At 40.7% G+C, this 72,089-nt stretch overlaps 1 protein-coding gene across 1 annotated transcript; it reads left to right on the top strand.

The window, feature by feature from the left end:
• Positions 1–24,322: 24,322 nt before the first annotated feature.
• LOC122641025 lies at positions 24,323–55,055 on the top strand. The gene is made up of 6 exons (XM_043834340.1): positions 24,323–24,701; positions 25,347–25,458; positions 27,107–27,199; positions 53,812–54,006; positions 54,203–54,538; positions 54,758–55,055. Exons 1-5 carry the CDS (start codon positions 24,367–24,369, stop codon positions 54,434–54,436), a joined length of 969 nt encoding a protein of 322 aa, XP_043690275.1. The 5' UTR covers positions 24,323–24,366; the 3' UTR covers positions 54,437–54,538; positions 54,758–55,055.
• Positions 55,056–72,089: the final 17,034 nt, after the last annotated feature.

The raw sequence follows: 72,089 nt of genomic DNA, 5'->3' as shown, positions 1-72,089 counted from the left end.
AACATCTGGAATAAAGGGGTTTTGATTTCTATCCATACACTGACGGGATAACAATGCTTAGGAGCAGGAGTGCTCTATGCTCGAAGGGATAATCGAAGGATCCATCCACGACCAAGAAAATTTTACTCACTCACACTCTCATAAGAGAAAGGGGGAGAAAGGAAGGTGAAAAATGAGGAAAAGAAGGTGGAAATCACTTGGGGAGGGTCTCTCCACCCGGAATTCCTTATTTTTTTGGGTAGGGGGACCCTCCTATTTATAGGAGAGGGGACCCCTCACCCTTAGGCAGGATAAATCCTCCACGACGCCGTGGACATCGGGGACTTTTCCATAGCGCCGTGGGGGACTTTTCCACGACGCTGTGGGTGATGTCAGCAAGCTAATGCCACACCCCCTTATGGCACCGTGGAAATCCGGTACACGTCTCCACGGTGCTGTGGGAAGGAGCCCCATGGCGTCGTGCCTTTTTTCCCTTGTTTTTGGGCCTAAAATGGGCCATTTTGTGTTCAGAATGGTTCTTGGGCTTATGGGTCAGGTATCTTGGGTCCAAAAAGAGGAAAAATGCGTCGTCCATCGTCCATGTCCTGTTGTCATCATCGCCAATCAGGGGGTGACAAAAATCAGCGTCTACAGTTTGCCCCTCTTTGGCTGAGGCCTGTGCCAACAGCCGAAGGGTAAAGACAAAGATCGACTAATTTTATCACCAAGAGCATGTACTGCTGACGATTTGCTCAAAGGCGACAGAGTTGCTAAAAATAGATGGTCAATTTCGATGAAATCTTTCGATAATCCTCAAAAGAAAAACTCAAAAAAACCAAATCTTTATTATGGGAGCATCGCTCAATCAAATTTTGAGGGTGATAAGGCACCGCTCGATCAAAAATCAATTTTGAGGGTGATAAGGCACCACTCGACCGTAAATCAAGCTTGAGGGTGACAAGGCACCACTCGGCCCAAAGATCAAATTTAAGGATGATAAGGCACCACTAGGCCAAAGATCAAGATAAGGCACCACTCGGCCCAAAGATCAAGTTTGAGGGTGATGAGGCACCGCTTGACCGAGGGTGATGAGGCACCGCTTGACCAAAGAACAAATATGAGGGTGATAAGGCGCCACTAGGCCAAAGATCAAGATAAGGCACCACTCGGCCTAAAGATCAAGTTTGAGGGTGATGAGGCACCACTAGGCCAAAGATCAAGATAAGGCACCACTCGGCCCAAAGATCATGTTTGTGGGTGATGAGGCGCCACTAGGCCAAAGATCAAGATAAGGCACCACTCAGCCTAAAGATCAAGTTTGAGGGTGATGAGGCACCGATCGACCAAAGATATGAGGGTGATAAGGCACCGCTCGACCAAAGATATGAGGGTGATAAGGCACCACTCGGCCAAAGATCTAGATAAGGCACTACTCGGCCCAAAGATCAAATTTGAGGATTCCACTGCGGATAAAATTTGGAGGGTGATAAGGCACCGCTCGACCAAAGATATGAGGGTGATAAGGCACCACTCGACCAAAGATATGAGGGTGATAAGGCACCACTTGGCCAAAGATCTAGATAAGGCACTACTAGGCCCAAAGATCAAATTTGAGGATTCCACTGGGGATAAAATTTGGAGAGTGATAAGGCACCACTCAACCGAAGATCAGGTTTTGACCTCTCCATTGGGGATCGCATCGAACGCACATCCTTGGGAACATGAGTAAAAATGGTGCCATGCATTACCCTGGGTATATGGGATTGTACATTACTCAGGACTCATGACTCGGGTTGCATGTGGCCCATGGAACTGAATGATCAGAGACTAAACCCGCTTTGCCACGATTGAATTCGAATGGCATATGATCCGAGCAATTCTTAAAAAAGTATACCAACAAAGACCAAATGGTCTATTCGTGCTAGCACAGATTTTATTATTATTATTATTATTGTTATTATTACGCATATTTTTTTTTTAATTATTTTTATTTTTATTTTTATTATTTATTATTTTTTTTTGGTCCATGGCGTCGTGTGGGAGTCGCACGGCACCGTGTTGGCACCGCATCGTGTTGGCACGGCTTCGTGCGCACGGCACCGTGCCAGGTTCCACGGTCCCATGGAGGAGCTCCCATGGCGTCATGGGCCACTGGCCTACGGAGCCGTGGAGATCTCCATGGCGCCATGGACGTGATGGGTTTCTCTATAAATAGAGGACCCTCCCTCTCATTTCTCCATTGCCATTTTTGCTGCGAAGCTCTGCCTTTTTTATTTCTTGATCTTTTCTCTTTGTTTTTTGACCTAGACCATGTCTTTCCATTGATTTGCACACCATTCCCAGAGGGAGCCGCTACTTGGTACTACTGGCCGGGATGCTCGGGCTGCTTGGTACCCTTCAGGGGTCACCTTGGTCGACACCGCTCGCTACGGTTGCTGCTCCATATGGGGCCAGGTCAATAGTCTTACTCTTTCCCTTTCAATTTATGCATTTTATTTATTATATTATTAGCTTCAGCCCTTATAGATTTGAGGTAATGTCCCTAGATACTGCCCCAGTGATACCTGAAATGAGGCGAGGCCATTAGACACTACCCTAAGTGTCTTTTGGCATGCAAATCGAGGTAATGCCTCCAGATACCATCTTAGGCACCTAGTGACATGCAAATCAAAGCGAGACCATCAGACACTACCCTAAGTGTCTTTTGGCATGCAAATCGAGGTAATGCATCTAGATACCACCTTAGGCACCCAGTGACATGCAAATGAAAGCGAGACCATCAGACACTACCCTAAGTGTCTTTTGGCATTCAAATCGAGGTAATGCCTCTAGATACCATCTTAGGCACCTAGTGACATGCAAATTAAAGCGAGACCATCAGATACTACCGTAAGCGTCTTTTGGCACGCAAATCAAGGTAATGCCTCTAGATACCATCTTAGGCACCCAGTGACACGCAAATGAGTTTTCATCTCGTAGTCTCTACTTCTTCTTTCTTCTCTCATTTTTTTGCTCATTTGGTTATTACGCTGACTAACAATTTCTCTTTCTTCTTCTTTTTTTTTGCAGGGCAAGTCCCTTCCTTTGCCCAAGAAGTATTACGGGCTGGAGGCCTTTTTCGAGTGGTATCGAGCTCTCTGCCCAGCGGTGCAGTCGAGAGTTATCCGGGTTGGGCTAGGACATATCACAGCGTCCTTAGCCCGAGAGTTGGATAGCCCGACAATCAGGGCTTTGGTGGAGAGGTGGTGGCCGAGCACCCACACGTTTCACCTTCCTTTTGGTGAGGCGACGGTCACCCCTCTCAATTTCTACATGATCACTTGGTTACCCTTTGGAGGGGCACCCGTGAGTTTGACTCTAGAGGAGAGGATTATAGCCTCGATGGAGCCGACAAAGAGCCTGGAGTACTACATGCAGCAGTTGGGGATCGCAGTTATGGAGAGGGAGATCCCCGTGTCAGTCCTGAGGGGTGCTTGGGATGAGAGGATCGTGACAGACCAGTCGCTGTCCAAACTTCAGGACCAGCAGGAGAGATGTTTCCTCCTCTACCGGCTGACGGAGGTGGTTTTTAGCGACATGACGGGGACGGTGACAGCCGATGCCGCATATGTTCACTTTTTCTTGGACTTCGATTTAGCTGCGGGCTATGATTGGGGTGGTTCGACGTACGCCCACTTCCTTAACATGATGGACTACTTGGTTGTGGGGTCGCCGAACCTCATCGGATGCTGTTATGTCCTTTGGGTAAGCTTCCTCAACTTTGCTTTTCATTTCTCTCTCTTTTTTTTCGTTTTATTATTCCATAATTTGAGTTTGCTTTGCTAACTCACAACTATTTATTAGAGACATGGAGCTACGAGGTCCTACGGTTCCAGGTCGCCACTTTCAAAGTTGAGGATGACCCCGGGACCACTTTTCCTAGGTCTACGCGGTGGCATAAGTCCCACCTGCTCAGGAGTGGCCGTCATAAGGACCTTGAGTCCATTCGCGGCCTCCTGAACGAGCTGCGGCCTGCTGAGGTAAGCCTAAACTGATTATTTATCTCGCTTCTTTTTTTTCTTTTTCTTATATCATCCTGACTTTTATTTGACAGGCTTCTCTCTGCCCTTACTTGGGGGAGATTATTTTAGAGCCAGACCTCTTTGCCAGGACCTCAGCTCTCTCCTCCCACAGGATCCTCTTTGAGGGTCCATGGGGGTTTGCCTTTTATTTGGGGGAGCGAGTGTCCCTTCAGTGGCTCGAGGCTCGGTTGGTGCCTTGTCCTCCTCCTGTTCGAGTCCATGAGCCAACTTTGATGGATCGAGAGGAGATCGAGCATTGGAGGGCTGGTGAGCCTGGGGTTGGGCTGGTGTTAGTTGATACAGACTACACCACCTTCCTTCATCGGGAGACAGTCTGCGTCCCTCTCACCCGAGAGGGGCCTCAGGTAAGATTTTCCCCATCTTTCCTTTTTTCCTTTGTTTGCTTATTATATTGGTAGGCTGACTCCTGCCTTGAACCGCTTCTTCTTTTGACAATTTCCAGACCGCCCTGTAGTTTCAGGGGTCTATGGTGGTGGGAGTTCATCTCGCGCCTCTCGAGCAATGGAGGCGGAGTCAGGCATTGGGCCTTCTGGAGAGGTCCCAGCCTTGCGGATTGCTAGTCCAGATGATCACATCCCAGGGTATCGCTCATGGTTCATTCGTCACCACGAGCCTGGGATGGTCGAGGTCATCTTGCCGCCCCCTCGCGCTGCAGACGTCGAACTGGGCCTCCCTCTCCCTTATGATGGGGTAAGCATATTGAACTTTCATAACACTTATCCATTATTTTTCAAATTCTTGACATCTTGGATGAATATCGTGCCCAGGTGGACGTGAGCCGATATGCCGACATGAGGCGTATGATGGCGAATATGGATGAGATGATCATCTCTCGCGTGGATGAAACCCATCAGACGGTAATGCTTCGCCTCTTTTTTTCCTTTCTTTTTCTCATTCTTCTTCTTTTTTTTTTTATTTCTATTTCAATGCTTGTCTTTTTAATTTTCTTTTTCAGAGGGTTGAGCTTAACCACTATCGGAGAGAGACTGAGAGGATGCAACTCACGATCAGGAGGCTACAGGGTGATGTGGCCCGAACTGAGGTTGAGAGAGATGCTCTGAGGATGTCTCAGAGTGGTGAGGGGGGAGGCTTCGATGTTGACAATTACTCCCCTGAGTCGTGACCCCTTTTTTTATTTCTTTCTCTTTTTTTTTTGGAAATATTGTCACAACTATGTACACTTACTTTCTTTTCTTTTTTGTTGTTTATTCTTTGTATAGATACTACTGTGATTTTTATGTACACTTTTTCCTCCTTTTTTTTTTTTGTATACATAAATAAATCGTTTATGAATTCATTGGACACTTCCTTCTTTGGAGTGCACACATGACTCAACCCCTTTCTTTAGAAGCACAAATTCTATTGACAAATGGTTCCATTACATGAGAAAGGACAGAAAAACAAAATAAAGATAGGAACATTGAATTGATATCACTCATTTACAACATCTTTCGGATCATAGAGTCACCACTTCTTGTGTCAACATCTCTGGAGCTCTGAAATTCTTCAACTTAGGTTGTTCCTGCCTTGGAGATACTAAGGAAGAGATATAAAAACTGGTGTGAGTCAGACCCAAGAATCTCACATAATTGCACCTGGGTGCTTCTGGTTTTTCTACCTCGGTGTTCATCCAGGGGCAGTTCCATTGGATTTCTTGAACATCTCTTTCTTCCAAATACTTCTTCTAGTCTTGGATCTTGTGGAATTCTGACTTTTCCCTTTTTATTTGATAATGCATGGGTCGGAGGTGAGGACCCGGAATTGGTGCCACCAACTTTAGTTTTTCCATCAACCACATTTGGAACAGTGTCGGGGATCCATGAAAGAAGTCTGTTCCATATTTCTGAGATTGACTCATGGTATCAAAACCCTTTGAATGGTTCTGCTAAAATGATGGGAACGATGTCGCATCCTTCGTCAATCTTCTTAACTACTTCCGTAATTATTGGAGACATGCCTCTTCCTGGAGATGCTAACAGGTACCTCCCAATCATACAGAATAAGTATGCCCACTTTTCGCATTTGATCTGTCCTTCCTCTTCAAACCTATTGTTGTTGAAGATCTTCACAACTTTCAACGCATCCACCCTGTCATAATTGAGAACTTGCTTTACCTCCTTCTTATTCATGGCAAAGAAATCTTCCAAATCTTTGAAAAACTGTTCTTTCTTCATGCTTGGGAGGAGCAATTTTCCTCGAGGAGGTGCCATCATGCAAGCTTGGAATTCTTCAATGGTCGGAGCCAGCCAGACTTTTTCGAAGCAGAATGCATGTAAGTGGGGATTCCAGCATTTCGACAATTCCCTTAGTAAATTTTGATGGAGCTTGAAGCAACCGATCCTTCCCAATACTGTCAGATGGTGATCTTCTAGAAGTGTAGGCTCATCTACATTCATCCGGAGAGTCCACTGGCATAACTGTTCGTCGAGCCCTTCTTTCTTTGGTCCCCTCATACTACCTGCATCAAGGATCGGGTTAGCATTTTACGACATAGAATGAATAATTTCTTTGTTAATAACCAGCTCTAGATGACTCTACACCTAAGCTAGGTCAAGGAATAGAGGGCCAAATGGCGAGATTTACCCATATGTGCAAGGGACGCCGGATGGTAGAACTTTATGGGAGGGAACCAATACAATGCCCTCTCTCTTTCTTTTTTTTTTTGGTTTTTTTTTTTTGAGACAGTACCCGAATACATCGAGTTACCTACGTATCCCTTGGGAGGAATCAGGTCGAACATAGTTCAAATTGCTTCACATATTTCAGACGAAGTACCTCTTCAACTGGTCCATGTTGACCAATCCCCGAAGATCTTCTCCGTTAAGATCAGAGAGTTGGACTGCCTAGCTTGGCAATATGGTCTTGACTTTGTAAGGTCCACTCCAATTGGGTTGGAATTTTCCTCTCGGGTCATGAATCGGAGCTCGCTGCTCTCTAAGGACCAAATCTCCTTCTTCAATGCTTCGAGTGCGGACACCCTTATTGAATGCCCTAGCCATTCTTTGCTGATATTTCTTGAGATTGTCTATGGCCTTCATCCTTTTCTCATCCAGGAGATTGAGCTCTTCGTATCTAGCCCTTACCCATTCTCCTTCTGGCAATTGACTATCGAGTAAGACTCGAAGAGAGGGGACTTGAATTTCTACTGGCAACACAGCTTCTGTCCCATATACCAAAGAATACGGGGTAGCTCCGGTAGAGGTTCGGATAGATGTCTGATATGCCTATAAGGCCAGTGGAAGTTTCTCTGCCCAATCATTATGTGCATCAGCCATCTTCTGCAGTATGACTTTCACATTTTTGTTGGCTGCTTCTACTACCCCATTAGTCTGTGGACGGTAAGTAGTAGACTTATGCCTCTTAATGCCAAATCGATTACAGAGCTCTTCCGCTTTTCCTCGGAAATGCAAGCCTTGATTGGAAATCAATTGCTGAGGGACACCATATCTGCAGATGATGTTCTCTTTTATGAATTTTGCCACATTGGTGGAAGTCACGACTGCATAAGATTGAGCCTCCACCCATTTTGTGAAGTAGTCGATGGCGACTAATATGAATTGATGGCTGTTTGAAGCTTTCGGAGTTATCTTACCAACTACATCAATCCCCCCAGTAGAAAATGGCCAAGGGGCATTTAATGAGTGTAACTCCGTTGGAGGAATATGAATGATATTGGAAAATATCTGGCATTTATGGCATCGCCTTATGAAGGCAGCACATTCAGCTTCCATAGTGGCCCAATAATATCCCATCCTGAGAATTTTCTTGGCTAACATCCTTGCATTCATGTATGGTCTGCATATTCCTTGATGGATTTCTTCCATGATGGTTTGAGCCTGATCCTCATCTACACATAATAGTTGGATACCATTATAAGACCTCTTATACAACAAATTTCCTTGGAGGATGAATTGAGTAGCATATTTTTGCAAGTGCCTCTTCTCTCTTTCTGAAAACTCTTCAGGGTATCTCCTTTCCTTGATGTAATCAATCACGGACGCATACCAAGGCCTTCCATCCTCGGTGAGTGCATTGACTGGTTCTCCATATGCTGAGTGGGTCGTCCTTTCTATTAGGAACGGTTGAATCTTGTCCTGAGTATCACATTCTACCATGGATGCCAAAGTGGCTAAAGCGTCAGCGAACCGATTGCTATCCCTGGGTAGATACTCAAAGGAGACTTCCTTGAAGCATTGGATTAATTGCTCCAAATAAACTTGGTAGGGCTTTAACTTCTCATCCTTAGTCTTCCACTTTCCTTGTGTTTGATAGATCACAACGGAGGAATCTCCGTAAACTTTAATTTTGTCCACCCCTACAGATAAAGCCATTTCTAACCTAATAGCAGAATCTTCATACTCTGCTATGTTATTGGTGCAACTGAATTCTAACCGGAAGGCCCTCGGTAAGTAAAAATCACCTGGGGTTATCAGTAATACCCCTGCGCCAAATCCTTTTTTATTGGCGGCTCCATCAAAGTACAATTGCCATACTTCATTTGGTTCCGCTTCTATAGAGTGCAAATCTTCATCTGGGAAAAGGTTCTCTGTTGCTCGGGAATCAACTTCTGAGGGAAATGCTGCCAGATGGTCAGAAATTGCTCGCCCTTTCACAGATTTTTGATTGACATAAGTTATGTCAAATTCTGATAATAGTAACAACCACCTAGCCATCCTCCCTGTCAATGCTGGTTTCTCAAAAATGTACTTAATTGGATCTATTCGCGAGATCAACTTGACGGGATGTGATACCATATAATGCCTTAGATGCTTAGTTACCCAAACTAGGGACGTGCAGGTTTTCTCCATAGGAGCATATCGAGTTTTATACTCCAACAATTTCCTGCTCACATAGTAAATCGCGTGTTCTTCTCCATCCGCCTTGCCAACTTGGGCCATCATTGATCCGACCGCTGTTTCTCCTACTGACAAATATAGGAGCAACGGTTCACCGAGCACTGGAGGGACAAGTATAGGAGGAGAAAGTAGATACTCTCTGATTTTCATAAAGGCATCTTGGCACTTCTCATTCCACTCTTTCGGCTCTTTCTTCCTTAGGAGTTTGAAGATAGGTTCACAAGTGGATGTCAACCGAGATATGAACCTGCTGATGTACTGGATATGGCCTAAGAACCCTCGTACCTCTTTTTCTATCCGGGGTGGTGGAATTTCTGTGATGGCCTTTATCTTGTTAGGGTCTACTTCTATTCCTCTTTCGCTGACAAGAAACCCCAGTTGTTTTCCTACTTTGGCCCCAAACACACATTTATGAGGATTCAGCCTTAGCTTGTATTCTTTGATTCTTTCAAAGAATTTTTTGAGGGCTGCAAAATGGCCCTGTAGGTCAACGGATTTGACTATCGTATCATTGACATACACCTCTACTTCTTTGTGTATCATGTCGTGTAGGATAGCCGTGGCTGCTCTTTGATATGTTGCCCCAGCATTTTTCAACCCAAAAGGCATCACTTTGTATCAAAATGTTCCCCATGGTGTGGTGAAGGCAGTCTTCTCCCTGTCCTTCAGGCACATACTGATTTGGTTATTTCCTGAGAAACCATCCATAAAGGATAGCAGAGCATGGCCTGCAGTATTGTCCAACAAAATGTCAATATGGGGTAACGAAAAATCATCCTTAGGGCTGACCCTGTTTAGGTCACGGAAATCCACACACATCCTGACCTTCCCATCTTTCTTAGGGACTGGGACAATATTAGATAACCATTGAGGGTACTGGGTTACTTAGAGAAATCCTGAATTCCACTGCTTGATGACTTCTTCACTGATCTTCTCACTCCATTCTGGCCGCATCCTCCTTAACTTCTGCTTGACTGGGCGAGCGTCCGGATATGTTGGTAATTCGTGTTGCACAATCTTTGGATCGATACCGGGCATATCCTTATAGGACCAGGCAAAGACTTCCTCAAATTCCTTGAGGAGAGAGATCATTTGGGATGCTTCATCATCGTTGAGAGAAGAGCCAATTTTGATCATTCGAGGGCATTGATCAGTCCCTATATTTATAGGATGGGTGTCCTCTCGGACGGGTTGAGCTCTTCTTTGCTCGAATTGTTCTAACAAATTACGATGTTCTAAGACATTATCATCATTAGAAAAATAGGAAGAAGAAGTAGGAGCATACTCAGAATCAGCAATTTCATTCATGATAAGGGGAAGAGTACAGACAGACTCAATAGACTGGACATTTCCACGGGACTCAGATACAGACTCAGGGACAGACTTAGACAGAACTATGCTAGAGCTGGTTATAACTTCAGACTCATTAATACAGAAATCTTCCATCATTTTTGCCCAATTTTCTATGGATCCTTGGAGGGGTTGTATAAGAAGATGTGGTGCTGGTCCTTCTTCCTCTTCTTCAATGATCACCACCACTTCGAATAGCTCGCTGATCCCACGATCTCCTTGAGCTTCTTTCTTGCTGGATTGATCCAATTTCATGGCCACCCAATCCACTTCATTCTCAAACAATATTTCAAGCCCTGGTAGATGTTTGCCTTGCTCTTGATTGAACCAGGGTTCTTGATTTCCACAGTAAGGGAAGTTTTCTCCCTCCTTCATGAAGTACCGATTCAGGGTCTTAAAGTACGGAGTACCATTTGCCGCACTGTATTTCCGTCCTGAGGCTTTCTTCTTTGGATCCTTCGAATTAAACCCTAGACCTTGACGATTGGTATTGGCTTGTATCTCTGGGAATGTTGGTATCTCTTGTTGGTTCTTTCCTAACCCCAGTCCCGAAAAATACTTCACCTTTTTCATGATCTTTATGGAGGCCTTGCTCCATATCATCAGGAATTTCTCTAGACTCCAATCTTCTCCATTTGCAAAGGTAGTGCGAATGTGACCAATCTCGAACCCACCCAGCTGTACTTCCTGTGAGGGTGAACCACCTACTTCAATGTTGGCCAAAGTGTGCACCATTTTTGGGTCTCCGAAGATGGTAATCACTTTCTGGTCATGTATGAACTTCAACTTCTGATGAAGACTTTATGCTAAGGCTCCTGTTGAATGCAGGCATGGCCTTCCAAGCAACATATTGAAGGATGCCTGAATGTCGATGACTTGGAAGTCTATGATAAAGTGGGCTGGCCCGATCTTGACATTGGTGGTAAGAATCCCAATTATCTCCCTCCTGGAATTATCGTATGCCCTGATGGTTTGATTGGATGACTTCATCTTGTCTAGAGATAAACCCATGCATCTTGCTGCTTTGAGAGGCATTACATTGAGGGCGGACCCATTGTCTATCAGAACCTGGGGAACCTGATTCTTGTTACATTCCACAGTAATGTAGAGTGTCCGGTTGTGATTCTTTCCTCCCAGGGGTAAGTCCTCTTCTGAGAAAAAGAGTGACTGAATGGCATAAGTGGCCCCCACTATGTGAGATAATTCTTCAGGTCCCATTTCTATGGGCACTTGAACCTCGGTGAGAGCTTTCAAAATAGCTTCTCGGTGGGTTGGTGATGCCATTAGTAATCCCCAGATTGAGATGTTGGCTTGGGCCTTCTTTAATTGGTCTAGTACTCAATTTTGCTGGCTCAACAACCACCGTTGATTGACTAGACCGATATTTTTTCACTGTTAAATCCTTATTCTTGAAGTTTCGGCCACTCCTGGTTTCTGCAACTTCTGACTCTCTTCCTTTGATGACCAACTTGACTGGACAAAAGTCACCATCCTCTTCGTCACTATCAGTGATGATAAGGGGACTGTTTGAGTTAAAATAATACCGCAAGCGTACGGGTCAATCGTAGCTACGGGTCGAACACGAGGAGATATACACCACTCTATTTAACTAACTTAAAACTAATGCAAAGTAAACCAAATTAAAGCATTAAATTAAACTAATTAAATTAATAAAAATTAATGCATCCTAACTCATAAGCATCTAACAAAATTAAGGGATTAAATTGACGTCCTAACACATGAGCATCTAACATATCAGACTAACGCAAATTGAAAGGAATAAAAATGCAGCCACACATAATAACCACATAAAAAGGAATAAGGGAATAAAAGTGCATCCACAAACCACAACCATATAAAAAATAAAAAAAAAAAAGAAATAGAGGGAGAAGAAGAAGAAGATAGAGAGAGATAGAGGAGAGGGAGAATGAGATTAAGGGTTTATAGAATGAGATACCTTGATGTGCTTGAATACTTAAATAAACTCTCCATGGCTTCCTCTTCTAAATCTCCATGTCTTGTCATCAACATAGGAACTTAGACTAGAAAGCTTTAAACTAAAACTATTACAACCATTAAACTAGACTTATGAAATCAAAACTAAGAACTTAAGCCAAAAATAGGAAAAGAAGAGCAAATTTCACTAAGTGAATGAAGTAAAAATTACACAAAAAAACTGAATTAAAATTGAACTAAAAACTAACTAAAAACTGAACTAAAAAAACTAACTTCTTACAACCCAGAGGGCAAGGGGTATTTATAAGGGGAAGAGAGGAGAAGAGAGAAGAGGGAAGTGTAGGAGAAATATTCCCTAAGAAAAGAGAATATTCTCTTCTCCTTCCTCTTTTACAATGCCTTGAATCCTAAGAAAAAAGAAAAAAATAGAAAGAAGAAGAAGAGAAGATTGTTTACATAGACCTTCTATTTCTAGAAAAGTAAACTTCCAATTCTAACAAGTGCTTCATTTTCTTTGTAGATATCTTCTCCAAGCAATAAAATCAAAGATGTTTTAACTTTTCAACTTTCCATAGGTGAGAGAATATCTTTCAAAATAAATCTATCCCAAGTAGAATTCCAGAAGTGCCCTTGAGAAGTTGGAGGAGAGAGAGAGTAAGGGTGATGACTAGGATTCCTTCAAGAATAAATAAAATACCCATTTTGTCATTCAGGAAACGTGGAGCATGGGGTGTTTATATAGGCCTCACCATTGTGTTTCTTGCGAAAAATCACCCAAAATAGACCCAAATTTCGTCCAATTTGGAGTTCGAGAGCCCAAGATATCTCAAGTTGAAGTTGGACTGCCCAGAGCCCTCCAAATGGAATCTTTCGGGTACAGGAAATATAACTTCTGGTTATTGTGTTAAGACCCCTAGAATCCGAACTTTCGCTTCACTTTGTCTCCGTCCGATTGTCAATAATTGCAAATAAACCCCTATAGAACATTTTCGCGCTTCGTTACGAAAACGACCGTAACTTCTTCGTTTCAACTCGGAACCATGTGCCGTTTAAACCGTTGCGAAGCTGACTCGATGGGCTATGCATCCAAGCCATTAACACCTCTAAACTGCTTAAAAACATTTCCTTAGCATCATCTCCTCCATTTTCTCAAGAAATCACCTAAAACCTGAAAAGCACAAGAAAGCAGCGAGTAACTCTGTCCAATGTGGTAAAATGTATGCTTTATGCCCTAAGATTTCACACATAAATGTGCTCATCAGGGACCCTTGGGACAAGTTCGGATTTCAGCTCCCTCATCGGGCAAGGCCACAATAGACTTTCGGGCCTAATCTAGGATTCCCGATAGGGTTTCTTGCTTCTCAGCAACTTGTTGGATTGTGTGAGAATCTTCCGGTATCAACTGGCTAATGGCGTGAAAAGCTTCCAAAGCTGCTTGGTACATCTTTCTTACTTCCGCCAATGACTTGTAAAAGTTGCAGTCCTTCCTTTCCCCTTGAGAACCTGAACTTTCAGAATTCTCTTCAAGGCTTGAAATAACTGGGTGGATGTTCCCTGTTGGGTCATTAACCGTTCCTTCCTCAGTGACATGACACATATGGAAATTATCATGCGCTCTTGCCCACGCACGGTATTCTCTGTTGCCCTGATTTGGGGACAAAGGAGGAGTCCCACATAGGTCTTGTGCCAGAGCTAAAGTTAGCTTTACAGAGTTCTCCAAGTGATGGATTGCTTGAGGGAGTGACCACTGCTCTTTGACGGGTTCCAGCTATTGAAGCTCTTCTTGGTACTTATCATCCAAGACCACTGTCCTCATAAGCATTTCCTGGATCTTGTCTACATCCCGATGGATCTTGTTCACCTAGAATGACAAAGCCCATGGTGCGGGTCCACAGATGTTCTCATACTTTTCTAGACGCGTCCTTGGTTGCCAAGGTTCCTCATCCTCTGTTTCTTCTTCCCCTTCGGACTCTTCATCATTGGATTCTTCTGATGCAGATTCTTGCTCACTTTCATCTTCTTCAGATGATTGTTCTTCTTCTAACTGCTCTTCCCTTTCATCATCGATGTCCATAGGAAAGATGCCTCTGGTGGGGTCATTCTGAAATTCCCCAAGACTGATATCATTGATCCATGCGTCCCATGTCTCACTTCTTCGAGGTGGGTCCGAATAGGAGAATGAATCCGAATATAGGGCCAGATCTTCAGGAGGGGTTCCAAACAGGTCCCGAGCCAAAGCATTGGCTAACCAAGTCACGTTTTGCAACTCGTGGAGGGTCCAAGTGAGTACATCACTCTCATTTGGCATCACCAATTTCTCTCATCGTGCTGCGAAATTGCTGTACACAAGGTCTGGGAATAGAGAAGTGGCCTTGTAAAGGACCTCTTGAGTATTGGTGGAAACATCCAATATATCTGCCACCTGGTAGAATACGTTCATGCTCCAAATCTTCTCTAGACATGGTCCAATCACTTCTGGGGACTTCTGGTGAGGATATCTCCTCGTCATCCCTGCTTTCGTCCTCATCTGATGATACGAGTTGGATAAGATTGGTTGGATCGCTGTTATCATTGCCCCCGATGTTATTCACCCAATCCATTGCAACCACTCCTTCATCATCCATCGTCGGACTCTGCTCGGCATACTCTATCCATTCCTCATGGATTTCTTGGTCGTCCACCTCATCTGAGCTATCGTCAGTATCTCCCCCTATATGGATAAGAGAGACTTCTTCTGACAGAGCTTGGCCAATAGCCAGTGTTGAGACTGCTTTGAAGAGTTGGGGTGTAACTCTGGTGATTTCATTTCCTTCTTCTTCAGGGACCAGGTGGCATGCTTCGGATGGTGAGAAGCCATATTTGCACAATGGGTCATTGACTCGAGACCTTCTAGTCCAAAATTCAAGAAATCTAATTTTCGGAGCCGATTGATGGATGCTATGCCTCTGCCGCGATCACATGGCTGTCCGTCTGTTCGGACATTCCCGTCACAGTTAGTTCTGGCGCAATATATGCAAACCTGCATCTTCTCTGCCCGTACTTGCCGTGACTGCTCATCTTTCCCTAAATACCATGGAATGGGCTGGATCAGGGTAGTAAGATCTTGGAACGGTGCTTCTTCCTGCAACATATTTACTGATCCTGTAGATGATTCCAGAGAATAGGTCCCTTTTACTAGTGGTTGTGCGACTTTCCCTGCAGGCATCGGGTAATCTACCCAGGTGGCACCTTCTGACTTTGGATGATAGAAAGGGGAATTGGGTCGATCCACTTCCTGAGACATCTCCCGTTGAGTCTGTGGTTCTTTTTCCCCTTTAAGTCTCTTGGTCAACATTGCTATATAGACATGTGCCTTCATTAGCTTCCTCTTCCCAACTAGGTGAATCAAAGCAGTACGATCTATATGCTTAACATCTTCTTGAAGCATATTTACCCCATGATTGGACAAAGGATTTGTGGTGACATTTGGCAACTGCTTCTTCTGAAGTTCTATTTTGCCCTCGTCAATCAAGTCCTGGATCGCATGCTTAAGAAATAGGCATCTATCAGTGTGATGGCCTTGTTGGTCATGATAATGACAGTACTGATTGGGCTTATACCAGGCAGGTGGGTTGCTCAAATCCACAGGCCTAAGGGGGACTAAATTGATCATTCCCTGCTTCTTGAGCTTGGTGAATAACAACGATGGTGTCATTCCTCCAAAGTTGAAAGTCCTCTTCGGTGCTTCGGGTTTAGTTTGGATCACAAGAGGGGTGGGTCCTGCGGCTACCACCTGGACTTCTGCCGCTTGGTTGCTTATTCCTGCTGCATTTCCTCCTTTGGCTCCTAGACTCTTCCTTGCCGAATAGCTTCCTGAGGCCTCACGGGTCATACCCTGATTTTGCCTTTCTTTGAAGATCTTGTCTTCAATCTTCTTCCCAATCGTCATAAGAGCATCAAATGTCTTGATATGTTGGTAGTATATCTTCTCACGGTACTCCCCGTACAGATTTTCTAACAATATCTCGACCTGCTCCTCCTCAGTAGGGCGGTTCCACATCTTCGTGGCCTTCTCTCTGAACCTCATGATGTAGTTTTAGAACTCTTCACTTGGTTCTTGTCTCAAGGTCTCCAATTCTCTCCGGGTAATATCCATCTCAGTATTGTATGAATATTGCTTAGTGAATGCTTTAACCACGGAGGCCCATAACTGGGTTTGAGTGTGATCGAGCTGTGTTAACCACCTCAAAGCAGATCCGGTCAAAGAATACAAGAACGCCTGTCCCATTTGGTTTTCAGAAAGTCCCCATGATCTGGCAATGGTGGCGAAAATCTTGAGGTGTGCCCTAGGATCTCCCGATCCATCGAACTTGTCCAATTTCCACTTGAAATCTTCAGGAATTTTTCCTTCGGGAAAGAACACTAGGTCTTCCTCATCTTTTTCTTTGACTTTGTCCTTGACAACCACTTCCAGTTCGGCTACTTTTTCTCTCATCTTCTTCTCCCTTTCAGTCTCAGGAGGGTCCGTAGGGTGACTGTCCTCCCCTTCTTCTACCAGTATGGTGATTGGAGTTTTAGGGGTCGCGGAGTTGGTTTTTCGAACTTCCTTCTCTATTGGCCCAGATATGGATCCGCCCTTAGATAGTTCGTTGACTGATTGCACTAGTTGTGCCATGAGTTGCCGCATTACGGCCATGTCTGCTTGCAGCTTATCCACTCGATTTTCGACGTGACTTTCAAACAAGTGGTCCTTCGTAGGATCCATGTTGCTCACAAGTGATATCTCAGTTGATGAACTAGAGGAATAAGAAGAGGTCGGGGATCTTGAGAAGAATGGTGGGCTGGCCCGAGTCAGCCTTCCACCGCGTCGGATCCAGATGGGCAAGGATGGAATTGTGTTTCTACGGAAAAGAGAAGAAGATCTAGTTCAGGTCCTAAGAGGGAATAAATCTTATTCAAAAAAAATTTATTTTATTTATTTTATTATTTATTTTTCTTTTTTTTGTTTTTTTTTTAACATTTTGTTTTAATTTTTTTTATAACATATTTTTTTTGTTTGGCTCAAGTAATCGGAGCTGTCATCAGAGTTTCAGTTGGACCTTTTTGAATGTGGGCTTCGAATGCTGTCATTGCCCAAGCATTTTTTAACACAACATAAAAACAAACAAAAGAAAGATCCTAGTCATCGGGTTGCTGACGATTGTGTCTGGGATCAACATGAGATGCCCTTATTTCGAGGGACAGGCAAGGTTCCATCATACAGAAGTGGGCTTCCATATTTCTTCGAGGGACCATCGCGGGACTATGGAATTCCTTACCTTTGGTGGCATCTCGTATTGAATCTAGGTTAATCATCAAGTGAGCCTAAACTCGATCTTTCTTATAGCTAACAAGGTTAGTTTGTGTTGTACCCTAATCGTATATGGTCCATTTTCCTATATGATGCATGTAATGGGTAGGCTTACATAGGATAGAACAAGGTCACCCTTAACAGAACCGATATACCTATCGCTCGTGGTCGCGAATTGTAGGCACGTGGTTCTTTTGATATACCTGGAGAATGGGTCACAAAAACTCAGAGTAATCGAGCTAGTGCCTTTTTTGAGTGGCGAACGCACTCCACAGCACACTAGTGAATACCCTCGTTGGTGATTCTATACTCGTACAGTAAATATCAAGGGCTATAGCTTCGCCGCGAATTACCCATGACTACTCATGAGGTCCAACGACTAACTACGGGGGTAAGAGGGGTTCCCATGCAGTGTGTGTGTGCAAGAGAGTGGTACAGGAAGCAGTTATCATCCGATCTCAGAGTACTTAGTATGACGCGCCTCACCTCCCCGGGGGTAAAGGCACGACAGGGAGTACCCTCGTCATTTGATTTCACTTCGAGCACTTTGTATGATGCGGTTAGTATACGCACAAGGGTTAGCCAGACAAACATTTTATTGTTATATACTTTTTTTCACACAAGAGTTTGGAGAGAACATTATGTCATTTATTGGTAGCATCTATTTAGAAAGTTTGACCTCGAGTGGATGTTTGTCCACTTCCTCCCCAGTGGAGTCGCCACTGTAAGTACCGTGGTCCTCCGGGCTCCGGCAAGGGTTTCCTCAGCCTCTCCTTGACGACCGTATCTTATTGATGCGGTCAATGATGTCAATGTATAATGTTGATAAATGGGGATTGGGATCATGCATTAAAATATGCTAACATAATGTGAAGTCGCCACCTAGGGTTAGGGCCTAGGACCCATTAAGTGTAGCCTTATCCATTATGAACGGAATCGGGCTACGTGACTCCATATGGTCTGACCAAAGGTTCGGGTAAGGGGTCAGGTTACGAGTGTGGGAAGGTGTTAGGCACCCACCTCGCCCGGCCGAAGTCGGTCTCTCTGTCTTAAATGCTACATAAGGACGAATGTTCTCTCTCTTTTATTGCGGGGATGGGAGATATTATGAACTACATTCAGATGTTATAAATTGAGCTAGAACATAATAAACTACATTACATATACGAAAAATATGGACCAAAACGATGAAATATGAAAGGACTACATTGAATCAACAATAATGCAGTAATTATACCTGTACGGTTGTATTCCCTTGGCTCAGGGGAGATAGACGAATGGACTGACGCCAATTTTTTCTGGGCAAAGTAACTGCTCTTTCAGATGGTTTGAAGAGGAGCAAATAGATAAAATAACATCTAGAATAAAGGGGTTTTGATTGCTATCCGTACACTGACGGGATAACAATGCTTAGGAGCAGGAGTGCTCTATGCTCGAAGGGATAATCGAAGGATCTATCCACGACCAAGAAAATTTCACTCACTCACACTCTCATAAGAGAAAAGGGGAGAAAGGAAGGTGAAAAATGAGAAAAAGAAGGTGGAAATCACTTGGGGAGGGTCTATCTACCCGGAATTCCTTATTTTTTTGGGGTAGGGGGACCCTCCTATTTATAGGGGAGGGGACCCCTCACCCTTGGGCCAGATAAATCCTCCACGACGCCGTGGGGGACTTTTCCATGGCGCCGTGGGTGACATCAACAAGCTGATGTCACACCCCCTTATGGCTTGGTGGAAATCCGGTACACGTCTCCACGGTGCCATGCGAAGGAGCCCCACGGCGCTGTGGGAGCGCAGTGCCTTTTTTCCCTTGTTTTTGGGTCTAAAATGGGCCATTTTGTGTTCAGAATGGTTCTTGGGCTTATGGGTCAGTTATCTTGGGTCTAGAAAGAGGAAAAGTGCGTCATCCATCGTTCATGTCCTGTTGTCATCATCGCCAATCAGGGGGTGACAAAAATCAGCGTCTACAATATCATATACGTAATAGGATTCCTTCTAAGAAAATACAATTAAGTCCATATGAGTTATGGAAAAGAAGGAAGCCTAACATTGGATATTTTAAAGTGTGGGAGTGCTTAGTTTTTTATAGAACACCAGATCCTAAAAGGACAAAATTAGGTCCTGGAACACTTAAAAGTGTGTTCGTGAGATATACTAAAAATTCAAAAGTATATAAACTTTTGGATCTAGATTCTAACATAATTGTTGAATCAAGAGATGTAGAATTTATAAAAAATAAATTCAGTAATGAATCAAAATCTGAAGAGGTACCTATTAAGAAACCATCTTCTATTTTGGATTCTAGTGGTCACACTAACATAGATTCTAACATAATTGTTGAATCAAGAGATATGGAATTATAGAGAATAAATTCAACAAAAAAGAGTACTATAATAATATTTATAGATACATGTATTATACATATGGGCAAGAGATCACTGTTTGGGCCTCTAACGCCTACACCAACATGCAGGGCAATGAGAATGCATGTAGAGCAGAGGCAAGAGATGACATTTCTAATTTCATGGGAAGGGGAGGCAGAGCGGTGTTTTCGCATGCTTCTGTGTCCTCGTGCAGCAACCATGTGACAGAAGTAGCTTTCTTTTTTTGCTAAAAGTCAGCAAACAATATATTAAAATGTAAAAAGATACAAATATTTAACATCTGAGATACCCAGATGAATACAAAAACACCAAAATAGGGAAACCACCCTACCGAACAAAACAGAAACCTAACAAGAGGAACAAACCACTAACCAAACCTATACCCAGGGTGGCCTAAGTCATCATCAAGCAAAGCCGAATTAACTGAAGAGGGAAAATCAGCAAACGAAGAGATAGAGACCCCAGATTTTGCAAGGAAATTTGCCATAGGATTTGCCTCCCTAAAACAGTGGGAAATCTTCCATCTAATAGACTGTAGATAAGATTGGAGCCCAATCCAAACTTGCCTGACAAACCAAGGAATGTCACCTAAAATATAAGCTCCAACCACCGCCACAGAGTCACATTCAATCCATAAATTCCTCACACCCATCTCCTTGCCCCTAAGCAGACCGTGCATGACCGCCCAAAATTCCGCCTCGAAATTTGTCTTAATACCAAGAAAAACACTGAAGGCCGAAAGAGGAACCACCATCTCATCTCGAAAGATTACACCTCCATCTGCCCGACTCAAATTCCCTAAGAAACAACTGTCAACATTAAGCTTCACCCAACTCCTAGGAGGTCTACACCACCAAACCTCCCTAATCACCTGAACAACCTTAGGAACCTAAGAAATATTAAGTCTTCTAGCACAAACCAAGTCCTTAGATGAAGACACTGAAACAGAAGAAAGACCTGCAAGCTCCTTAAGAGAAAGAAGGGCATCCCCCAAGACCACTCCCACTGTCCTAACCTTCCCCTCGAATTTCCTGGAATTACGCTTCTTCTAAATACAAAAAGAATCAGAACCACACCCAATGCCCCCACACTTGACAAAGGCACTACTTTGGATTTTCTCTTCCACCAAAACACCACATCTTCCAACGACTCCACAACCGGCCAAGTGAGCCCACAGAAATTCAGAAATCTCTGCCACAAGTGACAAGAGAATCCACATTTAAAAAATAGATGGGATGTAGTCTCCACATCACCATGGCAAAGATCACAGCGGGACACTAACTGCATCCCTCTACTCAACAGAGCATCTTTTGTCGGAATTTTGTTGTGCATAAGTCTCCAAGCAAAACAAGAATGCCTCGACAAAAGCAATTCATTCCAAATAATTCCACGCCAAGGGACCTTCGGATTTCTCTTCCTAAATGTTTCCCAAGCCGAACGAGTGGTAAACACCTCTGAAGGGGTAAGACCCCAAAGGCAAAGGCAAGAATCCGAGCAAGGCTAGGGCGACAGCAATATAATTTTAACAAAAGAATTATACTGAGTTAGTGAATGAATGAATGAATCTGTGTGGGTGTGTTGCTGTCCATATGGCTTTGTGGTGTGATGTGGTGTGGTGTATGCTATCCATATGGCAGAGATGGTGAGCTGTGTTGCTGTCCATATGGCAAGAATGATGTGGTGTGTTCCTGTCCCATTTCTGTTTTTAAATTTAAATTCTTTTCCTATAAATATGGTGTGGCAGTGTGGTGTTTTTCCTGTGGTGTATTGTTGTGGTTTGTTGCTGGTTCCCTTTCCCATGGCTTCTATTGAAGTTGTTTTGAAAAGTGAGAAGTGAGAACTAGAGAGAGGGTAAGGGGAAAGGGAAGTTGCAGTTGCTTAGCTACCCCACTTCCATCTTGCCTTATTTTCTTCCTGGCCCTCTCCTCAAACACTGAACCCTCTTTTCTGTTTTTGTTTTTTTTCCTTGGTGGACTTAAACACACAACTTATTGAATTATTTGGTGGACCTAAAAAAAAAATAAGTCTTCGACTTCTTTTTTGAATTAGACACCTAGTTGATCCATAGTTGGTTTACTGGTTTGTTTGAAGATTTGAGACTATTAAGTCAAGCTTTTTAGAATTTGGCTAAGTTTAGTCTTGCTGATCTTCATTTTTGCTATAATTTTCCTTTATTCATTTTGTAAAATCAGTAGAGAATTATTCTTTTTTTAAGGTCTTCTAGTACATTCTGTAAAATCAGTAAAATTTACATCTCAAACAAAAACTTCTCCATTTTTACTGTATTTCTCTTCATTAGCATTTTATTGCTTTCTCAGCAACACTTTAAATCCTTTCCTAGAGATACATAACACTTAACATTGACTGATATTAACACATAGATCTATAATAATTGATGGATTTACATAAGTAGATGCATCATGTCCCTATCCCTGCTCTTTCATTGCCTCTATTTACATTAGAGTAAACATCTAGTAGACCCCCTGAGGTCTGTTCACCTATCTTGTAGTCCCCTCATGCATTAAAACCTTACTTACAGACCCATTAACTTCACGGTGTTAGTTAGGTGTTAGTTTAACAAAGTAAAAGACCAAAATAGCCTTTGTATATCTTTAATAAAATACAAAGGCTATTTAAAAGACAATTCTGCCCTTCTCTCTGCCCAACTATTCCATCAGATTTTCAACTTCACAAGGTGCCCTCGCCGGAGGAACAATTGAAACCGAAAAAAAAAAGCAGGTCAAGAACAGGCCGAGGAAGAACAACAGAAAGAGGCAAAAGCAAAAGGGTCAAAGCCTCAACAACAACAACCCCAATGGAGGAGATCCATCTTCTGTAGCAGTAAAAGAAGAGACTACCCATCTTGATCTTCATCATCCTCAAACACAAACTTATTCAAATCCATCCCTTCCACTGCCGCTCAACCTCGAAGTAAATCGGCATCGTCCCTCTTGCTCCTTTATTCCATGATCTTCTTTTTTGTGCACTACCTCTCCCTCTGAGACAGTCTTTCTTTCCTTTTCCTTTGTTTAATCGGTTCTAAGTTCTGCAATACTCTCTCTAATGGATCGGTGTAGGGTTTGCAAGGAGAAGAAAAAGACAAAAGGGTTCTACCAAAAGGGGAACAAAAAAAAAGACAAAGGGGAAGATTGCGTGTGCTTTTTATTGAGAGAGGAATCCGGTGCAGGGTTTGTAAGGAGAAGAAAAGACAAAAGGGAAGAGATGGTGTGTACTCTTTTGTGAGAGAGGAATCCCTAAAGATTTTTATTTTGGAGTTAAACGCTCAGAACCTATTGAGCCACTTCATCTTCTCCACTCCCCACCGCACTTAGTCACACCTGCGACTCCACTGATCCTAACCGATTTCAATCGATCCCAGTCGAAATTTTTTGTGTGGATTTTACTCCATTTATGACCGATTTCAATCTAATATCCCAAGTTCAGAAGCCACCTTCTCTATCAGAGTTGGAAGCCTATCTTTTGCATTTGGTAGAAAGAATTACATCGAGATATTGAAGGTAGCCATTGCCGCCATCATAAGGAAAGTGATTTAAGGAAAACGGAATAGGATTTAAGGCAAAATAAGGAGCGATTTAGTTAGGGGAAAGGGTACCTTCAATTTCGAGTGAGATTTCCTGGTTCTTCCTCACGGTCGGCATCTCCAAATCTTAATTCTAAGGTTGGAGATGAAATAAGGATACAATTGTAATTTCTACTTTGGCTATTTTCTTTAAAGATGTATAAGGGTATTTTTGACATTTATATAACCTTTAATCTACTGACATCATCACTTAACCTATTGACTATAACGGAACGAGTATTCCGTCCATCATATGGGTCCGTAAGTAAGATTTTAATAAATAAAGGGGTTACAAGATAGGTAAACAAACCTCAAGGGATCTACTAAATGTTTATTCTTCACATTATTATAGCTGTTTCTGCATCAAATATACAACATTGAAGAATAAGAGATTGAAACTGAAAAAGCCCTTGCAGAGAATAAGAGGAGAAGAAGAAGATGGAATGAGAGAGGATAGGGTTTACCGTAGCAGAGAAAGGCTTCGAATGTCATACCAGAGCAGAATAGGAGACGAAGAAGATGGAAGATAGAGGAGAATAGGTCCGTTGTTGTTGAAGCTCAGTCCAACGGTAAAATGTGCCTCTCTTCTTTGAATTGTTTAAGTTTTATTGGTTTAAAGCTAAAAGGGTATATGTGACATTGCAACTTCTTGTTTGCCTTAAGATAACACCGTCACTGTAGGTGGGGACGAATGAGTTTTTTCAGATTGGAGGGGTTGATATGAGATTCGATTCTGTTTCAGGGGATATTTCGTAATTTACTCAAATAAAAATTGTAGATAGGATTCAACATTCAACACAGATATCTGAGAAGAGGAAGAAGGAGTGAAGAACAAGCGAGATAGATCAAATATGGAGGCAGTGTATCTATTGTGCTCCATTATCTACAATTCCGTGACTTCTTCGATTCTTTCTATCCATCTCCTCTACCGCTTTCTCCTACGAGCATTCAGCACCGTCTCCTCTTCTTCTTCTTCTCCTTCTCATCCTCTCAATGAGGAAGAAGAAGAAGAAGTGGCTCTGTATGAAGGTTCGGTTTGGCATGAACGCAGGCGTCCCGTCCATCACTCTTTTCGATACCCAGTTCGATACGCCCTCATCTACCTTGATCGTGCAAAACCTGACACGCTCCTCAACCACTTCTCCGCTGATCAAGCTCGCAAAATCACTGCAACCACCGGACCCGTGTAATTACCTCTCTCTCTCTCTATCTCTTTCTCTCTGAAATATCCACTATTGTCCTGTTTGGTGGGTCCAGCTTCACTTTCGTCTATAAATTGTGGGTATTTGATTATTTGTTATTTTCATGTTTAGTTCTTTGCAAGCGAATAAGCCAAATTTCAGTAGTTGTAAGTTGTCACTAATTTACGCCATTTTTGGTTGAGTTTGGCTACAATATCTATCTCACAGTAGGTAGTTCTCAGACTTCAATTCTAATGTATCTTCAATTGTCGGGCTTATGCCAAATTCGGTATCTACCCTGTTTTCTTCTCTAGTTTTTGAAGGATGGAATAATGGAGATTTGTTGGAATTTGGGTTTTTGAGTAGCCGTTAGAACTCTTGAGTTAAGGGCTAGTGTATTCTCCTTAAAGTGATTATTATGCCTTAAGACTAAGTTCCAACGTGGTACTTTTGAATATTGGTTTGTTGATTGATATCTTAATGTGCGAAATTTCAAGCTTGTAATCAGGCTCGGATTTTGGCCATCTCTTTTCTTATTCTTTCTCTCTCTCTTTCTTTCCCCCCCCCCCCCCTTCTAATTGTTAAGATTATTTCTAGCTTCCAGGGTCCAGATTAAACCTGATGTTTTTCTGCATTTGCAATTTGTACAGGTTCCTCCTGACAATTCCTAAAAGTGTGGGATATGAACAAAACCCATTGAGTGTGTATTACTGCTATGATCTTGAAGGTTCTATTCAATGCTTGAAGAAGTGCATTGCTGAGGTGGGTTACAAGACACACTTTTAAAAAAAAAATCATATACGTATTTGTGTGTTTTGTGATTAGGACAAAAGATTTTTGATCCCTTTTGTGTATCTGTAGACATGATGCAAATGTTTGTCAAACCGGATCATAAAGTGTTTGACCAAATTATGGAACATGACCGTACAGTGATTACTTAGAATCTATAGCAAATGATGCACATTGGAAGATTATTGAGTGGCTGATCAAAACTCATCCGGAACATTTGTCAGTATTGCTCCATAAATGAGCACGAGTGGTTTCTGTGATTAATTTGTGCATTTGAGCTTTAATCAACCCCTTGGATTGGGTACAGTCCAAAACTTTTTCCATTCAAACTGTGCTGAGGAAGCTCCCACATATCCAATTCATGGGAGCAATGCTGGAAATTATGGATATGCGGGGGGAGCACAAGGCATTTTGAATAATCCAGTATGGAATTTAAGCAGAAAATGAACACATTGTATACTAGAAACCCATTTTTCCTCTCCCCCCCCCCCCCCCAAAAAAAAAAAAAAAAAAAAAAACAAAAAAGATTGTGTGAAATGTCAGTCATATAGTTTTAGTTGACTGTTCTCATTCATTGTCATCCATTTTATCAGTCCAAAATTTAACCATCCTATAGAGTGGACACAAAAGAATTGTTGTTGTTTTTACTATTGTTACTATTATCATTATCATCATCAACATCATCATTTTATGGACGGGCATAAAAAAATTTGACATTACAACAATACTAGACCGGTTAGAATCTTCGTCTGAGAAGTTTCATCAACCATATTCATGGGGCAGTAGTGCAACTATCAGAAGTGAGGATCATCTGGATGAAGGTGGCTTTTAACATATGGATACTTCAACTTGATGTTGATAGAGTGTTTGTTTCGGATTCATTTAGCTATATATTTTCTGACTTGCTTGAAGGGAATAGTAGATTTTCACATTTTATAGTAGATATTACCTATAGACTTGTCAACTGGATGATTCCATTAGTGGATCACATTTTTCATATGATTTAACTAAAATGTCAGGAGAAGTGGTTGCTTCGAATGCATATCTATGGTTTCCCCCCCACCCCTCACCAAAAAAAAAAAAAAACTTGCCCTCATGTAATTCAAATTTAGCTCTTATTGTATGGCTGAATATCATTTTTTTGGATCTTTGTGCATTATGCTGCATTCAAGAGTGTGGCTTTCTGATTTGCCATAAATTGGGCCAACTGTAAGATGGAAACTCCCCATTTTAGCCTAGTTATCATCATGTCATTGATCCATATGATTATAACGTAAAACAAGAATGTGGAGAACACATGTTCCTCGTGGTTGTTTCTCATATAATATGGTTGTTAGTATTTTGGTTTGACATTTATGTGAATATTATGACCATCTTTGCGAAAGCAAGGGTAAGGCTGTGTACATTATGACCCTCCCCAGACCCTGCAATGGCGGGAGCCTCGTGCACTGGGTACGCCCTTTTTTATTTATGTGAACATCTTTGCATTGATGAAATTAACTGTTTACCATTGCTACCTATGGCATCCTGATTTGGTGCTAATTCCAATCCAAAGAGACTCTTTGTGCCTTAAAATCTGTTTGTCTACCTGCTAATCAATGTTGTTATTCGTAATTTTTAGGTAACCAACACACCATGGGGTGAAAGAGTGTCCTTCATTTTCAATCCTGACTCAGATTTAGTGGCAAAGCCATTGCATGTCAGTCCTTTTATGGTAAGATATTGTTGTTGCTTTGCCTTGGGTCACCTCGGTTTGTGGTTGATTTCTATGGTCATCAATTAATAATCTATCATTCACATTATATATTTATATTTTTATGTATCAGAATCAAATTAAAATAGCATTCTTTTGTTTCTTCTAGGATTCAGAATTGTTGTTGTGTTGTAAGGAGACAGGCTATATGACAATAAAGGCATCAGCTTGATTTGGAAACCTTTCACTTGCTAGCTAAGATGGTGGCCTGAAAGTGTTAGAGTTATGTGTGTAAGGGTAGTTCTGTCATTGTCATATTATAAGACATGACTTAGTTGTTATTTACTCTTTTCTTTTTATTTCTTCTTTCCTCCCTAGGGAGGCTTATGTAATTTCTAGAAGTTTATTAATGAAGTTATTATGTGTGTTGAGAATCACTCAACACACAATCAATTCTCTCCCAATCTCTCCTGAGTCTCCTTCTCCTTCCCTTTCTCTTAGCTAATAACCCTTTGATATCTCATTAGAATCAATCCATTGAAGATTTAACTTGGTATTAGAGCTAGCATCTCTGGTTTGAGAGTCGGCTGAGCTCAGTGGTTGTCTTCTCCTCTCTTTGGAACCCTAGAAATGTAAAGGGTTCCATTAGAGGCTGTACTATGTGAGATAACTATACTTCTTACAGTCTTTGGAATATTCTTCAAACCAAGTCCATATGGAGAGAGTTTAGGAGCTGCTGAAGTGGTTTGAAGCTTTAGCAGGTGCTTGCCTAGCTACCGCCAGCCTGTGGAGTGATTGTCTCGATTCTCCTTCATCTCTCCATCTCTTTGAATGAGACCTAGTGCATTTGAATCGCCTAGAGGTGTTCTCTCAGACCCCTGACCTCTCGGGTGTTGTGAAGAGTGTTGCTTGGCTGGAAGCTACTGTGAAGCCTTTGAAGATAACCCAGAATTTCCGCCAGCCTTGGGATGTTTGAGTTTCGATAGACTGTTTTGCCTTGAAACTAGGCTTATTTGAGTCGTATAGGAGTGCTGTTTTGAAGCCCTAAGAGCCTGATTTTTGAAGGGGGAAGGTTTGGAGACTATTGCTCCCTTTTTGCTGCTGTATAGGTATCGCCAGCTCTATTTCTGCTTCTTGTTTGACCTTTTTTTGAAGATTGCTGCATTGGATGGTTGTTTGTTGCTGAGAATGGAATGTTTGCACCTTGTTACGCTTGCTGGGTGTTATGAACTGAAGTTCCTTGGGTGTTGGAAGGATTTGGTTTGAATTATGCAAGTTTTTTGCTCTCTGTATGCCTGCTGTTTTTTAGGCTTTGCCCCAGCCTAATGATTTGGTTGATTTAGAACCATTTGTGTACTAGTTTACCTCCTTTATTTGGGTTGCGTGTACTGCCTAGTTGAGCAACACACTTGTTTAACTGTGGAAGTGTCTGTATATGATGTCTACTATGTCTGGGCAAGATTCTTAGGTTAGTGGACCAACTACAGCTAGCAGCCTGAGTAGTGGTTCCCAAATGATGGCTTCCTTTGATAACCCCAACACCCAAATCTCTGTTGTGAAATTGAACAATACCAACTACTTGGATTGGTCGTGTTCTGTGAAGATGTCCCTGCGAAGTAGGGGAAGTTGGGGTATATTACTGGCTCTATTAAAGAGTGCCATTACTGATCCAGGCTATCTCAAGTGGAAGACTGAGAACTCACTGTTATGATTTAGCTGATATTCTCTATGAAACCTAAGATAGGTAGGAGGTTTATGAGTAAGGAGACTGCGAAAGATATCTAGGATAGTGTCTCCAAAGTTTTTGCTAGAGTTGGTGATGCAGCCAAAGTGTATCAAATCCTCCAAAAAATCATCCATATGAAACAGGGTGATAGGAGTATATCTGACTACTACAACACTGTTATTAGCTTGTGGGTGGAATATGATCACTATAATAACCTCCAGCTGTCCAATTCTGATGATGAGGCAAAGGTCTACAGGAACCACGAAAAGGAAAGGATCCTTATTTTGCTTGGTGGTCTTAACCCAAATATGAGCCTCTTCGCTTGCAAATGTTAGGGAGATCTCCCTTTCCATCTCTGGATGAAGTGTGTAGCTACTTGCAAACTGAAGAAACCAGGAGAACAACTATGGATATGGCACCATCAATAGAGAGATCTACTCTTGTTTCTAGTTCCCACAGAGACTGGAAAAGTGTAGGGAAAGGCCAAGGGCCAACTCGTGGAGATCATCGTGAGAGATTTAAATGTGATCACTTTGGAAAGTTGAGACACACCAAGGACAGGTGTTGGGATCTTTATGGGCGGCCCCCTGGTATGCGTGGTGGTTCATCTAGTGCCTGTGGAGGCAAGCAAGGGGGAGCTAGAGCTCACTCTGTGACATCTGAGTCTGAGACATCTGGACCCCAGCAATGCTCTTGACTCCATTTCATTGGATGATATTGCAGCCCTCGGCCGGCTGATGTCTCACCTTGGAGGGTCAGCTACTGGTTCTACCTTTGGAAGGTTAGCTACTTCTACCACAGCTCTGCAGGTCTCGTTTGCTCCTTCTTCTGCACCCACTTGGATTATTGACTCTGGACCCTCTGATCACATGACTGGTATGTCACATTATTATGATTCCTACTCCATTTGCTCTGGTCGGGACAAGGTAAGGGTTGCTGATGGTTCCCTTTCTTCTGTCTCTGGAAAGGGTAATGTAAGAGTTACTCCTTCTATTTCCCTTGAGTCTGTCCTTCATGTTCCTGATTTTGCTACTAACCTATTATCAGTGAGTCACCTAACCAAATCCTTAAATTGTTGTGTCACTTTCTTCCCTTCCTATTGTCTTTTTCAAGTCGGCGCATCTGATCCCAAAACTTTGAGGAGGTGACAAGGTCTTGAACCTATCTCCCAATTTCAGACTTTGCATAACTGCTAGTCATCCAATCAGCAGAGGTTAACATCTTAAGCAATCCATCCTTTCGGGAAATGAGGCTATCAATTGTAATGTAATTTGTTGCAAATCTTGTGATTTTGTAGGCCTCACTAAATCCCCTTTTGTGCGACTCCTCATCATTGCCAAAACCCAACTATGGTTATAAATAAAGTTGGTGATCTTCCTTACATTACCAACCAACTGTTGGACCTTTGGCAATTCTCCTATGTCCTTGAACATCAAATCTATACAATGAACCGCACATGGTGTCCAAAATAGATGTTGTCTCTTCAACATAAGCAACTAACTAGCCTTTTTGAAATTTGCTGCATTGTCAGTTACTATCTGGTTAACATTCTTCTCCTACCTCCTCTACAACTTCATCCATTAACTTATACAAGTAATGGGCATCTTTAATTTCATTAGATACATTGACCGACTTATGGAAGATCGTCTTTCCGTTGCAATAGATAAGGAAATTGATGATGGATAATCTTGTTGGTCCACTCCATCCATCACACATGATGGTTAGTCCATATAATGGCTACTTCTCCTTGAACCTCTCAACATACTCATGCACCTCTTTGACAATATCATCCAAGTAAGGCCCAATAATCTCATAAGGTGTGGGTGGCTTAACATTTTTCCCATACTACTGAATCTCCTTTACCATGGCTTTAAAGTGGGGATCTTTGCCCTTATATAGTGGAATCATGGAACTATGGAACCATCTGGAGATTGCTCTACCTATCATTTTACTCAAAGTTTTGGGTTGAAAGCTTTCTTCAATCCTCTGTTGGCCATCATCTCTTGGTTTGTAGACATTAGGATCCATGTCTCTGATATCTGGGCTCTTCTTTCTCTTACCCTTACCACTCTTAGCAAATCGGTCAAACATTCCCTTGACATTGGTTGCTCTACTGAGGCCAGTAGACTCCTTACTCCTACCTGTAAATGGACGACAAAAGGAGCCAACACCAATATCTACAGGGCCCTGGCGTTGGGGTCGAGCTGATTGACTTCTTACCAATTGTTCAGCTCTCCATTGTTTCTCTTTTGCTTCATGTCTTGATTGTCTCATCACCGATGCCAACTCTGGGTCCTCCTCCGCTTCCATATCTAATCCTTCATAAGCTTCAAAATCTTCCATGCAATTTCCCCCCAAAACATCCTCATCCTCATGTGCTTGGGTGGATTTTTTTTTGAATCTCTAAGCTGTTTTTGCATTGCCCTGTAAACTCTACAGGGCATTTTGTACACTTGGCAACATTTCCATATCCTCCTGCCGTGTGTTTTTTTTACCGAGTTACCCCACCTCCAAGATGTTAAGTATCACAGAAGTTGCAATGTGTATGCAATCTGTTGTTGTTTATCTTGGTACAGACGATCCAATGTCTTGTTGTCGCGGCATCAGCCTAAACACCAAAGATAAGTAGATAACTATATAAGTATTAAATTATATTAAAATCCACACATCAATAATTTATACAAGTAAAGTACATGCCTATATGATGCATTTCATGCATTGTATGTACTTAGCAAAGTATATTAAGTAAACTTTAAACATTTTTATATTTTCCACAATTAGTTTCACGTTATTTAATTTTTCAAAAATTAAAAAAATGACATAATAATATAATATAGTACATTAGCGTACAAATAATATGAATCTAAGTCTTCTCATGTATTTCAGCAGCCATTGAGACATTTTATCAAAATAAATGAAAGAGTAAAGATGAAAAAATCATGAATTTTTTTTTAATATTTCTGTAAGTAGTTTATAATTTCAGAAAATAGCAAAAAAAAAAAAAAAAAAAAATTATAGGGTAAAAATGTAATCTCGATGCAAAGTGATAGATCTGTACATTATGTTTTACATATATTATACACATAAGCATTGGTTGAAATTTTTGGAAGAAATAAAAAAAAAAAAATCAATTTGAGAAGCAATTTTTGGTTTTGGGTGAAAAATGCAAAGATTTGAGTTCAAATCTTTGCAAATGTATACAAAGAATGCATCACTAACTTAGTTTAATCTATTCTCTTTGCATCATAGCAAAAAACAGAACTAAAATCAAAGATTTAAACAAAAAAATCAAGTTTTTTTTCAAGAAACCTACCTTTCCCTTCAAGAACACCTTTAATCTTTGAATCTGGGTTGTTGGATGCAGCAAAGGATGTGACTCCACCCCCTTTAGAGTCGTTTTTCACCAAGGAACTGAAGCCCTCAACAGATTTGGTCGAAAAAATGGGTTTTGAAGCTTGATTTTGGGGTTTTTCCCTTGGCTAGACAGGGGTTTTTTCCGCTTGGAGTCTCTAGCTCGTGTTCTGCTGGAAAACTGAAAAAAAAATGTGTTCATTTAAGTATTGAGATGTATCGATATGTATCAGTGCGTATCGTACCGTGTTGGCCGATACGTCTCGGTATCGGTGTCAATACGATACATACCAATACGTATCTATTTTTTTTTTAAAATATAATGTCTTGACTGTATTGATATGTATTGACCGATACATGTCGATACGATACGATATGATACTATACAGTCGATATGTATCGATACAGCCGAGACGTACTTTTTATTTATTTATTATTTTTATAACATATCGGTACATATCCATATGTATCGGTCGATACATATCGATACGTACCGATACATATCGATCGTCTCGATACATATCGATCGTCTCGATACATATCGATCGTCTCGATACTTAAATGAACACATGTTTTTTTCAGTTTTTCTAACAGAACACGAACCAGAGACTCTCCAGACGGAAAAACCCTTGTTCAGCCAAGGGAAAAACCCCAAAATCAAGTTTCAAACCCATTTTTCGACCAAACCTGTTGAGGGCTTTAATTCCTTGGTGAAAAACGACTCTGAAGGAGGTGGAATCACATTCTTTGTTGCATCCAACAACCCAGATTCGAAGGTTGAAGGTGTTCTTGAAGGAAAAGTAGGGTTTTTGAAAAAACTTTATTTTTTGGTTCAAATCTTTGATTTTAGTTCTGTTTTTTGCTATAATTCAATGAGAATTGGTTAAACTAAGTTAGTGATGCATTCTTTGTATACATTTTCAAAGATTTGAACTCAAATCTTTGCATTTTTCACCCAAAATCGAAAATTGCTTCTCAAATTGATTTTTTTTTAATTTATTTATTATTTCTTCCAAAAATTTCAACCAATGCTTGTGTATAATATATGTTAAACATAATGGACAAATCTCTCACCTTGCATCAAGATTATATTTTTACCCTATAATCCGTATTTTTTTTTGTTACTATTTTCTGAAATTATAAATTGCTTACAAAAATGAAAAAATTCATGATTTTTTTTATCTTTGCTCTTTCATTATAGTTTGATAAAATGTCTCAATGGCTGAAATACATGAGAAGACTTAGACTCATATTATTTGTATGCTAATGTACTATATTGCATTATTATGTCATTTTTTCAATTTCTGAAAAATTAAATAATGTGAAACTAATTGTGGAAAATATAAAAATGTTTAAAGTTTGCTTAATATACTTTGTTAAGTACATGAAATGCATCATATAGACATGTACTTGTATAAATTATTGATGTGTGGATTTTAATATAGTTTAATACTTATATAGTCATCTACTTATCTTTGATGTTTAGGACGATGCCACGACAACAAGCATTGGGTGGTCTTATTGTACCAAGATAAACAACCACAGATTACATACACAGTGCAGCTTCTGTGACACTCAACATCTTGGATGTGGGGTAACTCGGCAAAAATAACACATGGCAGGAGGATATGGAAATATTGCCAAGTGTACAAAGTATCCTATAGAGTTAAGCAGGGCAATGCAAAAACACTTTAGAGATTCAAAAAAAAAAAAAAAAAAAATCCACCCAAACACATAAGGATGAGGATGTTTTGGTGGAAAATTTGATGGAAGATTTTGAAGCTTATGAAGGATCAGTTATGGAAGCGGAGGAGGACCCAGAGTTGGCATGGGGGATGAGACAATCAAGACATAAAGCAAGAGAGAAACAATAGAGAGCTGAGCAATTGGTAAGAAGTTAATCAGCTCGACCCCAACGCCAGGGCCCTGTGGATATTGATGTTGACTCCGCTTGTCGTCCATTTGTAGGTAAGGGTAAGGAGCCTGCTGGCCTTAGTAGAGCAACCAGTGTCAAGGGAATGTTTGACCGGTTTACTAAGAGTGGTAAGGGTAAGAGAAAGAAGAGCCCAGATATCGAAAAGCCTTACCCAGGGTGGTCGTAGATCAGCAGCTTGCGCTCCTTACTCAACCAAGCAACTCCAGAATGCGCTAGCGCGCCAGAACAGAGACATGGATCCTAATGTCTAAAGGATTGATGATGGCCAATAGATGGTTGATGAAAGCTTTCAACCCAAAACTTTGAGTAAAAGGATAGGTAGAGCAATCTCCAAATGGTTCCACAGTTCCATGATTCCACCATATAAGGCCAAAGATCCCCACTTCAAGGCCATGGTAAAGGAGATTCAGCGGTGTGGGAAAAATGTTAAGCCACCCACACCTTATGAGATTATTGGGCCTTACTTGGATGATATTGTCCAAGAGGTGCAAGAGTATATTGAGAGGTTCAAGGAGAAGTGGTCACTATATAGAGTGACCATCATGTGTGATGGATGAAGTGGACCAACAAGATTATCCATCATCAGTTTCCTTATCTATTGTGATGGAAAGACAATCTTCCACAAGTCGGTCAATGCATTTAGTAAAATAAAATATGCTCATTACTTGTATAAGTTAATGGATGAAGTTGTGGAGAAGGTAGGAGAAGAAAATGTTGTCCAGATAGTAACTGACAATGTAGCAAATTTCCAAAAGGCTGGTCAGTTACTTATGTTGAAGAGGCAACATCTATTTTGGACACCATGTGCGGCTCATTGTATAGATTTGATGTTTAAGGACATAGGAGAATTGCCAAAGGTCCAATAGTTGGTTGGTGATGCAACGAAGATAACCAACTTTGTTTATAACCATAGTTGGGTTTTGGCATTGATGAGAAGTCACACAAAAGGGGATTAGTGAGGCTTGCAACCACAAGATTTGCAACAAATTACATTGTAATTGATAGCCCCATTTCCCAAAAGGATGGACTGCTTAAGATGTTCACTTCTGCTGACTGGATGACTAGCAGTTATGCAAGGTCTGAAATTGGGAGATATGTTCAAGACCTTGTCACTTCCTCAAAGTTTTGGGATCAGATGCGCCGACTTGATATGATTATGCACCCACTTTTTTGTCTTCATAGAGAGGTTGATGGGGATAAAGAGCAGACCATGGGTAAGATGGTAGCGCTCATGCAAGATGTTAAGAAGAAGATACATGATGATAACCCAACATCAAGCAAGAAGTATTTGAAGATTATAACCGATCAATGGGAAAAGATGTCGGTTCAAGATGTTCATTGGGTAGGTAATCTTATAATTCATCCTTATGTAGATGATTTTAGTTTTATTTTAAACACTTATTAAGTTACTATTTATTTTGTTAGTATTCTAGGTTTCTAACCATTAATTACAAACCATGTGCAACATATTATTTAAATCCGGATAGTCAATACAATAATGATATAGGGTGTAGACCAGATCTATTGAGTGCCTTAAGGAATGTTGTCAACAGATTGGAGCCAAATATGGCCAATGCCTCACTTGCCATGGAAGAGGTTAGTAATACATTAGTTGTATACCTGTAGAAAAGATTGAAACCAAGAATATGTCAAATAACAGTTTCAGTGGTGATTGGTGAACTAATTTTTTAATAACTCTCTAGGCTAACTATTTTCGGGATGCCACTCGTGGTTTTGCTGATAGAATGGCTATCCATGTTAGGGGCACACAACGCCCAAATAAGTTAGGTTTAATAATTTATTATGTTATTTAAAATTTGTTTCAAGGTTTTGTCTTTTAATATTTTATTTATTATTGTGCAATTAATTGGTGGCTCAATTATGGGGGTACTAGTGCTCCACACTTAACTACAATTGCCATTTGAGTATTATCCCTAACGACATCCTCTAATGGCTGCGATCGTAACTAGAGTACATTCGGGTTGATACACACCAAACCCCGCAATCGTCTCAGTTATTCAAAGTTGGAGAAGCTAGTGTATGTCCATTACAACATGAAGCTAAAGCTTAAATATTTAGAGTTGGAAAGAGAAGGGGATGGAGTAGATATCAACCCAATCGACATCAACCACCTACTTGGCGATGAAGATCCAATTAGAGCATGGATGGAGGACACCAATAAGGTATTGGTAATGGATCAGTTAAGTAAGGATCACCAGACAATCAAACCTGATCCAATCATAGAGAACATCATTCGATAGATTGATGATGATGAAACACAGGCACCATCAGAAGATCTTTATCCTAATGTTGAAGAGGATGATAGTAGCCCTGAAGAAGGTTTAATTAGGAGGACGAGGTCAGGTCATCCGTATGGAGGAACTCAACAAGATGTTGATGTTGATGATGATGATGAAGGCGGCGATGGTGATGGTGATGGTGGTGGTGGTGGTGGTGTTGCTGTTGCTGCTGCTATTGCTGCTGCTGTTGATGATGATGATGATGATGGTAATGGTGGTGGTGGTGGCCATGGTGGTAGTAGTGGTGCTAGTGGTAGTGGTGGTGGTGCTGGAGGTAGTGGTGGTGCTGGTGGTAGTGGTGGTGGTGGTGGTGGTGGTGGCCATGGTGGTAGTAGTGGTGCTAGTGGTAGTGGTGGTGGTGCTGGTGGTGGCCATGGGGCTTCACAACATTATGCTAGGATGCAGTTCATAGGTGAGGCAGGATATACACATGCTACCCAAAATACTCATCATGGTGGTTACCATAAGACTTACAGTCGGAAAGGTAAGGCTGCCAAACGTTCCCACAATCCATATGATGGTGATGTGCTTATGAGTAGCATGGAGTCACTTAGCATTGGTTCTAATCATGCTGATGCTTCATCTAGTCATAGGCGTTATGCATCCGGTTCTTCTTTGGGCTATGGACATAGGGCTTCTGTAGGGAATGGAAGTTATGGATACAGAGAGGCACAACCACAACCTTGTATTTTCACGACATTAGCTACTCCAGAGCAGTACACACGATTCTACTATGAGTGGGAGAGTCACTACCATCAGTATTTCGAGTGGGCTCAGTATTGTGCTTATGTTCGATCAGTACACAATATCATCCTAGTCGCTCTTATTCTTGAAGACCCTTACAAATATGACTTTGATCCACCCCAACATTCTTCATGGAAACAGAGTGACTCTACATGTAAGAAATCTAATCTTTTAATCTTTTATAACAATTTCAAAGTGCCGCACTTGTCTGGTTATACATTATTCACAGTTCTTAGTGTATATGCATGATATATGACATAAATTGCTTGTTTATATTGTTTTTTTGTGTCCAAAAGTGTATTTCCATGCGTATTTTATGTTAGAGTTTATATGTTGTAAGGGTATTTTAGGGAATGTTAGTTTACTAGTTGCCTTATATTATAATTCTCTTTTTTTCCCTTTTACCTCCCTAGGGAGGAGTATGTAATTTGTTCTATTCTCATAATGGAGTAATATAGGTGTGTGAGAGACATTCTCTCTAACACACAACTTTCCACCGAATTCTCTTTCTCTCCATTTCTTCATCTTCATCTTCTTCTTCTTCTCTTCTTCTTCTTTCTTACCTTACATCCATTACCTAAATCTCAACTTGGTATCAGAGCACTCTTTGATTCTGGTTTGAGAGTTGTTCTACCGGCTCTCTTTCTTCTCTCCCTCTCTTTGGAACCCTAGGTTACAAAGGGGTTCCAAGGAAGGGGCTGCTATGTGAAAAAACTTTGAAGGAATCATGCCATATGTCTAGATGAAGACTATGGAAGCACCAACAGAGGTATTCAGGTGAAGATTTGACAATTTGAATCCCAAATCAACAAAGGAATGTTTGGGCTGGGTTATCGCCGGCTCCTGAGTGTATAGCTTGTCTCTTCTTCACTCTACATTTGTTCAAGCCCAATCTTGGTTCATTGGAGTTGCCCTAGGCTCCTCTTTCATCCCCCCAAGAGCCTGGTTGCAAAGGGAGAAAGCTCAAGACCTGCAACTCATGTTTATGCTGCTGCTACAGTACCGCCAGCATCTCCTTCCTTTCCTTCGATTCTCCCCTATTCCAACATATTTTGCAGTAGGGGCAGGCTTGTTAGAATCGCCCAGAGGCATCCTTTAAGGTCCTTAGGGACTCGGCTAGTGATATGGAATGGTTGTAGAACATAGTTTTCTTCTTTACAGCTTCACAGGCACCGGCAGCTTCTGGTTTACCTCTTTGTTTCATCTATACAGCCTTGTGGTGTGTTGCATGGTTGCTGTTGGCTGAAGGAGTACTTTATTTGAGTGTTTTTTATTATTATGGAGTGAAGCTAAGGTGAACATAACATTTGATTCAACTATTTTCAAGAAACTATTGTTTGTTTCCTTGCTCTGTGGTGGAATTGATTGCTGATTTGTTTCTGTATTTGGGTTGGTGTGGTCTCCCCATTTGAGTTAAATACTTTTCTTTCGAAGAGGGACTGCTTTGTGTTGATAAGGAAAGTGGTTTGAGCTTCTCTAGTTGTGGTGTTGCATTTCTTTGATCTTTGAGTTGTTCGTTTTATTTGGCTGCTGGACTGTGTTCTTTCTTGGGTTGAGAATATCCTCCCCATTTGACTGGGTATTACTTATATCTTGTTAGTGTGTTGTTTGGAAAAGTGAATCGACAGAGGTTGTTTGGAGGTTTCCTGATAAGCATTTGTCTTTGTTTGGGTAGAGTGTGTGCTCCCCATTGGATTTGAGTATTATTTTCCTTTTCTTTCTTCATTCCTCTATTATGTTAGCTCTTGGAGGAAGAGGCCAGGGTCCACCTCAAGGAAATGATAGAGATAGGTTCCGCTGTGACCACTTTAGGAAGTTTGGACACACGCGAGAGAGATGTTGGGTACTTCATGGCTATCCCCCTAGTATACCAGGTAGCAGGAGAGGGGGAGCCAGAGCATACACCTTGTTGACTGAGGATACACCTATGCGACCTCCATATGGACTACAAACAGACACTGGTGTACTGCCAGCTTCTTCAGCTTCCAATTTATAGGCCTCTACAATTGGCCCTTTTACTACCTTTAGGTGGGTCATTGAATCTAGAGCCACTGACCATATGGCCGGCATATCTCAGTGTTATGACTCTTACTCTACCTATTATGGTCAGGAAAAGGTTAGAGTTGTTGATGGTTCCTATTCTTTGATTTTTGGCAAAGGTAATGTACGTCATTTCTTCTCTCTCTCTTGACTCTTTCTACAAGTTCCTCAGTTTCATACTAATCTCTTATCTGTGAGCCATCTAACCAAATCCTTGAATTGTTCTGCTACTTTCTTTCCGTCTCATTGTGTTTTTCAGGATTTGGTGACAAAGAGGGTAATTGCCAGAGGACGTGAGGAAAAGGGACTCTACCTTCTTGATATAGGACCATCTCTTCTTACTACTGCTCAGTCCTATATATGTGGGCGACTGGGCGTAATGACAACAGTAATGTTGACTCTGTAATGTTGTGACATCAGCGTTTGGGTCACCCTTCTTTTGGTATTATGAGGGCAAAATTACCCCACTTTTTTTCTTCCATTCCTTCTTCCCATGTGTTTAAGTATGAACCCTGTTTATTTGCCAAACATTGTTGTTCTCCTTATCCTTATCATGGTCATAGATTTGATGTTCCTTTACATATTGTGCACTCTGATGTTTGGGGACCCTCTCCCACTACCTCTATGTCTGGCTATCGTTATTTTGTTTCCTTTGTTGATGACTATTCCTGGTCCACTTGGACCTCCTTGATGAAACAAAAAAGTGACGTTTATGATGCCTTTAAAAATTTTTATCATCTCATTTATACCCAGTTTCGTACTCGCATTCAATTGTTCGTTCTGATAAAGGGGGGGAGTATATGTATAGGGGCCTTCAATAGTTTTTTACTGATTATGGCATTATCCATCAAGTTGCTTGTGTTGACACCCCTCAACAGAATGGGGTGGCTGAAAGGAAAAATCGCCATCTGTTGGTAGTCACTAGGAGCCTCCTATTTGGCACACATGTCAAGGGTTTAAGTATCGGTATCGGGTATCGTATCGGTCAGGCGATTTTAAGAGACGTATCGTATCGTATCGGAGATACTCGGAGATACGTATCGATCGGTGCAGAAACGCATGAAAATGATCAAAATACACATGAAAATACACTTTTGGACACAAAAAACAATATAAACAAGCAATTTTTGTCATATATCATGCATATATACTAAGAATTGTGAATAATCAATAACCAGACAAGTGCGGCACTTTGAAATTGTTATAAAAGATTAAAAGATGAAATTCCTTACATGTAGAGTCACTCTATTCCCATGAAGAATGTCAGGGTGGATCAAAGTCATGTCTGTAAGAGTCTTCAACAATAGGAGCGACTAGGATGATGTTGTGTATTGTCCGAACATAAGCACAATACTGGGCCCAGTTAAAATACTGATGGTAGTGACTCTCCCACTCATAGTAGAATCATGTGTACTGCTCTGGAGTGGCTAATGTCACGACAGCACTAGGTTGTGCTTGTGCTTGATTCTCTTCGTATCCATAACTTCCATACCCTACAGAAGCCCCATGTCCATAGCCTAAAGAAGAACCTGATGCATAATGCCCATGGCCTGATGAAGCACCAGAATAATCAGAACTAATGCTAAGTGACTCCATGCCACTCATAAGCACATCACTATCATATGGATTGTGGGAGCGCTTGGCAGACTTGCCCTTATGTGGCTTCCGCGAGTAAATCTTATGGCCAGCAGGCTCAGGACCATGATCCATATCTTGGGTAGTATGTGTGTATCCTGCCTCACATGTGAACTGAACCCCAGCACGATGTTGTGAAGCCTCATGGCCACCACCACTACCTCCAGCACCATGGCCACCACCACCACCACCACCATCATCATCATCATCATCATCATCATCATTGTCATTGTCATCATCGTCATTGTCATCGTCAACGTCATCATCGTCATCGTCATTGTCATCGTCGTCATTGTCATCGTCATCGTCATCATCATCATCCTCATCATCATCATCCTCGTCGTCGTCGTCGTCGTCGTCATCGCATCATCACCCTCATCATCATCATCCTCATCGTCGTCGTCGTCGACGACGAGTCGTCGTCGTCATCGTCCTCGTCCTCGTCCTCGTCCTCATCATCATCAACATGTTGTTGAGTTCCTCCATACGGATGACCTGACCTCGTCCTCCTGACTAAACCTTCTTCAGAGCTACTTTCATTTTCTTCAACATTAGGACAAGGATCTTGTGATGGTGGCTGTGTTGCATCCTCATCCATCTGTTGAATGATGCTCTCTATCACTGGATCAGGTTTGGTTGTTTGGCGATCCTCACTTAATTGATCCATCACCAATGCCTTATCGGTATCTTCTATCCATGCTCTAAATGGATCTTCATCGTCAAGTAGGTGGTTGATGTCGATTTGGTTGACATCTACATCATCTCCTTCTCTTTCCAGCTCTAAATATTTAAGCTTCAGCTTCATGTTGTAATGGACATACACTAGCTTCTCCAACTTTGAATAACTGAGACGATTCCGGGGTTTGGTGTGTATCAACCCGAATGTACTCCAGTTATGTTCGCAGCCACTAGAGGATGCCGTCAGGGATAATACTCGAATTGCAATTCAGGTTAAGTGTGGAGCACTAGTACCCCCATAATTGAGCCACTAATCAGCTGCACAATAATAAATGAAATATTAAAAGACAAAACCTTAAAACAAATTTTAAATGATATAATAAATTAGGTAAACCTAACTTACCTGGGCGTTGTGTGCTCCTAGCATGGATAACCATTCTATCAGCAAAACCACGAGTGGCCTCCCGAAAATACTTAGCCTAGAGAGGTATTAAAAAATATATATATATTAGTTCCACTTCCACCAATCAATCTATTCTTGGTTTCAATCATTTATACAACTAATTTAGCTCTAACCTCATCCATGGCAAGTGTGGCCTTCGCTACATCTGGCTCCATTCTGTTCACAATATTCCTTAGGGCACGCAATAGATCCGGTCTACACCCTATATCATTGGAGTATTGGATATCCGGATTCAAATAATATGCTGCACATGGTTTGTAATGGATGGTTAGAAACCTAGAAATTCTAATAATAAATAAATAAATAGTAACTTACTAACTACTGTGTTTAAAATGAAACCAAAGTCATATACTTATACGATCACCTGCCTGATGAACATCTTGAACCAACATATTTTCCCATCGATCAGATATAATCTTCAAATACTTCTTGTTTAATGTTGGGTTATTCTCATGTATTTTTCTCTTCACACATCCCATGGCCTCTACCATCTTACCCATGGTCTGCTCTTTATCCCCATCAACCTCTCGAAGCAGACAAAAGAGTGGCATCATAACATTATAAAGTCGGCCCATTGCAGCCCAAAACTTTGAGGAGGTGACAAGATCTTGAACAAATCTCCCAATTTCAGACCTTGCATAATTGCTAGTCAACCACTCAGTAGAGGTGAACATCTGTAGCAGCCCATGCTTTCGGGAAATGAAGCTATCAATTGCAATGTAATTTGTTGCAAATTTTGTTGTTGCAAGCCTCACTAAATCCCCTTGTGTGTAACTCCTCATCAATGCCAAAACCCAACTATGGTTGTAAATAAAGTTTGTGATTTTCCTTGCATTACCAACCAAATTTTGGACCTTGGGCAATTCTCCTATGTCCTTGAACATCAAATCTATGCAATGAGCTGCATATGGTGTCCAAAATAGATGTTGCCTCTTTAACATAAGCAACTGACCAGCCTTCTTGAAATTTGCTGCATTGTCAGTTACTACTTGGACAACATTTTCTTCTCCTATGTCCTCCACAACTTCATCCATTAACTTGTACAAGTAGTTGGCATTTTTGATTTCACTAGATGCATTGACCGACTTGTGGAAGATCGTCCTTCCATCACAGTAGATAAGAAAATTGATGATGGATAATCTTGTTGGTCCACTCCATCCATCACACATGATGGTCACTCCATATAGTGGCCACTTCTCCTTGAACCTCTCTACATACTCATGCACCTCTTGGACAATATCATCCAAGTAAGGCCCAGCAATCTCATGAGGTGTGGGTGGCTTAACATTTTTCCCACACCGCTGAATCTCCTTTACCATGGCCTTGAAGTGGGGATCTTTGGCCTTATGTGGTGGAATCATAGAACTGTGGAACCATCTGGAGATTGCTCTGCCTATCCTTTTACTAAGTGTTTTGGGTTGAAAGCTTTCTTCAATCCTCTGTTGGCTAGCATCCCTTGCTCTATAGACATTAGGATCCATGTCTCTGATATCTAGGCTCTTCTTTCTCTTACCCTTACCACTCTTTGTAAACCGGTCAAACATCCCCTTCACACTGGTTGCTCTACTAAGGCCAACAGGCTGCTTACCCTTACTTAGAGATGGACAACAAGAGGAGCCAACACCAATATCTACAGGGCCCTGGCTGGGTCGAGCTGATTGACTTCTAATCAATTGCTCAGCTCTCCATTGTTGCTCTTTTGCTTCATGTCTTGATTGTTTCATCGCCAATGCCAACTCTGGGTCTTCCTCTGCTTCCATATCCGATCCTTCATAATCTTCAAAATCTTCCATCAAATTTTTCACCAATGCATCAACATCATCATGTGCTTGCTTGGATTTTTTTTTGGAATCTCTAAGGTGTTTTTGCATTGCCCTGCTTAACTCTACAGGGCACTTTGTACACTTGGAAACATTTCCATATCTTCCTGCCATGTGCTCTTTTTGCCGAGTTACCCCACCTCCAAGATGTTGGGTGTCACAGAAGTTGCACTGTGTATGCAATCTATTATTGTTTATTTTGGTACAATAAGACCACCCAATGTCTTGTTGTCGCGGCATCGTCCTAAATACCAAACAAAAGTAGATAACTATATAAGATATATATTAAACAATATTCAAATCCACACATCAATAATTTATTATTTATACAAGTATAGACAGACATTATGATGCATGTCATGCATTGCATCATTTCATGTATTTACTACCTAGCAAAGTTGCCCTAAACAATATTTAAACATTTTTATATTTTTTACAACTAGTTACACATTATTTAATTTTTTAAATAATGAAAAAAAATGACATAATGTACTACATATATGAATCTAAGTCTTTGATTCTATTTTAGCCAATTATACATTTGATCAAACTATAATGAGTATAGATGGAAAAATCAGATTTTTTACATTTTTTTAAGTATTTTATAAATTCAGAAAATACCCAAAAAAAAATAAAAATACAGATTTTAGGGTAAATGTATAATCTTCTTGGGATGTCATACATCTATACATAATGTACTCCATATCTTATAAACATTACCATTTGTTTTAAAGTTAAGAAGAAAAAAAAAAAAAATTCATTTAAAGAAGGAATTTTCAGTTTTGCGTAAAAATGGTCAAAGAAACATAGATTTGAAACCAAATCTTTGTAAATGCATACAAAGAATGCAATTTCTATGTTTGTTTAACGTATTCTCTTTGATTCATACAAAAAAACATACCAATAATCAAAGATTAATGCAAAAGATTCAAGTTTTTTTCAAAAAACTTACCTAACCCTTCAAGAACAGCTTTTGAATTCGAATGTGGGCTGTGAGATCCACCAAATGATGTGATTTCAGCTCCTCTAAGTTCGCTTTTGGCAAAGAATTGAAAGCCCTCAAGAAATCTTACCCAAAAAGCAAGTTTAAATGTGTTTTTGGAAGGGTTTCTCAAAGCTGGGAAGAGCTTTTTTCCGCCAGGACTGCTAGAAATCGAGTTTTAGGTGAAAAGAATGAAATGGCCATGTGTTTTTTAAGTTAACGATACGTATCGAGACGTATCGATATGTATCGGTATGTATCGGTCGATACATATCGATACATATCGAGACGACTCGATACATATCGTTTTTTAAATATAATAAAATAATCTTTTTTAAAAACTCTCAGCTGTATCGATACGTATTGATCGTATCGTATCGTATCGTATCGGTACGTCTCGGTCGATACGTCTCGATACAGTCGAGACATTTGCATTTAAAAAAAAAAAGATACGTCTCGGCCTATATCGTATCGACCACGACCGATACCGAGATGTATCGGCCGAGACGATACGATATGGTCCGAGACTTAAATCCTTTACGCATGTTACCAAGACTTTTTGGTCTGCAATCCTTCTTACTGTTTCCTTTTTAATCAATCACATGGCCTCTAAACTTCTTGGCTCCAAATACCCTTTAGACTTGTTGTCTCCTCAGTCTGCTACTTTCTCTCCAAAAAGGTGAAGGCTTGAAGAGTACAGGAAAGAAGACCTGCCAAGAGCCCTATTTAGATCCTCATCGTGAGCTCTACCATCCTCATTCAGGTGATATCCCTTCTCCTCCTGATTTAGGCCTTTCGATCGCTGTTAGAAAAGGAAAGAGAGCTTGTACTAAGCCTATTTCTCAGTTTGTTTCCTATGATGCTCTCTCTCCCACAAGTTTTGCTTTCACTGTTGCTCTTTCTTCTTATTCCATTCCTAAGAATCTCACTGAAGCTATGTCTGACCCAAAGTGGAAGCAAGCCATGTTTAAGGAAAAGATGGCTCTTGAGAAGAATGATACTTGGAAATTAGTAGATCCTCCCAGGGAAAGAGTCCCAGTCGGATGTAGGTGGGTCTATACAATCAAGCATAGGTCTGATGGTGCATTTGAGAGGTACAAGGCAACGTTGATAGCCAAAGGGTATAGTCAAGTGTATGGGATTGATTATCAGGAAACCATTTCCCCTGTAGCTAAACATAATTCTATTCGGGTTCTCTTATCATTGGCAGCCAATAGGGATTGGCCTCTATTCCAGTTGGATGTGAAGAATGTATTCCCCTATGGTGACTTAGAGGAGGAAGTATACATGCAGCCTCCTCTTGGCTTCAAGTTCCCTTCAGCTGAAGGCAAGGTGTGTCCCCTCAAGAAGGCTTTATATGGTTTCAAACAGTCTCCAACAGCATGGTTTGAGAGGTTCAGGCAGGCTATTTTGAAGAATGGATACTCTCAAATTCAAGCTGACCATACTTTATTTACCTGGAGTGGTAATGGTACCATTACAACCCTTATAGTCTATGTTGATGACATTATTGTGACTGTACTTGGCTCAACAGTTTGAGATTAAAGATTTGGGTCCCTTGAAGTATTTTTTGGGAATTGAAGTGTCAAGGTTCAAGAAAGGCATCAACATATGTCAAAGAAAGTTTGTTATTGACTTGTTGAAAGAGACAGGGATGTTGGGCTGCAAACCAGCGAGTTCTCCTATTGAGCAAAATCACAAACTAGGAGAAGATTGTGGTTCCTCTCTTGTTGATGCAGGGAAGTACCAAAGATTAGTGGGGAAACTCATCTACCTATCTATGACTCGCCCAGATATTTCTTATGCAGTGGGAGTTGTGAGTCAGTTTATGCCTGCCCCCAAGAGTGGGCACTTGGATGTTGTATACCATATACTTAAATACTTGAAGTCGTTCCCAGGGAAAGGACTATTGTATACCAAGTATGATCACCTGAGGATAAAGGGCTTTACAGATGCTGATTGGGCTGGATCCATCTCAGATAGCAGATCTACTTCTGGTTATTACACATTTGTCGGTGGTAATTTGGTTACATGGAGAAGCAAGAAACAACCTGTTGTAGCTAGATCTAGTGCAGAGGCAAAATTTAGGGCAATGGCACATGGTGTTTGTGAACTTATATGGCTGAAGCGATTAGTTCAAGAGTTGGGTTTTGCTGCAATGATCCTATACTGCTCTATTGTGACAGCATGGCAGCTATAAACATTGCTCACAATCCGGTACAACACGATAGAACTAAGCACATCGAAGTGGACCGGCATTTCATTAAGGAGAAAATAGACTCTGGTTGCATTTGCACTTCTTTTGTGAAGACAGGTGATCAATTGGTGGACATCTTTACCAAAGGGCTTTCTTTTGGGAATGCATGATACTTATTCTCCAGCTTGAGGGGGAGTGTTAGAGTTTATATGTTGTAAGGGTATTTTAGGGACTAGTTAGTTTACTAGTTGCCTTATATTGCAATTCTCTTTTTTTCCCTTTTACCTCCCTAGGGAGGAGTATGTAATTTGTTCTATTCTCATTAGTAGAGTAATATAGGTGTATGAGAGACATTCTCTCTAACACACAACTTTCCACCGAATTCTCTTTCTCTCCATTTCTTCAGCTTCATCTTCTGCTTCTTCTCTTCTTCTTCTATCTTTTTCTTCTTTCTTACCTTGCATCCATTACCTAAATCTCAATTTTTTTTTTATCATTTTCATGCGTTTCTGCACCGATCGATACGTATCTCCGATGCGGTACAATACGATACGATACTTATCTCCGAAAATCGCCCAATCGATACGATACCCGATACCGATACTTTAAACCTTGTTCTAACCCATAGTTGTCAAGGCGGCAAGGCGACCCATGGCGGTGGAGGGGTTTCTAAGCGCTTAGGTGACAAGGTGCCTGCGTAGGCGACCAAGGCAACCCCAAGTGTTATTTTTTATTTCCCCCCTTTTCTAACATTGTTTACTATGCTACAATATATACCTTATATCGTCAAAAATCAACATTAAGCCACCTCAAGTCATCAAAAATCAACATTAAGCCACATCAAGTCATAAAAAATCAACATTAAATCACATCAAGTCATCAAAAATCAAATATTGAGCTACATCTAGTCACAAAAATAAACGTCGAAATAGAAGACAGCAGAACTGAAGAAGCAAGTTATTGGATGTCTGAAACAATCAAACATACATTTGGTTTATACTAGTCTTAGAAAATATGATCTTATCTATAAGTAATTAAATTGCTCTCGATTTAGAGAAATGTTATTGTTCTCTAAGAAGTTTGACTAGTCAATTGATTTTATTTTTACATGAGACTTTTAGTATTAGGTAGAGCACAAAACCAGCTTTTTATATTGAAGAAGTTATGTTTCGGTCAAATCTTATTTGGTATGTGCAAATGCTGTCAAAGTCGCTCTGAATGAAAATATTTTTTTAGATATCAAAACAAATGAATATTTTACCGTACTTTTGGTTTTTAGCAATGTTTTACCATATTAAGATTTATAGAATTTTTAGATTTGATAAAAACCCCAACATTACAAAGTTGAAAATTTCATCTACCATCGAAAATCCAGTTTTTGTTCTTGAACTGGGGGATTGACTTTTTATCCTTTTAGAATTTGATATTTTAACTAATTTTTTTTGGGATTCAAATAGTGAGTGTTTGCTTATTTATGAATAATATCTTAAGTAAATGATCATTTACTTAAATGATATTTAAATAAGTGCCAGTGCCGAGTTCGATACCAATAAAACCAGTGCAAGGCACCTTGCAATAAGGCGATTGTCGCCTAGACCCCTACAAAACCGCCTGGATGCCTAGGCGGCACCTAAGCGACGCCTTGACAACTATGTGCTAACCTTGACTGCCCCAGCCCAAGGTCCCCAGTAACAACAGTTGCCAGTGCCGCAACACCTACTTATGAAATTTCAAATTAGCCCGGAATTTGGGTGCATTTTGGACGTGGGAATAACAGGATTAGTCCTCCAACTTGTAGCAGAATCTGGGCACAAAACAGAGCCGCAGGGGTGCAACAATCTTCCTCTTGGTCGTGTGCTTCCTGAAATCGTGGGGTGTCTCTATGGACAGTTACAATTATATAGACTCAAAGGCTGAGTCAAAAATAGAAAGAAATAAAATAGCAGTCTCCTATAAGGCTGAGACTGGCTTTACAAGTAATAAACTGAAATAGAAAGTCTGACTTTGAAAAATATCTAAAATTAAAAACTAAGAAATAGAAACTCTAATTGTGCAAGGTTTCTAAAATAGAAACTCAAAAATTACTATTGAAATAGAAACTAAACTACTCCTAAATTCCCACACAAAGCTTCCATGCAATCTGATCTTGGGCCCCACAAGATCTTCTACGAATATTCCCACCAAGTCAAATATGGGGCTGTGACACTGTTCACATGAACAGTGTTTTGACCTCTTCTTCTTCATCTTTTGATCTACATCACCTTCATGTTGAATCACCATTCCTCCCCTACTAAGTAAGATCAACCACATCACTGTACCCTCCACTCATCCCCACTAAGTGAGGTACACCGTAACCTCTCATTCCTCCTCCCCCACTAAGTGAGGTATATTATGACCTCTCACTCCTTCCCCCGCTAAGTGAGGTACCATAATCAATCTCATACTCTTCCACTCCTCCCCCCACTAAGTGAGGTACACCAATTCCGTTATGTACACTGACTCCTTTCCATCACTAAGTGAAGTATTCCACGCACATAATTCACACAGACAAACACATACATTTCGCATTTTACTACAATTTACCATACATACAACACATTGTTAATCACCATCACTCAATTTTTCCAATGTCACAACTTTTCACAAATTCGAAGTCACACGTATGCAACAAAAATCATAGTCCCACATCGGCTACCATTACATTCCTCCTCATCACACGGAGTTATGTATTTCACAAAAATGATAATCACTGTCCTCTCAACACAACAATTCGATAAACACGGATTCACACAATAAAAATCGCATCCATCTAATAACTCACGTATTTATAATTTCAATCATTCCATCATCACTTTTAATTAAACGTGGTACCACCCAATTTGGGGAGAACTCTCAAGGTAGAATCCACTCAAGAATTATGAAACCCAAGATAGATGATCCACAAATGAACATTCGGGGTTTTTCAACCTGCTCGTTACCTGTAGTCAAATAACCACCAAACGTGTGTTACAATATTTAATTAAGTCAAAGATCTCGTTTCCATTGGGTCCAGCCTGCCAAAACAGGCAAAATATGCAAACAGAGGTGATTCTGGCTCGCGGATCACAATTGGGCTCCCCATCGACCGGAAGACACTGTTGATTAAAGCCTGTGCAGATATAAAGATTCCATTTACAACCGGCGCCGCCGGCTGGCCAAACGGGTCGCCGGATGATTTTTCCGGGTCGCCAGTTGATGCCCAAAACCTGCTTGGGAGCAGTTCGGCTGGGGGAGTTTGGGGGGTTTTTCATGGGGTTTTTATTGCAAACCCTCATGCACGATATTTCCACACCTTATACACTAAATCAACCATACAAACATGCTTTAGAACATGAATCATGTAATGAAAACTCCAATCTAACCTTCAACCTAAGGATTTCACCTTGTGTTGATCTCACTACCAAACCCTACCGGGAGTCCCACATCCCTTCTTATTTCTTTCGAAAGCAAGACTAGAATGAGGTACGTTGACCACTAAGTTACTCCACACAAACATTAAACTCACCATCTAACACCTAGGTCAGAAATCAATTGAGTTCTAGGGCATTTTACCTCTTAGATCTCCTTCAAACTTGGAATGGTTGAAGGTGTGTGGCTCGGTTCACTCCCTATGGCAGCAAAACATGTTTTCCCTCTCAAATCTTGACCTACTACGCCCTCCATCTCTCCATGATTCTTCACTTGCAAGTGTGGTTCGTTTTCCTTCCTCTTCTTCCCCTTTTCCTCTCCTTCTCTTTTCTTCTAAATGACTAGGTGAATAATCCTAGTCTAACCCAACTCAACCCCATTTATGAATCTCCTATTGAGCCATGTTGAACCAACCCATGCTTCAACCCCTGACTTAATGTAAACCCAACTAAATCCCCTATACATATATCTCTAGTGAACCACATTTGGCCCAAATGACTAAACTCGTTAATGTAGAAGGGGTTCAATTATGAACCACTCTACAGGAGGATCATTAATTGTTGCAGCAGATCATCAATAATGGAGCAAATTAGAATTAGAAGGTAACAAATACTAGGTAATCAAACCAGCAGTTTGGTGTCGAACTTGGATTGAATGGAGCAGGCAGTGAAGGAAAACTTTTGCTGGAAATCAAAGCCAATTCCAATGGCTAGGTCGAGAGATACGAGGCTGACACCAAAATAGAAAGTTAAGCCCTGCAGGCCAAACCAGCCAGCAAGTTGAACTCAAATCTGGATCGAGTGGAGGCTTTGAAGGGATGAAACTTTGCTGCAAGTTTGGTTCAATTCTGATGGACAGAAGTGGAGATATGAGTTGAAGATAAAAATAGAAGTTTGGTGCTGTAGAACAATCCAGCCAATAGAAGGGCCTGCAACAGGGATCAAGTGGAGTGTCTGCTGGTGTGATTCAGCTCTCCAAACCTCAACTTATTCTGATGGAGCGTGGTGAAGATATGGGATTCAGAAGTTGCAGCAAAACATCAACTTGCAGGAGCAGCAGCAGCCTTCAATGGACTGGTAGCAGTCTTTGGAATCAATTGAGGATGTATTCTGATCGTCATGTTGAGTTCCTAATGAATTATTGCAGTCACAAACAGAAGCAGCAATGGAGATCGAGTAGGGGTAGGAGAAGAAGATATAAGAAGAAGGGGTAGGGGAATGGCTATCTCAGCTTGGGTCTCTCACCCACAGCTATCCCCGCTGTTGAACAAGTGTTTTACTCCCATAATCGAGTGCAAAAATCCCTCAAAACTTCATTCATTATTCTCTGTCAATCAATTACAATATTCATCCACAAAAAAAAAAAATTAATAATAATTGCAATAGCTGCCTTTATATAGACTGAGGCTGGGCTAACGAAATAGAAATTAAAACTTAGCATCTGTTTGGAAAATAGAAACTAATGAAAGTAGTAACTAATGGGAATAGGAACTGAACGAAATTAGAAACTACTAAAGGCTTTATAACTCAGCCTTCTAAACATGCAAAGGTAACCAAATTAGATAAATTAGAAACTACCTAATATAAACTGAAAATTGAAACCAAACTATGGCAGCATTAGGATAGAAGCTTTCTCCACTTGATGGGCCCACAAAATGTTCTAAAAAACATCCCCACACAAGGCAAATATGGGCTGACACTGTTCACATGAACAGTGTTTTGCCTCTTTTTCTTGGCCCTTCTAGAAGATCTGCTGGCTGGCTCGATCTGCTCCAGTTCCGTTCCATTCCATCTGGAGCTGGTTCGATGGGCCTTGGTTCTTCTTCTTCTGGTCAGTCGTGGGATCTACATCACTCATGAACCAACCCACATGTTACATTTTATCACCAATCTCATGGCCATACTATATGATACTTCAATTAAACTTTTCTAGTAACAAGACCCATGAAGTAAATAATTAAATATTATAATACCTTGCATAATAATAATTTATGTCGTAGGTCATGATCAAATTTATGAAAATGCTATTTTCAAAATTAACATATTAATCATCTCATTAGGGACAAAACATTAATGTACAGCCATTAATGGGTGAAATTATCATAATGGTCATAATGACTTGGGGTATTACATTTACTAACTGGTAGCAGAACTAACCATTAGATGGGCCCTAACTTCTGGTTGATGGATGGTCTCCAACAATGGAAGAACTCCTCAAAAGCTCACAAGGATCTGTGCGGTAGATAGAAAGATATGAAGGATAGAATGCTGCTGCAACAGAACTTCAAAACAGGGTACCACAGGGTATGTGGGTGGTTGGGATGACTCCAACAACAGTAGTTTTTACCAACAACAACTCCACCATTATAACACAGCATGGCAGTGATCACAGCCCCAAAGATAGGTATTGGACAGCTTCAATAGTGCCAAGGGTTGCAGGAAAATAAAGTAGAAACAAGGGGAAGAAGGAGATATGACCAAGGCCTCTCACCTATGGCCTTGGTCAGTCTCTCACCAACCGATAGGGCATTCCACCCACACTACTGTCTCTCACAGCAAACAAGGGCTCAAAGCCAATATTCATTAATCGCCAAAACTGTAGGGGATGCTCTAAGCCCCCCTTACAATATAAAGGGTAGTATACTACCTCTAGAAGGAAAGTAATAAAAATAGAAACTACTAAAATAGGTCCATATATGTAGTAGTGAAACCTTGTACGTCAAGCAACTTGAAAAAAATGAAAACAACTTAGGTAGTAACTACCCTATTACTACCAAGTAATGAAAATAGAAACTAATTACTTGCAGCAACCACTATCTAACGAAATAGAAACTTCAATATATAGCCCGTGATCTGGGTTGAGTGAACCAGAAAACATCCAAACCCATGGGCTTGGCCTGAACCAAAGTCCAGTTGAGGAACCATTGGCCTAAGTATGGGACTGGTTCTTCTTATGCCCGCGGCTGTACTGTTTGTGGAGCAGTTTCTCTACATCACTTACTGCTTGTATAGAAAAGCCTCGCAACAAATTGGAGGTTTTGAACATACCAATTAATATTCTCCACCCTCTCTAATTCCAATATCAAGCCAAACATAGTATAGCAGAACCGAAGATAAAGCCCATGAAAAGTGAATGTTTCTGACATGAATTTAATAATATTTTATAACCTCATTGCCATATGCATTTTTGTAGTTTATTTATGCAATCATGATCAGTCATGTAGAAATCAGGTCTTGGGATGTTTCTGGTTGGAGGCCTAACACTTCGATTTTTATTACCTGGAAACTTGATTTGGGACTAATAGAAACTTGCAGGATATGCTCGGGAATTGGAAAATGAAAGCTAATGCACCTGGCGAGCATCTTTTTTTAGCAATTTCTGTTCAACACCCAGAGCTTGGTGACTACTTCACAGCTACTTTGACTGCAAAAAGAGTGGCATCCACATCTGAAGGGTTAATATTCTTCTGGTTGATGCCTCAGAAGGTTGCAGTGTGGATATACTGGCAGGTTTGTTGTTGAGAACTAAGATATCCTGATCTCTAGTTTCAAATGTTTCAAGTCAACGAAGTAGATGGCAAATGTATATTAGGAATAAATTCAGGAAACTTATAGGCATGGTTTCAATGTAGTAGAATTTATGTTAATATACTTTTTAAAGAATGACTACCTCTAATTTGCTTTCTTTTTTTGGAAATCATTTTAGGCCCTTAAGCTGTGGTGGAAAAATGTTCCCTTCGTACAGCATCCAAGGTACTTCAACTCGAAATACAGGGAAGAAGCTTCAATGCGTGACAGGAAACTGCAATGCCCTCAGGTTCTTGGAAAAGGAGAGGATAGCTGTGCTCAGTTTGAGAGCAGTTATTCGGCTTGTTCGGATGGCATAAATAGCAGAGATCGTTGGTGTGTGTGGAGAGATGCTCGATGGCCATGGTCCTGAACATTTGTGAGTCCATGTGTAAATTATTTCACTCTGTCCTATTTTAAGATCCTTCAAAATATTTCCTTCTTCGTGTTTCAATAAGAATTCCTTGTGTAACTGTATGTGTTTGAAGAAGAGCTGAAAATAAAAGAATGGGCAAGAGATCACTGCCAAGCTGCGTGGTCCCTGCACCAGTGCAGGGGCTAATGAGAGTGTGTGCAGGAGCATCAACATGGATGGGATTTTTTATTTCACGGAGGGCAGAGCGGTAATTTTGCGTGCTTCTGTGTCTGGCCGCAAACTCCACACAATCTGGCAGGGATCTCTTCCCTAAAAGAAAAACAACGAGGATAGATTAGTAGTCTAAAGTAAAGAAACTGCAAAGGGTGTCATAGTCAACTTCCAATTTCAACCTTTGGTACAGCACAAATGATCCCCCCCCCCTCCTCTTTCTGGAATGAATGCTACAAGATGAAATCTTGTTATACAGTGTCAAAGTTATCCAGGTAAGAAATTTCCACAAAGGGAAGATGGAATTCTTTTGTTGGGTTGAATAAGTATTATAACAACTACCATTATGTGAAATTCTAATAATTTCTATGCACTTTTGTGTGGATGAATCCTGGATTTAGGGTTTGATAGGATTTGATACCTGTATCAATGTGACAACATGTTTGTTTAATTAGGTATCTGCAAGATGGGAGAGGGTTGTTCATAACGCCAGTATGTGGAAGAATCTGCACGCCACACCAATGACAGTACAAAGGATGGTATCATCCCCATGGGGCCTACATGAGCAAGAACAGGAGTGTGTCAGTGTAAGCCCCAATTCTCATTATGTTACAGGAATCACAGGCTTCCTTTTCTCCTACAAGATTCATGAAAACCATACTTCACATTAAATTTAAAAACAAAATAAAAATTCACATTTTATCAGGTCATTCAATTGTTTCAGGCAACAGATGATTGTATATTCTATACTGACTTTTGAGTTACAATAAATCAAATTTGAATTTGTATGAATGAGGTGGAATTACGGTGGCAATGTCTAACCTGGCCTCCATGTTCTCACACACACACACACACTGTTCCAGCCTGCATATAGTCCATTACAATATATGTTCTATATTGTATTAGGGAATAAGAAGCACATGATGCCAGAATGCAGATTGCACTCTGTCCCTTTTCACGTATGAGGTGTGGAGCGCACATTGACATAGTCTCTCCTTATCTGATCCATGTGGGCTTCATGTGGATGATACCATTCTCTGCACTACCATTAGTGTGGCATGTAGATTCATCCTTACACTGGTGTCGTGGGGAACCTTTTCCATTATATAAATATCCTATAGTTGTATGCATATTGGAAGTGCTTAGTTTAATGTGAACGATGAAATTATAAATAGGCAATGTATGAAATAAGATTGCGGGATACAACCATAATAGTTGTATTATCTCCTAACTATTTAATTGAATTTCTAATATAGTTATATAAAAATAGGGAAAAAGAATGCTAATTGGTCGTGTGGTTCTTGTTCCCAGACACAAGACCAGTGAAGGGCTTCCCGACTAAAGGGACTAGTCACACCAAGGCTTTGCACATTACTGTGGATTGCAATGGGAACAGGATTCCACGAGTCTTGGTTGACAACGGTATGGGTCTCTCTACTGGAGACCAGGATCTGCTTTCGCTATCCTATTTTACCCCGGGTCAATTGGGTTTGAGGTAAAGGACTTTAACCTTGCAGGGTATGATTAAAAGCTCTCAACAAGAATGTGGTTTCAGGTCAATAAAATATCCCATTCAGGTAGATCCACCATGCGCACTTGTTGGCCACCATGCTGGTGCAGGCGTTACATGACCATACAGTAATCTCTTGCCCATAAAATATCTTAGTCCAGTTGGGCATTTAGATATGGGTATGTCAAGAGTGCCACAAGACCCAATGCCAGATAGCTTAAGGTTTAGGCCGGATCTATCCGTATTTTGGTAGTATTTCATATACAAGATCATTTCTGTTGAAATGTCAATTGCAAGTCCTCTATGAAGTCAAACCTATTTAAAAGCATAGCTCTTCCTCAAACAACACGTTTGGATTGGATTTTTTTATTCTAGGATTTTCAGGTACACCATGTGAAAAATGAAAAAAAAAAATCTTGGTTTCAGTCCATGGTAGGGCCGGCGACAGGTACCTATTTGCCTTCCTTTCTACCTTCGGAGTTAACTTTGAGCTCTCTTTACTCTAAAAGCAAAAGGAAGGGTTAGTGAGGATAAGCAGTGCTAGGTGGGGATGTCGCACTGTCGAGCTTTAGGGAATTGGAGAGGATAATTTTCTTATATTTCTTACCTTCTCTCCTCCCTTTTTTATTTTTATTTTTGGGATTACGTGTCTCTTGCCTACCCTGTTAAACGGTGAAGGGTAAACAACTCTTACTCTCCTATTTAAGGTTGTCAATTGGTTAGGTTCAAGATACATGTGAAAACCAGAATCGAATAGGAGTTTATTTTTCAAACCAAAATCGAATTAGTTCGGTTTTTATTTGGATTTATATTCAATTTTGATCTAGTTTGTATTCGGTTTGAGTCCTATTTTAGGTGTTTGGACAAATTTTTAGATCTTTACCAACAAAAACACCCCTTGTTTGTTAGGGGCCATAATCCACCAATTTTTTGTTCCAAATATTAGAAAACGATAGAATTTATTTGGTACGATTCAAAATGGGTAATTTGGTTTGGTTTGGTTTGCACTATTGCTTTTAGTCATGAACTGAAAGCAAATCGAATTGAGAAAAAATTTTAACTTTTGGAACCAAGGCTGAACCAATTTTCGGTTCGAAATTGACACCCTAGTCTTAATTACCTGTTTACCAGCCTAGCCATGGAGATATATGTAATATGATGTATTAATCTATGAGGCTATGGCCAAACCTTACCATACGTTCATACCTAAATAGCAATAGGCCAAATATTCTCTGTGTTGTGGGTGCAGGCTGCGCCTAGACACATGGGTGTGGGCGAAATAACCACCCCGTCCCCCTGAATGGCAGAAATATCCACCCCATGTGTCTGGGCGCCAGCCTGCGCTGTAGCACAAAGAACATCAGCCCATAGCAATTACCCATTAATAAGCCCACAATGAAAAGTCCGTTGGGAAGTCATTTCCCAAAGGCTGAATTAGAATTTTTGAATTTATATTTATAGGATGAAATACTAGTTACATGCTTTATTTGCTTCACCTTTTACTCATCAGCTATAAGTTTTTCAGTTTGGTTCCTCTGCACGTACCAACAGGTGAACGTACATGTGAGAGTCAACCACCTGTCCTATTTTTTCCATTTACAAGGGAAGGAGGGGTTTTTATGGAAACAAAATTAAAATGTGATTGACTCTCACATGTACATTCACATGTTGGTATGTGGAAATGATTCATTCTCTAAGTTTTTATAAGATCAAATTCTTACTCAGTCAGAGCTTTATTTATATTTTTTATTTTCTCTCTCTTTCTTAACACTATTATTGAACTGTGTTTCCCACTTTCTCCCACGCTCCTATTGGTTGGGCATGGGGATTCCATTAGACGCCAAGCGGCATGATGATCCCCCTCCCCGGAGATTAAAAGAAAATAATAATAAAATAAAATTGTTGGGCACCCAAGAATGGACTGAATTCTAATCCATCAACCTATCAGGTTGTTGGGAATTGTATCCAAGCAACCATACATAGGGATGTAAATGAACAGTCAAAATCCGTTTCCGTATTCACGTTCGTATTCGTTTAGCACTATCCGAATCCATCCGAAAGCTAAACGGATATGAATACGGATAGGCTATAGCTATCCAAAAAACTATATTTACATATAAACGGATAAAATATACGATCCGTATCCGTGTCCGTATCCATTTAGCACTATTTGAATCCGTCCGAAAGCTAATCGGATGCGGATGTGGATATAGCACTATCCAAGCTGAATCCGATCCGTTTACATCCCTAACCATACATCACTAAGGGTGTCAATCCGGTACCAAAATCATATATCGCTACCGATATCATACCGTATTACTGTACTGTATCGTATCAATACAATTCGATATGATACCGGTATAGAAAAATGGTACCATACTCGATATGGTACGGTATCGGTATTGAGATTAAAATCGTCGATACATACTGATACTGTACTATTTTACTGAATACCGGTACCGTATCGAATTAAAAGATATATATATATACAAAAAACTAACATATTGAATACCATATATAGGTATAATACCAAATACCATACCAAATACCATACTGCATAAAAATTGTACCGAAACTGTATTGAATTGATACGATATCGGTATGGAAAATTCACCATTTATCTGGTACGGTACGATAACAGTATGGGGTATTCGACTTCTGTATCGTATCGAAACCGTATCAAATACCGGTACCATATCGGATTGACAGCCTTACATACATGCATAGCATTTGTGCCAACTGATACTAATATCTAAATAGTCATGATTATTAGAGGTGACTCTTCCACCTAAATAACCTAAAGAGTATTGTGTACGGGAAACTCTGATTTTGGGAGTTTTTATAAAAGAGAAAGTTTTATTACCAAAAAAAAATAAAAGAAAAAGTTTTTCTTCGCCATATGGTAGGGTTTACAAATCCCAAAACGGTTTTAGTATGTTACCCAAAATATCCTCCCAAGATCCTCCCACGAGTATCTAAATTCTGAAGCCCTGTGGTGACCACTTTTGAGTTTTGAGGGAAGGGAAAGGTTTAGACACCACATGGCTGATGTTCATCATGGTTGTACGTAAACTGAAATATTTTAGGGAAAAGGAACGCCAATTAGTCGCGCAGTGTGATGAGTACCTGCACTTAGACACAACTGCGTGTGAAATGATCGATGCACCCCTAATAATACTTTCCGCCTTTCCAAGAGAGTGCTGGTCACTTCACACGTGACTGTGTCTGAGCACAGATATATGCTGCGCTGTATGAGCGGATGGCAATCTTTCTCCCAATATTTTATTATGAAAGAGTGACATTTCTTTTACTCAAGAGTCAAGAAGATAGTCAACACCTCTCTGACCGAGAAAAAATGAAGAGGAGAATGTTTCATAGTTTAGAAGTAACTGAAGGAAGCCGAGTACTAAGGTAACTTTAAGCTTATAATGGAAATTTGCAAACAAAAAACAGGAAGGAATCACTACGAAGGCACAAAAAGCTGACCCCACGTTTTGTTCCAAAAAGAAGCCAACAGCACTCATGTATCAATTTGTGGTTCTTTAGTTGCCACGTCATGTCAGCATTCCAGACTTGCGACCAATCACGGCCAGAGAAAAAGCATTTGGATTTGATTGGCATATTTTGGTTAAAAGTTGTAATGATTTGTTTGAGATAAGGACTTGAGGAAGGCAATAGAAAGGAGTTAGGCTATTGCTTGGGTTTCCCTCACCTTCCTCCTTACTCCATTTTGGGCTCACGCACATTTCAAACGTGTATCATGTGCAAAGATTTAAGATCTTTTAGCATAACCCTATCACAAATAAGAACCCTATCACAAATAAGGGCAATAACCCCATACGGTTGGGTTGTTTTTTTTTTTTTTCTTTTTTTGTGGGAGGGAAGGGGGTGTTGGGGATTGGGCATTGGGGATGGGTTAATACCAATAACCCCCATGCCTCTTATCGGTATTCAGCCAATGAATGTGCTACTTGCGGATTCAATGATCAAATGATGGTTATATGAATCGCCTGATCTGTAATTATGTTTCAGGAGCGGGTTCAGCATGTTGCCAGCTTTCGATAAGCCAACAACATGCACCGATCACAGGGTTAGACACAGGGGGTCAAGGAGGTCTTTCCCAAATGGATGTTGGGCATAAGGGTGTCAATTTTGGACTAGAACCAGGAGCTGGATCGGAACCAGCCCACTAGAAACTAGAATCGACCCACCCAATAGCTTATTAGTCCGGTTTCAGATCTACCAATTAGGAATCAATGGAACTGGAACAAATTCATATCCTAGTCCTATTTATTATATAATTCTTAAGACTCAAGGTCATGAGAGCTAAGATCAAACCCCTTATATTATTTTGTCTCATGTACTATTTTACCAAAGATTTGACTGGAATGCTAACTTAAGAACATACCTTAAGATAATCATAACTCATGAGGGTGGTGATGTTCCTACTTATTAATTAATACAAAACAAGAGGTAATAATATAGGCTAGTTCTGTGATTTGAGAGAAAAAAATGAAGCATATTTCATGTGATTGAAATTAATGTCTTATGATAATATTCTTAAATATATGTAAACATGCATTAGGGGAGAACCATTTAGGGACTGAAATCGGCCCACCCATTAGTTAATGGTCTTGGATCTCAACTTTGGAATAGATTAACTCAATGGTCTGGTTTTGGTTTGACCCCTTAGGGTTGGAACCAGATCGATAACCCAAAATCGAACCAATTGACACCCCTAGCTGGGCATCTTGGCGACATGTCCAACCTTTTTCTTTATGTTTTTATGGAAAGGAAGTAAGGAACGAGGGAGGTTCAAGCTCTAGAACATTACATTTTTTTTTTTCATTCATGAATAACCCATGGTGTTATGAAACTTCCACTAACTTCTAATGAAATAACACCCCTTAGTTTTAGCTAAGCTAAATAAAAAGGTTTTAGCCACCAATAATGCCATTTTTTTGGATAATGGGAGAATTTATATTAAGGGAAAATGTTCTCTATGCCGCAGTGCAGCCTGCGGTCAGGCACATCTTGTCTTATTATGATCCAGATAAGATGGTGACTTCTTTGCATAGTTTTTTTTTTTTTTTAATTTTATTTTAATAAAAGAACATTTTATTGAATAAAACCTCTAGGGAGGCTAGTAAGGGGGGGGGGGGGGGGATGTGTAGCCAAAGAGAAAAAGCTGGGAGTCGACACCAAAGGATGCCAACGCATCCACCACAAAGTTACCTTCACGCAGAGCATGAATCAGAACAACTTGGTTGAAAAAGGATGCCAACTTCTCTGCATAGTTGATCATCGGATTTGGGTTGTCCTTATATACTTTTGTTTGGATTGTTAAATCTGTAGTATGTATGAATGATTTGAATTTGAATACTAATCTTAGCAATCGATGATACGGAAATGGTGGCGTGACGAGACAATTAAGTGCTACCTAGCCCACATACCTGTAATGGCCATGTGTATTTGGCGAGTCCTAGCTAAATCATAGTCTATTTGGTGGGACTCATTGGAAATGACAATTCTAGATCCCATTCCACTGGAGAAACATGCATTCCTTCATGTAGGGCAACTTACTAACTAGTAGGGCTGTAAACGGATTGGAATCGGATTCGGTTCGGATAGTGTTATATCCGCATCCACATCCGATTAGCTATCAAACGGGTTCGGATAATGTTAAACGGATACGGATCGGATATTTTATCCATTTATATGTAAATATAGCTTTTCGAATAGCTATAACCTATCCGTATCCGCATCCGTTTAGCTTTCGGACGGATTCGGATAGTGCTAAACGGATACGGAAACGGATTTCGGCTATTCATTTACACCCTTACTAACTAGCCTTGTTTGCTTGAATTGTTATTCACCAAAACAAAAACAAAACAAAAAAAATAAAAGAAAGAGAGATTCATTTAGATACTTTTAGAACCTTATTAATATGGTGGAAAAAAGTTTTCTGTGGGGGAGTGTATCGCCCACATCCAGACATAGTGAAAGTGAAATGATCACTATGCCTCTATGGAAGGTGGGAATCTTGTTCCATGATATTTCTGCATGTCCTCTCATTGGCTCCCGTATTCTCACAGGGGCCACACTCCCCCACAAAGAACTCTCACCCTAATATGTTTATTAACCATGATTTCAAATGATGGATCTTATGCAAATTTTTTTTGCAATAGTTGAATGCCACATTTTTTGGGTAAGAGAGCTCACCTAAATTTCTTTTCATTGTAGAAACACTTCTTTTCTAATATCCCAATAAAGTAAATTTTATCTATTTTTCTCCCTTAATTTTTTAAAATATTCAAATTAACCCCCTCCCCCTATCCTCTCTAGTGTGCCAGCCCCTCGAGCGCGGATCCAACGGCTGGAGGCACCTGGACATGCACCTCTAGTTCCTCGGGTGCCTCCAGCCATTGGATCCGCACCAGAGGGGCTGGCACACTGGAGAGAATTTATTTCCCTTAAAAGCCTAGTTTTTTGCAATCCACAGTGAAGGAAGAATTTCTTCACCGATTGCAATAAGTGGGATGAGATGAATGTCATAATGAAGGGGATGGGTATTTAGGACCTTCAACTAGTAAGGGAAGTAATAATGGCCTAGATTCGTAGGGGAATCTAGGGGTGTCAAACGGTTGATTCGGTCCAATTTCGGTCAGGCTGAATTGATTTCTAGCTGAGAAGGGGTGAAACCAGAGTTGGCCTGATAAGGGAAGATCCGGTTTATGTTGGTTTCGGTTCGGATTATTTTGATTTTCTCTTATGAGACCATTATCAATTTGATATCAGTCTCAGTCCAGTTTGGTTTTAATTTACCAAATATATGACTATATGTATACACAATTATGGAAGAAAAAAAACATGTTTCTTATGGTTTTTGATCTGGTATCGTTTAATAACGGTTTCAGTCCGGTTTTCAGTTCATTGCAGTGGTATACAAACAACTATGGAGAAGAAAAAAACATGTTTTTTATGGGTTTTGGGTTAGTATCGGTTTTATATTGGTTTTGGTCCAATTTTCAAGTTCGGTATGGCTTTCGATCAATCTAGATTTTAGACGGTTCTATAATACCTCAAACCAAAACCGGCCCACTAAAAAATCAATTCGATTAATTTGATTTGGGTTTTTTTCGATCAATTTCGATTCGTTTGACCGGTTCAATTTAGGATTTGACACCCCTTGGTGAATCCTTCTCCATAAGCACAGGAAAACTTTCCTTTTGTTGTTTTTTGTTTCCAATTCACCTTTGAATCTTGCCAAGTCAACCCAGCATTGTTCTCATTGGCAGCCCGTAACCATTTGTTTATTGGTTTGGTTTCTTAGTTCTATCCATTAATTTTTAAAAGAACAATCCATAAGATAATTTAAAAAAAAAAACATTTTCTGAGTACAAGCATTCCCTGCTTCCAAGCTGTTCCTTCTATATTTTCTTATGGATAATTCTTTTTTTTTTTTCTTTTAAAAAATTAGGGTAAATTACATGTCACCCCTGATTTTCAAACAAGAAATTCAGATCACTCCCTGATTTTTGAAAAAACTCAAATCACCCCCTGCTTTAGACCCCAATATGACAAATTAGTCTCTACCGTTAGTTTTATATTGCTAAGTGATGATGTCAGCCAATTAAATAAATTTAAATCCCTAAACTGCCCTTGACCAATGTTAAAGATAAAAGAAGGATAGTATTGTAAATTTAATTCTAATATTTTAATACAAGGGTAAAATAGTCCTTTCACACCAATAACTAACAGCAGACTAATATTGTTATTGTAGTGGGGGTGATTTGAGTTTTTTCAAAAACCAGGGGTAATCTAAGTTTCGTTTGAAAACCAGAGGGTAATATGTAATTTACACAAAAAATTATAATGATTTCAAACACCAATGCGTGATTGATTGAATGTTCTATTAATTTATTGGATTAAATCAACACAAAATCTTTCTTATTATTAAAATCTACTAAACAACACACAATAGCCTACTTTTTTATTAGGGAAAAAGTTCTTTGTCCGGGAGTGTCAGCACTCCCATGAGTATATCTCTCTCCTCTCCATGTGAAAAGACATCTCTGCCCCCTTGTTTTGAGGAGGAGATAGATAGACACATGGGAGTGCTAGCGTAGGCCACACTCCCGAACAGAAAACTACTTTCCTTTTTATTATTATTGTTTTTGGGTACTAACACCCCTTGTTTGGAAATTCACTTCTCTATGTCTAAACAAACATCCTTTCCATTTTATGCTACCATGCCATGTTTTCCACAAGGTCTTTGGTTTTCCAATGCTTCTCCCACATTGTTTATTTATTTATTTATTTTTTAAAATTTTGAATGCCAATCATTGATTTAGTGTTTTGTTTATTAGATTTTTTAATAAATCAACATTAATGAATGCCAATCAATGATTTAGTGTTTTGTTTACTAGAATTGTTAATAAATCAACATAATAACATATTTATAATTTTTTCTCATTTTGGGTATTAATTTTTGTAGTTATATATATAATAATAATAAGAACTTAAAACGTGAGAGATATACAAAAACAAAAGACAAAAAGGGAGAAACCCTAAGGCTCCGTTAGTCTGACGGATAAAAATGAGTGAAAAATTGATGAGGGTGGGTTCCACATGTTGTGGGTTAGGTTGACAAGGGCATTACAGAAAATAAATAATGGAATATGCATTTTATAGAGGGATGGAATTTTGTGGGAGAGAGAGTAAATGGAGATGAGAGTGGATCATCTGCACGTACCAACAGGTGAACGTACATGTGAGAGTCAACCATTTGTTCTATTTTTACCATTTACAAGGAGCGTAGGGGTTTTTATGAAAACAAAATTAAAATGTGATTGGCTCTCACAGATACGTTCACCTGTTGGTATGTGCAGAGGAACTGAACTCAAAGGAGATGGGGTGGGATTCCATGAGAGAGAAAGGAAATGGGAGGAGAGAGATAGACTCAAAATTAATTTTTTTATGAAGTGTGTCAAAAGGGTGTCACCTTACCAGAGGTGGGGTCCACATGGGGTCTATCTCCCTCTATTAGATATACTTGACGTCAAGTACAGGTAGGCAAATTGAGAGGATAAAAATTCGGTTTTTATGGGTTTTGGATTAGTATCGGTTTTATATTGGTTTTGATCCAATTTTCAAGTTCAGAATGGCTTTTGATCAATCTAGACTTTAGTCGGTTCTATAATACCCCAAACCAAAACCGGCCCACTAAAAAATTAATTCGATTCATTTGATTTGGGTTTTTTCCGATCAATTTCGATTAGTTTGACCGGTTCAATTTAGGATTTGACACCCCTTGGTGAATCCTTCTCCGTAAGCAAAGGAAAACTTTCATTTTTTTGTTTTTTTTTTCCAATTCACCTTTGAATCTTGCCAAGTCAAACCAGCATTGTTCTCATCGGCAGCCCGTAACCATTTGTTTATTGGTTTGGTTTCTTTGTGTCTCATTGGTTTGATTTGTATTTGTATCTATCCATTAATTTTTAAAAGAATAATCCATAAGATAATTTAAAAAAAAACATTTTCTGAGTACATTCATTTCCTGCTTCCAAGCTATTCCTTTTATATTTTCTTATGGATAATTCTTTTTTGGAAAATTATCAACGCCACCTCTTGACGTTTGCCTATATTTTAAGGTACATCCACTAATTATCATAATATCAACGCCACCCCCTGCTTTACCAAAGTAATTTCACATAAACCCCCTACCGTTAGTCAAGAGCTGTTAAGTGGTGATGTCAATATTTTTTAAAAGACAATTCTACCCTTCTTAGTGGGCAAAGTACCTAATCTACCCTTTCAACTAAAACACCCACAAACCCTTCTTCTTCTTCACACTCATCGACAACCTTGGAGAATCCACTGCAACCTACTGTGACCTACTCCGGAGATAAAGCAGCCCGGCATCATCCGACCACCATTTTCCTCACTCCGGCAACCATCTTCCTCACATAGGATTGCACATCCTTCAGTTTTCTGACCAAGCTCGAGTTGCAGGGGCAAGTTCTCTCTCCAAGTCTCACTCTCAATTGATCACAAGCTTGAATTGCAGCGGCAAGCCCCCTTCCTCTTCTCGTCTGATCTCGATTGAGCCCCCTTCCTCTTCTCTCACTTTCCATATAGCAATTTAAAATTTCCAGATTATTATCCCTGGCGTTTTTAGTGCGTTAAATTGTTTTTGATTAGGCAAAGGGAAGGGAAGATTCAAAGCGGGAAAGGTGGAAAGGAAAGACGGAGGAACAGTAGTTGGAGGAAATCATGATGCATCAGGAAGAGTAAGAAAAAAGGAAAACGAAATTTCTTTCTTTGGTTTTGATCTGAGAGAGAGATATATGCACCACTGCTATCACAACCGCAGTGCCAATCGCCGCCCTGCTTCTCATCAAAGAAGGAGAAACAGAGATTCTTATGCACGTCTATAGACGCTGATTTTTTGTCACCCCCTAATTGGCGATGATGACAACGGGACATGGATGATGGACGACGCACTCTCCCTCTCTTTAGACCCAAGATACCTGACCCATAAGACCAAGAGCCATGTTGAACACAAAATGGCCCATTTTAAGCCCAAAAACAAGGAAAAATGGCACTGCGTTCCCACAGCGCCGTGGACACCTTCCCACGGCACCGTGGGCGCCTTCCCAAGGCACCTTGGGGATGTGTACCGGATTTCCACGGCGTCATGAGGGGGTGTGACATCAGCCTGCTGAAGTCACCCACGGCACTGTGGAAAAGTCCCCCACGGCGCCGTGGACACCTCCTCGGCGCCGTGGAGGACTTATCCGGCTAGGAGAGAGAAGGGTCCCCTCCCACATTTCCCAAGGAAGATTGGGTGGAGAGACCCTCCCCAAGTGATTCCTAGCATCTTTTCCTCCCTTTTCACCCTCATTTCTCCTCCTTCTCTCATGAGCGTGTGAGTACTTGAAGTTTTCTTGTGGCGGACAGATCCTTTGATTGTCCCTCTGAGTATAGAGCGCTTTTGCTCTTTAGCGTTGTTATCCCGTCTGTGCACGGATAACCATCAAAACTCCTTTATTACAGACGTTATTCTGTCTGTTTACTCCTCTCCAAATCATTTGAAAGAGCCGTTACTCTGCCAAGAAAGAATCGACGTCAATCCATTCGTACATCTCCCCTGAGCCAGGGGAATACAACCATACAGGTATAATTACCACATTTTTGTTGATTCAATGTAGTCCTTTCATATTTCATCGTTTTAGTCCATGTTTTGCATATATGCAATGTAGTTTATTATGCTTTGGTTCAATTCATAGCATCTGAATGTAGTTAATAATATCCCCCATCCCCGCAATAAAAGAGAGAGAACATTTGTCCTTATGTAGCATCTAACGCAGGGAGACCGGCTGCGGCCGAGCGAGGTGGGTGCCTAACACCTTCCCACACTCGTAACCTGACCCCTTACCCGAACCTTTGGTCGGACCATATGGAGTCACATAGCCCGATTCCGCTCACCACGGGTAGGGCTACACTTAATGGGTCTTAGGCCCTAACCCTAGATGGCGACTTCACATTATATTAGCATATTTTAATGCATGATCTCAATCCCCTATTTATCAATATTATACATTGACAATATTATCCATATCCATATACACACACACATACATCTCCCAAAACCCTATGTCGCCATATACCATAAGGGCTGAGGAACCCTCGTCCCGAGGGACCACGGTACTTACAATGGCAACTTCACTGGGGACGTGGTGGACAAATGTCCACCCGAGGTCAAACTCTCTAAATAGGTGCTATCAATAAAAGACAGAATGTTCTATCTAAACTTTTTTTTAAAAAAAAAATAAAAAAAAATAATACTAATAATAATAAAAATATAATAAAAAAATATATATACAAAACAAATAAATAAATAAATAAATACCATAATATGTTTGTCTGGCTAACCTTTGTGTGTACTAACCGCATCATGCATAGTGCTCGAAGTGAAATCAAACGGCGAGGGTACTCCCTGTCGTGCCTTTACCCCCCGGGAGGTGAGGCACGTCATACTAAGTATTTTGAGATCGGATGATAGCCGCTTCTTGTACCACTTTCTTGCACACATACATTGCATGGGAACCCCTCTTACCCCCGTAGTTAGTCGTTGGACCCCATGAGTAGTCATGGGTAATTTGCGGCGAAGCTACAACCCTTGACATTTACTGTACGAGTTTAGAATCACCGGCGAGGGTATTCACTAGTGTGCTGTGGAGTATTTTGCCACTCAAAAAAGGCACTAGCTCGATTACTCTAAGTTTGTGTGACCTATTCTCCAGGTATATCAAAAGAACCACGTGCCTACAATTCGCGACCACGAGCAATAGGTATATCGGTTCTGTCAAGGGTGGCCTTGTTCTGTCCTATGGAAGTCTACCTATTACATGCATCATGTAGGAAAATAGACCACATATGATTAGGGTACGACACAAACTAACCTTTGTTAGTTGTAAGAAAGACTGAGTTCAAGGTCATTTGACGATTAACCTGGTTTTGATATGAGATACCACCAAAGATAAGGAATTCCATAGTCCCACGATGGTCCCTCAAAGAAAAATGGAAGTCCACTTCCATATAATGGAACCTTACATGTCCCTCAAAAAAAAAAAAAGAGGGCATCTCATTTTGACTCCAGACATAATCGTCAATAACCCGGTAACTAAGATCTTTCTTTTGTTTGTTTTTTTTGTGTGTTCGAAAATGCTTGGGCAATGACAGCATTTGAAGTCTGGTCTCAGAAGGAGTCTGCTGAAACTTTGATGACCACTCCGATTACTTGAGTCAAATAAAATAATAAAATAATATGAAATAAATGTTATAAAATATCAAAAAATCATAAAAAACTCAAAAGGAAAAAATGACAAAAAAAATAAAATAAAATTCTTTTCTTAGGGTCTAAACTAGGTATCCTTCTCTCTTTCGTAGAAGCACGATTCCGTCCTTATCCATCTGGATCCGATGCGGCGGAAGGTTGACTCGAGCCAGCCCGCCATTCTCCTCAAGATCCCTGATTCCTTCTCATTCTCCTAATTCATCTTCCGAGATATCACTTGTGAGTAACATGAATCCTCCGGAGGACCACTTGTCTGAAAGTCACGTCGAAGATCGAGTGGATAGGCTGCAAGTAGATATGGCCAAAATGCGGTAACTCATGGCACAACTAGTTCAATCGGTCAATGAACTATCTAAGGGTGGATCTATAGTTGGACCAGCAGAGCAAGAAGTCCAGAAAACCAACCCCGCAACCCTCAAGGCTCCAATCATCATACCAGTAGAAGAAGGGGAAGATAGCCACCCTATGGACCCTCCTGAGACTGAACGGGAGAAGAAAATGAGAGAAAAAGTAGCCGAGTTGGAAGTGGTTGTCAAGGGCAAAGTCAAAGAGAAAGATGAAGAAGACCTGGTGTTCTTTCCCGAGGGGAAAATCCCCAAAGATTTCAAATGGAAATTGGATAAATTCGACGGATCGGGAGATCCTAGGGCTCATCTCAAGATTTTTGCCACCATTGCCAGATCATGGGGACTTTCTGAAAACCAAATGGGACAGGCGTTCTTATATTCTTTGGCCGGATCTGCTTTGAGGTGGTTAACCCAGCTTGATCACACTCAAACCCAGTCATGGGCCTCTGTGGTTAAAGCTTTCACTAAGCAATATTCGTACAACACCGAGATGGATATTACTCGAAAAGAATTGGAAACCTTGAGGCAAGAACCAAGTGAAGAGTTCTCAAACTACATCATGCGGTTCAGGGAGAAGGCCGCAAAAATGTGGAACCGCCCTACTGAGGAGGAGCAGGTCGAGATATTGTTAGAAAATCTGTATGGGGAGTACCGTGAGAAGATATACTACCAACATATCAAGACATTTGATGCTCTTCTGACAATTGGGAAGAAGATTGAAGATAAGATCTTCAAAGAAAGAAAGAATCAGGGTATGACCCGAGAAGCATCAGGAAGCTATTCGACGAGAAAAAACCCAAGAGCCAAAGGAGGAAATACTGTAGGGACAAGCAGCCAGGTGGCAGAAGTCCAGGTGGTAGCCGCAACATCCACCCCTCTTGTGATCCAAACTGAATCTGAAGCATCCAGGAGGAATTTCAACTTTGAAGGAATGACACCCTCGTTGTTATTCACCAAGCTCAAGAAGCAGGGAATGATCAATTCAGTTCCTCCTAGGCCTGTGGATTTGAACAATCCACCTACCTGGTATAAGCCCAATCTGTACTGTCATTACCACGACCAATAAGGCCATCACACGGATAGATGCCTAGCTCTCAAGCATGCGATCCAGGACTTGATTGACGAGGGCAAAATTGAACTTCAGAAGAAGCAGCCGCCAAATGTCACCACAAATCCTCTACCTAACCATGGAGTAAACATGCTTCAAGAGGACGCCGAGCAAGCAGATCCTACGACTTTGATCCATCCAGTCAGGAAGCGGAAGCTAATGAAGGCACATGTCAATATAGCAATGTTGACCAAGAAACTTAAGGAGGGAAAAGAGCCACAGATTCGGTAAGAGGTGTCTCAGGAAGTGGATCGGCCCGATTCTCCTTTCTATCATCCAAAGTCAGACGGTGCCACATAGGTAGAAAACCAGATACCTGCATGAAAAATCTCACCACTGGTGAAGGGGACCTATTCCCCAGAGTCATCTACAGGGTCAGTAAACATGTTGCAGGAAGAGACACCATTCCAAGATCCTACTACATTGATCCAGCCCATCTCGTGGTATTTAGGAAGAGATGAGCAGTCACGGCAAGCACGGGCAGAAAGGATGCAGGTTTACGTTTATTGTGCCCGAACCAACTGTGACGGGAATATTCGAACAGGCGGGCAACCATGTGACCAAGGCAGAGGTATAGCATCCATCAACCGGCTTCGAAAGTTGGACTTCTTGGAGTATGGATTAGAGGGTCTCGAGACAATGACACCATTGTACAAGTATGGTTTCTCATCATTCGAAATATGTCACCTGGTTCCTGAAGAAGAAGAAGGGACTGAAATCACCAGAGTCACACCTCAGCTCCTTAAAGTAGTCTCAGCACTAGCTATTGGACAGGTTCCGACCAAAGAAGTCTCTCTTGTCCATATAGGGGGGATACTGACAATAGCTTAGATGAGGAAGACGACCGAGAAATCCACGAGGGATGGATAGAGTATGCTGAGCAAAGTCCAACGATGGAGGATGAAGGAGTAGAAGTGATGGATTGGGTAAATAACATCGGAAGCGATGATAATAATGACCCTACCAGCCTTATTCAACCCATATCGTCAGATGGGGATGAAAGCAGAGATGATGAGGAGATATCATCTCCAGAGGTTCCCAGAGGGGATTGGTCGGTGTCCAGAGAAGATTTTGAGCGTTGGAGCATGAGCGCCTTCTACTAGGTCATAGATATACTCGATGTTTCCACCAATACTCAAGAGATCCTATACAAGGCTACTTCTCTATTTCCAGATCTGGTGTGTAGTAACTTCGTAGCACGTTGTGAGAGCTTGGTGATGCCAAATGAGAGCGATGTACTCGCTCAAACCCTCCATGAGCTGAAAAACATGACTTGGTTAGTCAATGCTTTAACCTGTGATCTGTTCGGAACTCCTCCAAAAGACCTGGTCTTGTATTCAGATTCATTCTCCTATCCGGATCCACCCCGAAGAAGTGAAACATAGGACGCATGGATCAATGATATCAGCCTCGGGGAATTTCAGATTGACCCCACCAGAGGTATCTTTCCTATGGACATCGATGAGGAAGGGGAAGAGCCGTTAGAAGAAGAACAATCATCTGAAGAAGATGAAAGTGAGCAAGAATCTTCATCAGAGGAATCCAATGATGAAGTGTCCGAAGGGGAAGAAGAAACGGAGGATGAGGAACCTTGACAACCAAGGACGCGTCTA

The sequence above is a fragment of the Telopea speciosissima genome, chromosome 9 (genome assembly GCF_018873765.1).
Source record: "Telopea speciosissima isolate NSW1024214 ecotype Mountain lineage chromosome 9, Tspe_v1, whole genome shotgun sequence".
NCBI lineage: Eukaryota > Viridiplantae > Streptophyta > Magnoliopsida > Proteales > Proteaceae > Telopea > Telopea speciosissima.
Note: the sequence above shows the minus strand (reverse complement) of the source record. Positions and strands in the feature narration are given on the sequence as shown.

Excerpts from the sequence above, each read along its gene's own strand:
- LOC122641025 (XM_043834340.1), top strand. The coding sequence starts at position 24,367 with ATGGAGGCAGTGTATCTATTGTGCTCCATTATCTACAATTCCGTGACT. Across the intron at positions 25,459-27,106 it reads TGAAGAAGTGCATTGCTGAG|GTAACCAACACACCATGGGG; the intron begins GTGGGTTACAAG and ends CGTAATTTTTAG. Across the intron at positions 54,007-54,202 it reads CAGTGTGGATATACTGGCAG|GCCCTTAAGCTGTGGTGGAA; the intron begins GTTTGTTGTTGA and ends AAATCATTTTAG.